This window comes from Castor canadensis, chromosome 4 (genome assembly GCF_047511655.1).
Source record: "Castor canadensis chromosome 4, mCasCan1.hap1v2, whole genome shotgun sequence".
Lineage (NCBI taxonomy): Eukaryota > Metazoa > Chordata > Mammalia > Rodentia > Castoridae > Castor > Castor canadensis.
Window position 1 is genome coordinate 17,162,903 of NC_133389.1, and position 72,089 is coordinate 17,234,991.

Genomic DNA, 72,089 nt, shown 5'->3' on the forward strand with positions numbered 1-72,089 from the left:
GCCATCTGGTGGATACATTAAATGAATGCATGTGGATTTCTAAGTACACAAATATTTGATTTGTAGGATGTTTTAGGTTAGGAAAGTTGTAAAAGGATCACTGTAAGTTTTAGGTTAGGAAAGTTGAAAAAGGATCACTGTAAGTTTTCTTGTATGAAGTCATGGTAAAGTAGCATGCGGTGGAACCTATAAAGTATCAGTTCTTTGGAGCCATGGTTTACAGCTCCTCACATATATCTAACAAAGTTTACTTGTAATTAGTACTTGGACCCTCACCTGCCATTTACTCATAATAAATTTAAGAAGATTGCTTAACTTCTCTGAGTCTCATCTAATTTGTGTGTATACTTCCAGCCAATTTTCACAAGACAACATTGCAAGGAGTATATTAGTATTCTCCTTTTTAAAAGAAGGAATCAAATTCTGTGGCTGGAAATAAATTAAGTACTCTGTGACTGTTAATCCTCCCAGATAATCAATTCTTTGATAATCAATTTCATTGATTAGAAACTGGGTAAAATGCCACACAAAACCCCACTATCTTCTGCTTCCTGATTTGTAGCTCATTTTATTTTTTTAAAAACTTTATTAGCATAAATTTGGGAATTAATGAAAGAAATGGCTGTAAAAAAGGTACAGTAGGTGGGGTACTTTTGGGGGGGTGGGAGAATGAGGGAGATGAAGGTGAGTTAATATGGTTGATGGACTTCATACAAAATAGAACAATGAAACCTCTTGCAACTGCTTTAAGAGGGACAGAAAAGGGTACAGGGGGACAGATGGTGGAAGCAATGTGGCCAACGTACCATGTAAGCTTATTTGGAATTTTCACAATGAATCCACCCTGTACAATGAATATATCCTAATAGAAATTTAAAAATAGAAATAAATAAATAAGTGTACTGTACAAAAGAGTTTCATTGTGATATTTACATAATGCATATGATATACTTTGATCAAATGCACTCTGTCTATATTCCTCTTTCTTGACCTCCCCTACTTTTAACAGCCTTTAGTGGGTTTCCTAATGCTATTTTTCAACTTCTACAAATAGAGAAGTCACCAGATCAGATTTGACCTCCATATACATATACTAGAATATTTTTAGGCCAGTGTGAAGGGGCTCTATGGAATACATGATATCTTGTTAAAATGCAAAGGAAAAGAAAGATAAAAGGAAGGGTGGGAAGCCAATGTTTACTCTGGCTTGAGCAGGATAGTGAGACCATGGGTAAGTCAGTGGAACCTGCATGCAGTCCTCTGCCTACCTCATGATGATATGTATCTAAGGCCTCTGTGTTAAGAGCATAGGTAATGCCCAGTTAGGTCACAATAACCCATCCCTTGAGCCCTATAATAAAGATTCAACAATGAAGGAGGTGTAAACACCTTTCCTGAAATCGCTCTTTATTATCTTCTTAATTTCAGATTTGTTGAGGTACAGGTCACACATTTTGCATGTGCATTTCTGTCATTTTAAGAAACACACACAACCATGTAACCACCATTATAGATGAGAAATAGAATCATATTCTCTCAAAAGTTTCCACATGCCCCTTGTAGTCAGTCTGTGCCCTATAACCCTCAGAGTTTGGCAACCACTGCTTGCTTTTTGTTCTATCATTATGTTGTTTCTAGAATGTCATAGAAACAAAATCAAATGATATGTAGCCTTTTTGTGTCTGGCTTCTTTTGTTTAAGATGCTGCTTAAGAGATTCATTCACATTCTCCATGTACCTGTGATTTGCTGTTGTCATCGTTGAATATTATTCCATTGTATGAATATCTTATAGTTTATTCAGTCAACATTTGATTCTTTTTTTTTAATTTAAGGCTGTTATTAATAAAACTGTTATACACATTTACATACATCACTTTTGTGGAAACTCATTTCATTTGGCTTGGACAGATATCTAGAAGTAGGGTTAAGTCATATTTAAAAGTAGAAAGATCCACCCAACACATTTGTTTGATTTACTTTCACAATCTCTGATTTTGTGTTTAGGCCTGGAGAACACATTTAGTGTAATTATTAATGTGGTTGGGTTTTGAAGGACCCATTCAGTAGTCATTTTTCTACTTGCTCCTTTTCTACCCCTTCACTTCTTTTTGTTTTCTTTTTTAAAGTAAGTACGTAGGCTATATTAAAAATCCACTTATGGTGACTGTTGGTTATATGTCTTTTTAATTTTTCAGTGGTTAATTTAGATTTCCAACATAAATCATTTTTATTGATTCTCCTCTATATTCACTGGTTTATTTTTAGCATTTTCTTAGCTATTTTATTCACAAATTAACTAGATGGAATTTGAATATGAATTTTATCTGTAGACTGAGTTGGAGAGAAAGGACTGTTTAATATTGAACATTTCTAACCATGAAAGTAGAGCATCTAACATTTATTTTGATCTTCTTTAATTTCTTTCACCAGTCTTATAATTTTCCTTATTTATATCATATGTAAGTATTACACATAGATATATTGTTGGTCTCAAGGTAATGTTTTAATTCTGTTTCATATTTTGAATCCCAAGAGTTCTTTATTGATATACACAACCTGTACTGCATTATGGAGTCTAGTGGTGCCACCAAGCTCAAATAATTTAATTTTTTATAGTGAGATCGAATCATGCAACTTTGCTATAATAGCTCAATAGTTCCTGGAGTCTGTTTTGTTGCTGCTGTTTTGTTTGGGGTTTTGTCAATTCTTTGAGGAATTTTCTAAATAAACAATCATGTTATCTCCAAACAAAGAAACTTGTATATCTTACTTCTCACCTAATATGCCTTTCATTTCATTTCTTGTTTTATTGTACTAGCTAATATAGTATGAGGATGAATAGAAATGGTGAGAAGAAACCCTTGTGCTGTTCCCTATTTGAGAAAAAAGGCCCTATTTTCACAGTTAAATATGATGTTAGCTGTAGATTTCTTTAAACAAACTTTATTTTAAAAGAAGTTTTGGGTTCACCAAAAAAGTTAAGTGGAAGGTGCAGAGAGTTCCCACATATCCTGTCTTCACACGTGAACAGTCTTCCCACTGTCAACATTGTGTAACAGACAGATATGTTTGTTATGATTAATGTCAGTGTCATTCCAAGACCACAGTGTACATTAGGTCTCATTCTTGGTATCCTATACTCTATGTGTCTTGACAAGTATGTAATAACATTTATCCACCATTATAACATCATACAAAATAGTGTATCCTAAAAATTCCCTATGCTTTCCCTATTCATGCCTCTCCTCCTCCAGCTCCTCACAACCACTGATCTTTTTATTAGATCCAGTTTTCCTTTTCCAGTGTTGGAATAGAGTTGGGATCATGCAATATGTAGCCTTTCAGATGAGTCTTTACCGATTCTCCATATTCCACCATGGTGTCATTTCTGTGCATTTTTTTTTAAATGATTTTACTCTGAATGTTTTACTTTTCTTGCAAACTAGAAATTCCATTTTTAGCTGTGTGTCAGAAGCAGTGATCAACATGCTATTTAATCCATGACTGTTCCTCAGTCCACATTCATATGTACCTAGGACCTTTGAACACTTACACTGTTCCCTGCTTTACATACACTCTTTCCTTAACTTTAGTGACATTGTACACATCTGCTTTTCCCTACATGTCTAGCTATTTCTCATACTCTCCTAGCTCAAACTTCACTTAATCTTCAAATTTGGTGGTCATCAGTATTAAGTTCAAGACTTTTAACCCCATTTTTTAAAAATTGCATTGTATTAAAATACCATTTTCTTTTTTAAAAAAACTTTTATTGTTTTGTTATTCATATGTGCATACAAAGCTTGGGTCATTTCTCTCCCTGCCCTCACCCCCTCCCTTACCATCCACTCCACCCCTCCCTCTCCCCCCAACCTGGCAGAAACTATTTTGCCCTTATCTCTAATTTTGTTGAAGAGAGGGTATAAGCAATAATAGGAAGGAACAAGTGTTTTTGCTGGTTGAGATAAGGATAGCCATACAGGGAGTTGACTCACATTAATTTCCTGTGCATGTGTGTTACCTTCTAGGTTAATTCTTTTTGATCTAACCTTTTCTCTAGTTCCTGGTCCCCTTCTCCTATTGGTCTCAGTTGCTTTTAAAGTATCTGCTTTACTTTCTGTGCATTAAGGGCAACAAATGCTAGCTAATTTTTTAGGTGTCTTACCTGTCCTCATATCTCCCTTGTATGCTCTCACCTTTATCATGTGCTCAAAGTCCAATCTCCTTGTTGTGTTTGCCTTTGATCTAATGTCCACATATGAGGGAGAACATATGATTTTTGGTCTTTTGGGCCAGGCTAACCTCACTCAGAATGATGTTCTCCAATTCCATCTATTTACCAGCGAATGATAACATTTCATTCTTCTTCATGGCAGCATTAAATTCCATTGTGTATAGATACCACATTTTCTTAATCCATTCATCAGTAGTGGGGCATCTTGGCTGTTTCCATAACTTGGCTATTGTGAATAGTGCCGCAATAAACATGGGTGTGCAGGTGCCTCTGGAGTAACCTGTGTCACAGTCTTTTGGGTAAATCCCCAAGAGTGGTATTGCTGGATCAAATGGTAGATCGATGTCTAGCTTTTTAAGTAGTCTCCAAATTTTCTTCCAGAGTGGTTGTACTAGTTTACATTCCCACCAACAGTGTAAGAGGGTTCTTTTTTCCCCGCATCCTCGCCAACACCTGTTGGTGGTGGTGTTGCTGATGATGGCGATTCTAACAGGGGTGAGGTGGAATCTTAGTGTGTTAACCCCATCTTTTTGAGGCAGAGTCTTCCTAAGTAGCCCAGTCTAGACTTGAACTTGTCATGTAACCTAGAGAGGCCTAGAATTTGTGATTCTCCAGCTTCATTCTCCAAGTGCTGAGCACTAGCAGCTCTGACATCATTCTTTATTTTTTTCTGGTACTTGGGAATTAAACTCAGGGCCTCACACGTACTGTGCAAGCACTCTACCTCTTAAGGCACACCCCTAGCTCTTCTGTGTTTTGTACTTTGCTTCTGAGATGGAGTCTCACTAACTTTGCCCGGGTTATGCTTGAATGAGCAACCTTCCTGTTTTCTGCTATCAGAGTAGTTGGGAATACAATCCTGAACCACCATACCTGACCCATTTGTTCTCATTTGAAAATTTTACCTAAATATAATGCTATAAATACATGATAACTGTACTTAGAATGAGCAATTGTTAATATGTTGCCATATTTCCTTTATCATTTAAGAAAAATGTATATTTTCTTCAAAACTTTTGAAAATAAGGTAAAACCATCATGATATTTGACTCTTAAATGTTTACCATACACTTATTATTTAAAAGAATCTTTTCTTATGTATTACAATATTGTTATCACACTAAAGAAACTGATGTTAATTCAATGATACCATCTCATCAGACCATATTCAAATTGCCTTAATTCAAAGAACCTGACTAGACATCCCTCAAGGGAAGACAAGCACATTGAAAAATGTATATGAAAAATTCTTAACATGACTTGTTTATCAAGGAAATACAAATTAAAACTAAATAAGATATTATCTCATACACATTGGAGCGATTATTATCAAAAAGATGAAAGGTAACATGTGTTTGTGAAGATGCAGAGACAAGGGAACACTTGCAAACTGGTAGGAATGCAAATTAATGCACTTTTAAAAATTTTATTTTATCTTTTTTACATTTACTCACATGTGTATACATTGTTGGGGCCACTCTCCTCCCCAGCCACTTCCAGACAGAACCTATTCTGCCCTCTTGTTTTTCAATTTTGTTGAAGAGAAAACATAAGTGATAATAAGAAAGCCATGGTGTTTTTGCTAACTGGACATAAAGATAGCTATACAGAGAGATTCCTGCCATTGCTTCCATGCACATGTGTGTTGCAAACCACATTGGTTCGTCTCCAACAGACCTCTTTGATACTTCCTGCTCCCCTTCCCATGGTGGCCTCTGCCAGTTTAATATTACTTTATTAGCTCCTCTACAGTGGACATATCAGCCACATTCAAGTTTTAGGTTTCCCACCCTTTCCCTATTCTTCCCATGCAGGTTCTCACTTGAGTGTGTGACCCATGTCCAATAATATTGCTGCATTTGCTTTAGGTCTATAATCCACATATGAGGGAGAACATGCCATTTTTGGCCTTATGAGCCTGACTAACTTTGCTTACGATGATGTTTTCCAGTTCCATCCATATACTTGCAAATGACAAAATTTCATTCTTCTTTGTGGCTGAATAAAATTCCATTATGTATAAATACAATGTTCTCTTAATCCACTCATTGGTAATGGGGATTCCTGGCTGTTTTCATAACTTGGCAATTGTGAATAGTGCTGCAATGAACATGGATGTGCAGGTGCCTTTGTAATAGCCTGAGCTGCATTCCTTTGGATATACTCTAGGAGTGGTATTACTGGATCATATGGCAGATCTATGTTTAGTTTTTAAAGAAACCTCCATATTGTTTTCCAAAGTGGTGTACTAGTTTACATTCCCACCAGCAGTGTATGGGGGTTCATTTTCCCCCCACATCCTCTCCAACATTTCTTGTTGGTGGTGTTTTTGATTATAGCTATTCTAACATGGGTGAGGTGGAATCTCAGTGTGGTTTTGATTTGCATTTCCTTTATGGCCAGAGATGGTGAGCATTTTTTCATGTGTTTTTTTGGCCATTTAAATTTCTTCTTTTGAAAAAGTTCTGTTTAGTTCAGTTGCCCATTTCTTTATTGATTCATTGATTTTGAGAGAGTTAAGTTTTTCAAGCTCCCTGAATATTCTGGTTATCAGTCCTTTGTCTGATGTATAGCTGGCAAATGTTTTCTCCCACTCTGTGGGTGGTCTCTTTAGTTTAGAGACCATTTCTTTTGTTGTGCAGAAGCTTTATAATTTCATGTAGTCTGTAGTCCCATTTTCCAACCTTTCTCTTAGTTGGTAGGCTACTGGAGTTCTACTGAGGAAGTCCTTGCCTATACCTATTGCTTCCAGAGTATTCCCTTCTCTTTCCTGTACTAACTTCAAGGTTTTGGTTTGATATTAAGGTCTTTAATCAACTTTGAGTGGGTACTCATACAGGGTGACAGGCATGGATCTAGTTTCAGTTTCCTACAGGAAGATAACTACTTTTCCCAGCAACATTTGTTGAAGAGGCTGTCTTTTCTCCATTGTATGTTTAATAAAGAAAACCAAAACTAAATGATACCATAGATCAAATGGACCTAAGTGATATCTACAGAATATTTCACCCAGCAACAGCACAATATACATTCTTCTCAGCAGCCTATTAAATTTCTCTGAAATTGATCATATCTTAGGGCACAAAGCAAGCTTCAGCAAATATAGGAAAATAGAAATAACCCCTTGCATACTTTCTGATCACAATGTAATAAAACTAGAACTCAACAACAAAAGCAACAGCAGAAGATATGCAAATAATTAGAGGCTGAATAACATATTGCTCAATGATCAGTGAGTCATAGAAGAAATAAGAGAGGAAACCAAGTTTCCAGGAAGTTAATGAAAAGGAAAGTACCACCTACCAGAACCTATGGGACTCAGCAAAGGCAGTCCTAAGAGCAAAGTTTATAGCCATGAGTGCATATATTAAAAGGACAGAAAGATCTCAAATAAACCACCTAATGGTACATCTCAAACTCCTAGAAAAACGAGAGCAAGGAAAACCCAAAACAAGCAGAAGGAGAGAAACAATAAAAACAAGGGCTGAAATTAATAAAATAGAGACCAAAAACAAAAACAAAAATAAAAACAAAAAACCATACAAAGAATTAATTAAACAAAAAGCTGGTTCTTTGAAAAAATAAACAAGATTGACAAGCCGCTGGCAAATCTGACTAAAATGAGGAGGGAAAAGACCCAAATTAGTAAAATCATAATTTAAAAAGGGGGAGAAAATAACCAACACCAAGGAAATTCAGGGAATCATCACAGACTACTTTGAGAAACTAGATTCCAATAAATTGAAAAATCCTGAATAAATGGACAAATTTCTAGATACTTATGACCATTTAAAACTGAACCAAGAGGATATTAACCATCTAAACAGATCCTTAACACATAATGAAACTGAAGCAGCAATCAAGAGTCTCCCAAAAAAGAACAGTCAGGACCTGATGGGTTCTCAACTGAGTTCTACCAGACCTTTAAGTTAGTGCAGTTATTATGAAAAACTATAAGTCTTTAAGTTCCTCAAAAAATAAAAAATGAAGTATCGTATGATCCAGCAGTCCCAGTACTGGGCATGGGTACCCTCGAAGGAAGTGAGATTAATATGTTGCTTTGATGCTTGCATTCCCATGTTCATTGCAGCATTATTCACATAGTCAAGCTATAGAATCAAACCTAAGTGCTCATCAATCCATGAAAATGTAAAGAAAGTGTAATACGTTTAAACCTTATAAAGAAAGGAATATTTTAATTTTCAACAATATGGATGAACTTAAGTTCATTAAGTTCATTAAGTGAAATAAGTCAGGCACAGAAAGACAAACTGCATGAAAGCAAAAATGTTGAATTTATAGAAGTAGATAATAAAATGGTGGTTAATTGTACTATAGATAGTGATGAGAATATTTTAGTCAAAGTACAGAAAATTTCAGTTAGACAGGAGGAGTAAGTTCAAGAGATCTGTTGCACAACATGCTATAGTTAATAACAATATTTTGTATTCTTGAAAAATTGCTCAGAGAGTAGGTTTGAGTGTTCTTACCACAAAACATAGGTAGGTCAGTCTAATGCATGTGTTGGTTAGCTGCATTGAGTCATTCCACAATGTACACATATTTTAAAACATCATGATGTACATGATATGTAATTTTTGTCAATTAGAAAATAAATGAAAATAAATTGCACTTATTGCCCTCTTCATTTCACTATATTTGTTTTTTCTTTCTTCAAAGACTCGATTAAACTTTTCACAGTGCATTTGGTTATTATCTTTCTTAGTCTAGAATGAACAGTGTAAATACTTATGTACTTATTTGTTTAGTTTTTCACACCATTGAAGATTATGTATTCCTGGACTCTTGATTTCCCAGGATCTTAAGAAGTCTAGGTGTCTTAGCTGGGAAAATACATCTCTTTGCTGCTATGTGACCATCTATTTCAAAGATAAAATTTAAATAAATTAAAAAGTGATAAGAAAATAAAAATATCCTGTTGAACAAACTTGTTCTTTGCCCCAAAGAGTAGAGAACTTATCACTGAAAATTGTCAAAGCATCAAAAGTTAGTGCAGGTCCATAAGTCAAAAATATTGTCTATGTCCACCTGAGCTTCCTCACACATTCCCTTTTGTTGTGTCCTAGTGTAACTGCTTGTCACTGATAGCTGCATAAAAATGAGGGATTTGTCTGGCTGTAGAGCCTGTTTGTTGTGTATGCAGAATGCCAGAGGTGTTATGGAATTAGCATCATTGACAACAACCCACAACCAATCATGGGTGACTCTACAGTATCCCAGCAGGATTGAGCACTGTTCACCCACAGCTGACTGGATAAGGTGCTCTTTCCTGACTGTGTAATCTTTCTTACCATACTTCCCTAAACCCGTGCAGGTGCTCCCTTCACCTCCCAAATACTGTGCTCATGGTTTGTTTCAGAGGAATCTATATAATTTATTTGCTCTATAGTACTGTAAGACTAACTTAAAAAATCTATACTTATATAGTACAAACATGAATCTTCTCAGATCTTTAAATCATTCTTCAAAAACAGTTAATAAAACACAAATTAAATATCCTTATGAAAGTCCCCTAAATAAATGCTTTTGTGTACACAATTGATATCCTCTTTACTTTCACTTTCTTGGAATTAAAACAAGTCAAATCAAAGGTTTTATTATAATATTAAAACATAGTTAGTAATGTGCTATTTTAAATTATTCCAAGTATAAACCACCAAACCCCAATTTATGTCTTCTGGTATAATTTAATATTATTTTAGAAGAACATAAGAGACAGAAACACCAGGAATGTAATTTAAAGAAGGAAAATGGGGTATAAATAGTATTAAATAGCAAACCAGTTGGAAAAAATAGAAAACTCATTAGTTGGTACACTTATTTTTTACATTGTAAATCTGTAATTGTGGCTCTCTATTAGTGGGAATACTTTGGTATAGGAGAAGAAATGTGCATACCACATTGGGACAACTCTAACAAACTGCTACTTACATGACATATCCTGTCCTTAGTCTAGAAAAGAGATTGGCAAAATATAACTCAAACCCAGCTTATTACCTGTTTTGCAAAAGGGGTTCTACTAGAATACAATCATACACATTTGTCTGCACATTGTATGTGGCTGTTTTTATATTACAAAGGTATTGTAGAGTTATTTGAGACAGACACCTTACCTCAAAACCTAAAATACTTACTTTCAACATTTTATGTATGAAAAAAGTTTGCTCACCTTTGGTTTAGAACAAGGTGTTACATAGTCACAGTATAATTATCAAAGCCATGCAATTAACATTGATGTAAAAACTTTTAACTAGTCTACAGACATATCAGGAATTTCAACACTTTCCTTTTGATGCCCTTTTCTGCCACTTTGTCGATCCAGTACTTCTTACTGTATTTTGACATCATGTCTCTGTTCTCTTTCAATGTCTGACAGGTGTTCAGCCTTCCCTTGTTTTTCATATTATTGGCACTGGTGAGTTTGAGGACAGTTTCTCATCTATTAAGTACTCTTCAATTGGTCTTGTTTAATTTTTTCTCATGATGAAACTGAGGCAATAAATTTTTGACAAGAATAGCACGGAAATGATGGTGAACCTTTTCAGTGTAGCATATTGTATTTTTGATGTCTCCTTACTTTGATGTTAAACTTGATCACATGATTAAGGTGATGTCTTTCAGTTTCTTTATTGTGAAGTGACATGGGAAAATATGTTGAGAGATGGAAATAACCCGTCTCTCATCCCACTGTGGCCCACAAATATCAGCATCCCTTGCTGTCATTTTCTACAATTATTTTGGGGTTTGCTTATGATTTTCTATTTCCTACATTTTTTTCTAAGCTAAGGAAATAAAAAGTTCTTTGAATTTATATTCACTTTTTACTTACATCAGGAGGAACTCACGCAGACTGATTTTGTTCCCCAGATTGTATTGGAATACTATCTTACTTACTTTGTTACTCACATTTTCTCAGATTTGAACATTGGCCTTTCAACATGACATACCTTGTCTTTTCTATTCCTCCCCTTCTTTCTTTTCTTCTCTATATACTTACTTACTAACAAACACCCCAGATTGTTCCAAGTTTTTATTGTATTTTCCTGTCCAAGTCCAATAACCAGCAATTTCACTAAGAATCCTTTTAACTTTTATCGAAGAACAGTGTGATTGATACCAGAGTTGTTTAACATCAGAGACAGGTCTGAGAAATGAGCTGCTTATTTATTTTTCTTCATTTTATCCAAATAGCAAGTTTTATTGAATATTTAATTTATACTTATTTGATATTTTAACATATAAGTTAAAATAATTTTTAGAAGTCTGTCAAACCTGGATTACTTAAAGATGCCATCTGCTCATGAAACCTTAATCACCTTGTGAAATGAGAACAAGTTATTATTTTTATTTTTTACTACTAAAACATTTCCCTAAGACATTTCTTAGCTGACTCAAATGTACTTCGGGAATTCAAATGATAAAATCTTTTAAAATAGCTAGTTATATTGAATTTGACTACAAGAAATTTAAAGAACCGTCCATATCAAATTGTGTTTGATATTTTGATTCCTAGAGGAGTCCTTTTGAACAAAATGACTGTTGAATATTGATAGAATGCCATGTTTAGCCTATTTAAAGTTATAATTGTACACTAGCATGGTCAACAATGTTCTCCAGAAAAACTATCATGGCAATCCCATGACTCTTAGTTTAGAAATCATCACTGGTTAAAAATAAAAAGAGTATTTAGAGTTTATTTATATAAATATGACGTTACATAACTTCAACTGAATTAAAGAAATGTATCCCTAAATCAAATTTTTATACAGCTGAGCATTCATGCTTTCTTAGTTGCAGTACTACTGTTATCAGCTATGATTTCTTGCATTGTTTGAGTATTTATAGGGAAAAATTAAAATCTTAAAATACATACTTAAAAATGAGGTACAGGAAAGTAAAAGAGGCTCTGTCTGGGGGTGAGCAGCTATGAGAGAAGGAAGAGTAAAATGGAAGGGTGAAGGGAGGTGAATATGGTGGATGTACTTTGTATACATGAATGAAAATAGATCAATGAAACCTGTTGAAATTATTCTAAGAAGATGGGGGGCAGAAGGAGGAGGGAGAATGATGGAGGGGATAAATCTAATTAAGAAACATTGTAACCATATATATAAATGTCACAATGAACCTTCCTGTACAAATAATATATGCTAATAAAATGTAAAAAAGTTAGACTTTATGTTTAAGATAAGAATAACCTTCCTATGGAATGGTGACTTAGTATCCAGACACTCTGTAACAAAGTATTGCCTTAATTTTTCCAAAGATTTTAAATGGAAAATATCTTGAGGAAAAATTTAGCCACTTTTTATTCATCATGATACTATAACAAAAAGTTTAGTACTTTTTTGTACTATATACAAAAATTTTTATAGAAAGATGAATCTTGTTTAAAATATATAGATACATATTTATATATAAATGAATATGCTGATATATATCAATATGTGCAGGTATGTGCACATATTTGTATTTGAAAAAGATTACCAAAACAATGTCTTCATTTACTTGTTACAGATATAGGAATGCAACAATTTCCTCCAGATTATTTTATAGGATAAGTATGGTATGATTTAAGATAGTCAAATTATCTTACAGTATTATTAAACTCAAAAAAATTGTTGCACAGTCTTCTACAAGAAGACTTGTTGCTTGTTATTATTGTATAAGAATATACAATAATTACAGTTTTGAATTCAAAGTATAAGGGAAAATTTCATATGTGGCATGCATATGCTGCTCAACATAGCTCTTTTTGCAGTTTGCTTTTGCTATGTATGAATGTATACATACTGTGATAAAAGTTATAATGTGGCTTTATTGTGCATGCAAGAATGCTGTTTTGTCAAGTGGTTATTGCAAAGTTGCATATGTAACAGGTGGTTTCTACTACTAGGCTCACAGTTTAGATTAACAGTTTGCTACATGGTGTCAACAAGTTCATTTCATTAACTTTTACCAAAAATACGTCTTAAAGCTATATACATCTAGCAATTATAATTTTATTTATTTATTTATTGGTAGCACTGGGGTTAGAACTCAGTGTCTCATGCTTGCCATAACCCTAGCCAATTTTTGCTTTGGTTACTTCTTGGATAGAGTTTCACATTTGTGCCTGGAGTTGGCCTCAGACCATGACCCCCCTACATATGCCTCCTGCGTAGCTGGGATTTCAGGCATGAATTAGTGATATGGGGTCTCGCTAACTTTTTTGCACTGGTTGGCCTGGAACTGCCATACTCACAATATCTGGGATTCAAGTATTGGGGATTACACGTGTGCACCACCACACCTGGCCTCTACCTAGCAATTATTAATAAGAGAATACGAGTTTTCTTAGGTAGATTGGTGCTTCTCAGGAGTTCAAGAACCATTTTGAGAAGCTGCTATAGGTATGATGTTCTTTGCAGTTTTAATAAGTAAAATGTACTTTAAAGAAACAGTAATCATACTTTCTCTGCATACATAAGCAACTAATTTTATTTCAGCCATTCTCAAATTTTATGGTAATTGCAGTTTTATGAGTTGTGTAATTATCTAAATGGTGTTTCAAAAGCATTTGACACATCTAAAAAACAAGGAGATTCTTTAATGTATGAAAGAGCAACACACACTGTGATCTTTATTACCATTACAATTCTTACCTGATCTTTTTCAGGCTTCATCATGTCTGAGAATCACTGTACTCTATAGAAATTTCCCCTTACATTCTTTATTTTTTAACATCTTTATTGGTATATAACTCACATACCATATAATCCATCCATTTTAAGTATACAACTCAACTCAAAGGATTTTAGTATTTTCACATGTCTGTACAACCATTATAACTATAGTAGGAATTTTTGCAGGAAAAGGAAATTCATATAATATCTCAATACAAGTATTTGCCATTCAAAACCTGAGCCTATATTTCAATGCCCACATTATATTAAATATGCTGAATAAGATGCTATTTGCAGAGAATAACTTAGAAATTTGTAAATAAATCCCAGTTTGGTAGGTCAAAACAAAAATTGCAGTGGACAAAGACAATTAAAGGAAGACTCATCAGGTCTCTGCAACAGGGGAGAGAATCCTGATGTCAGTTTGAGTCAACTCTGTTGAAACAAAGTGTGGAGATCCTTTAAGATGCTGGGTGGGGAGCTCTTAGAGCTTCTGGGTTTGCTAATGGCTTTATCCAGCGGAAAAGCAACACTCCCATACTGTCAGGACAAAAGGTAGTTTTACAAATTTGGAGTGAAGTGCCCACTGAGTTAGGCTACTATCCTCTTATAGAAACTGAGATATCCCTGATGAATACATTTTAAAGGAATGGTCCCAGATTCTTGAGAAAGTTCTGTGATGTAAAACTAACCAGAAACTTTAAAAAAGATTTATAACTCTGTAGGACATCAGAAATTATTCCTCCCATCTAACTATGAAATTATATGATTCAATGACCTCTCCCAGTCCTCCCTCACCTACTTTCCCTTGTCTCTGGTAACTACTATTCTACTCTCAAATTCTATGAGATCAACAGCAGAGTGATTACAACTAACAATAATGCATTAAATAGCTCAAAACAGTTAAGAGACAGGATTTTAAATACCATGAAGAAATACAATAATGAATATGGTAATTACCCTAAGCCAATCCCTACCCAACATCAAACTATACCAGATAAATAACACAAATGTTGTCAATCAAAAAATAAAAAAGACTTACAGCTCAAAGGGCAGAGAAAGAATTCACATGTTATCAAAAGTAAATGTTCTAAGCAAAAGGTCAGGTTTAATATAAGAAATAATCAGTAAGTTTAGTTAATCTTCCTTGGTCAGGAACTGTCCCCTTCAACGTGGGACTAAGTAAACTATTGCATAGGATTTCCTTGTGAGCAGCTCTCTGAGTTCATGGGGACATATGACAGGTCTACACCTGAGAGATTGACAGTTCTATTGTTAACCTTAGAAGGTGAGGTTCTACTGCTCACCACCAGCTATCTACCCCCCAGAGGAATAACAGATGGAATCATAATATCCAGGAAATTTAGGTGTTTGAATGAACTCTGATCATTAAATACTTGGCATCCTACTACAAAATTCGTATATCACTGCCTTGCCTTTTGCTGACATCTGCTGGTGTTTTCATGAAAATATACTGAAATGTGGCTATTTTTTTGTAAAATCACTGAAAAAAGACAGTCAGGCATTCATTCTCAGCTATGACAGAGTAACTGGTGTTTGCTTTCCCTCAGTCAGAAGCAACTGCAAACTCAGACAACAGCATACAAGGCAACAGTTTTTTTTCTGGCATTGAAGGCCAGGCAGAGCAAGATTGCATTTCCTAAGAGATGGCGTGGTTTTACAAACCTCTCCTCAGCATGTGCAGCCACACTGATGAAGTCTTGCTAGAATGAAAAGGCACAGTCTAGAGAAGGGAGTGTTTCTGAGATCCCGAAGCTCCACAGAAGGAACTCTGGAGTCAGTGTGGATCACCTGGGTGAGTCATGCATAAGCAGGCAGAGAACCCCTGGTGAGCCAGAGCAGAGAGAAGCTCTCACAAGGCTGACTGGGAATGGGATTCCCAGTACTGGCAGCATCAAGAAACCTTACAAGCACCTTAGGCATCCAGTTGAGACTCCAAAAAAAGGAAAGCTTTAATACAAGGACCAAGCTCCAAACTCATAAAAAATTGTCATCCTAGGATGACCTGGGATTTGCCTTAATATTAAGCCAAATCTGATATTAACCACCACAATAAAGAATAAAACCAAGATTAATAAGCTTAAGTATAATTCTAGTCACTTAACTGCCTGACGGAACAAAATTCTGAACTACAAAATAAAATAACATAATCTACTCTCCTCATGAGACCTCCACGGCTTTGAGGATTATACCCTGTCAATTAAAGCAATAGGATCTGAAAAAGATTGAGAGTCCTTGAGCAGTTCAACCAATCATCCAAACCCTAATAGAGGCTCTTAAGTCCTAAGTAACAGTTTCAGTGAAGGGACCAGTGAGGGGCATGAAAACGCTAGTTCTGCCAGGTACGAATACCTAAGGAGCAGTGATCATTGTAGAATAATGATGGAGTTCTGCAAGGCAAAAATGAGTGAGGGTTATGTGATGTATTGAATGAGATCAAAGTTCAGGTTGGGTAGCAAACTGGAAAGTGTAAATGAAATGATTATTTGGGAGTCTTGGTTTATTTACTAAAATGTAATACTAGATGAATATAATGAGTGAATGGTCATGTTGAGTTTGCCCTTTTCACTGGGAATATTTTCTAAGAGTGTTCTTAGCCCAATTTTAACTGACCATGCTAAATGACAACTTACAGAATTGTCTGGAGGGCAGCAAGAGATCATTTTTTTTAAGGAAAGTAGTTGATGTGGGAGCCTTGTTTCTAGTTACATCCTCCTCTAGCAGTGTGTAGAGCAGATGCTCTGGATGCTAAGAGTAGGCTGACACCAAGGGCTAGACAAGGTCTTCTCTGATTGCTTCAGCTATGTCTAAGGTGGTAAAGATCTTTCAGGAAGTGTGAGAGATCAGTGGGGTATCAGTATGACTTCACAGACCTAACTAACCCCTAACTGGAGTCCAGTCAAGCTCCTTGGGCAGAACCCAATGTACATTTATTTTATTTCCATAGGGATATTTGAATTTATGGACATGTTGCCATTATTAAGTGAGAATGGACTTAGAAATAGCAACCATTAAGGGCCAGTTACTGCATTACATTTATGATGTAATAATAGTTGCCTCTTCCTTGGGGAAATAAGCAAGAGAATTTGGAACTCTATTCACTTAGTTGACAAGTAAAGGCTGACTGATAACTGCAGCTAAATTTCAAGGTACATTGAAATTAAAATTCCAGAGAATTATATGAGTTGGCTAATTCAGGGGCTAAGGACACAGAAAATAACTCTTGTGGTTTTATTTTATAAATGAGAAAGCTGAACGGTCCTTAAAGACAGAAGAGAGGTTAAAATTCAGGTTTTCTTACTGTCAGTTTAGCTGTCTCAGTAGTACATCAAAAACAGTATTAAATTATGTTGTGAAATATTTCAATAATATAGAAGATAATTTAACAACTACCCTACTTGCCCATCAATCAGATAATAAACCTTAATGATTTTTCATTTTCTTTTAAGATTACTTAACAAATATCCCATTCCATATTCTTTTGAGATGTCATTTGAACTATCTCATTTTACTTCCCTTCCAGGAATGAAATTATTAATGTTGAAATTGGTATGCAGATGTTCCCCTGCTTATGCGGGTTTGACTTTATAATGCTGTGAAAGTGATACAGATTTAGTAGAAACTGAATTTTGAGTCTTGGTCTTTTCCAAGGCCAGTTATATTCAGTGTCACATTCTTACCATTCAGGGCAACAGCAGTGGGCCAGAATCAGGGAGGCATGTGAGATATTCAACACTTCCTTGTAAAACGGACCTTATTTTAGATGACTTTGCACTAGTCTAGGCTAATGCAAGTGTTTGAGCACTTTTAAGGCAGGCTATGTTAAGCAAAGATGTTCAGTAGGTTAGGTATACTAAACAAATACTCAACTTACAATATCTACACATAAGCCAATCATAAAGGGAGGAGCCTTTATCTATCATGCTTGCTAACATTTGTGCCTTTTAATTAAATATGAATGAATTCCCACTTTCAGTTCTAGTCATTTGGTAATTTATTGCTCTACTCCTGGGCCATTCAGTTTCCTGGTGTCTGGATCATTTGAGTTTTACAGGAAATTTTGACAACTCATAGGGCAGTTTTTTTTCTTTATTCTTATAGTTCAAAATAACTTGGCTAATCTTGGTTCTTTATTTCTTTACAGAAAACTTATTCCTTTATAGATGTTACAAGTAAACAAAAAACACCTATTGAGAATTTGATCATTATTTCTTTGAACTCATAAGGTTAAGAGAACATATTTTAGGTACTTAGTTTTGTTTTTTATTTAAGATTTTTGCCTCAATGGTCACAATGAACTTTGGTGTAAAAATGTAATTGTGTATTACTGTTTTTATATGGTTTTATTGCAACTGTAAAATAGTCTGTGGTCTCTTTTCTCTTATTCTGTGACAAAGTCATCTGTATAAATTTGGAATGATCTGTTCCCTCAGAATTCAGAAAACTGCCATGACCTGTTACATGTCTTTCTTCACAGTGCAGCAAGTTACTAGATCATTTCCTTCAATTCTTTTCTCTTTCTTCTAATTTTCTTTTTCCTTTTCAGTTGTTATCTGCCCTATACTGAGATTACGGATAGCAATGCAACTTGTTTAGTCAACGTGCGATGTAACCACCTCCAGGGAACTTTAAAAGCCCGTGTATGACTTAATCTATTTTCTTCTAACGCAGTGATGGACACTAGTAAAGATAATGGCTGTTGTGTCACCCAGAGTCCAAAATAAGACAATGTAGAGAAGACACCCAGATAATGTTCAGTAGACACATAGTGTGAACAAGAAATAAAGCTCTGCTATTACAATCCACAAAATTTGGGTTTTGTCATTGTGGTATAACCTATTCTGACCAATACAAAGGAGAATCTGGCAAAATTTAAAGCTCTGACAAAGAATCAGCAAGAAGAAATTTCAGAAAAGGGAAAACTTCTTAATAAATGTTTTAAAATATGACAAGTTCTTTAAGGTACAGGTGAAATTTGAATTTATGAAAATTAAGTTACTTGTTCATTAACATATCTATAGAGACATTGAAATCAGAAGACAGAGAATAGCTGTGAGCCTGTAGGAGGCAAATTTATAGATTAATGGTGATGGTAAATAGTACAAAATTAGTAAAATAAAAATACACTGGAAAGTTAAATATATATTTTGATTCAAAGTATTTAGACAATCAGACTCATTTCTATGCATATGAGTCAGAATAGGAGTCAATAAAGACTGGAACTTTTTTTCTAAGTTCTGCTACTATTGTTTTTCTAAGTATATTGAAGTATTTGATCTGAAAGTCATTTAATTTTCTGAAATAGCTATGACTCCTACCTTGTCAAATACACCCAGTAGCACCTAGTAGATAAAATTTATTCATATGCAATAAACTGCTCTTATATCTAAAATAACCATAAGTGTGAGAACCACTATGGAAAAATAATTTTGGTCATAATAAAAATAGAAGCCCCTGCCTTTGTTATTTTCTGCTAGACAATCCCATGAGACCTCACACCATTTTTACAGGTTTTTAAGACAAGAAAGCTGTTTTGCTCAAAATTGATCCCTGACCTATGGGAATCATTAGCTCTCTAGCTGTTTACCTTGTCCAAGAAAAGGAAGGTCAACTCCCTGAACAGAGGAAGTGGAGGAGGAGTAGAGTTCTGCCCTTTTCTTATCCTTTCCCTGCACTCAACCTTTTTGATGTCTTTTTATACCTTTTTGGACTCAGTTTTAATTGACACCATTAACAAATTATGGAGAAATAAAATATGCTTTCTATAATCCCCTTAACTGAAATAGAAGTCATTTACATTAGACCTAAAGAATTCTTAAAATAATTTTTGTTTAAATTCTGTAGCTCAAAATTACATAATTGTTTTTGATAAGAGAGAAATAAGATCAAAGTAGACTTTTCTACTTTTATTCCAGAATGCATCATTGCTTCTGTCAACATTACAAATCCTTCTTCAATAAATATATTTTTCTACTTAGACTTTTATCTAAATATCTTAGGTCACAGTAGTATTAATATATTTAGTGCTCATTTATGAGCTCTTGGGGTCACATGGATTTTTTTTTTAGGATCAAAGTAAATAATCTTTAACTAAATATTGCAGTAGAGAAAAATGGTGTACTCAATAAACTTGTTTCTGTTTGGGTTTTTTGTACCACTTGCAAGGCAGGTGCTCAACCACCTTCAAAAACCTTGTAGTTACAATGACAAAGTCTTGACCTAGCTACATTGCTTGAACATATTCAGTTGTTATCTATTATATTATGCACTGACATTTCAATTTTTGGTTTTCACTTATAAATAGCTCCATTAGTTTGTACTCATGTACAAAATATAACATGGAAGGGGTTGTTTAGATAGCCATTAAAATTTATTTCTGAGCAATTAAATCCTCATTTTTTATTTTAAAAACATAACATTTACTAAAATAGAAAGGACATATTTAAATATATGTGTATTTAGTTCCTGTACTAAATATTTAGGCATATGGTAACTACTATATTCATTCTAAAACACTAGTCAATTTCTTGGTGGTTACTATGGGGATAGATTGTCTATCAACTTAATTAGCATATAAGTTAATGATTCAACTTTAAGTGAATTTTTAAGTTAAAAACACTAGAGATATTTTTGAAATACCCGTATTCTAAACAAACCATTAGAGTTTTTTATTTAATTTATCTTGGATGAGTCTATGAATAAGCATTCTTTTAATGCTTCCCTAAAAAATAACATTGAATTAGACCAACACACAGGAATCCTGAACTAGAATTAAGGAACTACTTACTGGAGGAAAACCAAGATCAGAAGCACCAAAGCACCAACTTCAGCCACGTGATTGTTTCTAATAGAACACAGAAGAGAGCTGTTCAATGATTGAGGAGAATATCATAAAAATTTGGCAAGATAACATATTGAAATTAATTAAAGTCACTGCATTGTAAAATTCTGGATTTCCTAGTAATAAACTTTCCTAAAACCTTGGAATTCAGTATATCACATGACTTGTTCAGGTCCATTTTTTAAAAAATTACTTATTTATTTATTCACATGTGCATACATTGTTTGGGCCATTTTTTCCCCTTATCCCCCTACCCTCTCTCTCTCTCCCACAACCCCCTTGCTTCCAGGCAGAACCTGTTCTGCCCTTATCTCTAATTTTGTTGAAGAGAAGACATAAGCAATAATATGAAAGACAAAGTGTTTTTGCTAGTTGAGATAAGGATAGCTATACAGAGAGATTCCTAGCATTGCTTCCATGCACAGGTATGTTACAACCCAAGTTGATTCATCTCTACCTGACCTTTTCATTAGTTCCTGATCCCATTCCCATATTGACCTCTGTCCCTTTAAGGTTTCTGTATTAGTTCTTCTACAGTGAGGACATCAAACACTTTCCTGTTTTGGGCTTCCTACCTATCTCCGTACCTCCTTTATGTGCTCTCCCATTAGCATGTGACCCAAGTCCAACAACATTTCTGTATTTGCCCTTGATCTAAAGTCTGCAAGTGAGGGAGAACATATGAGTTTTGGTCTTCTGAGCCTGGCTAACCTCGCTCAGAATGATGTTCTCCAGTTCCATCCACTTACTTGCAAATGATAAGATTTCGTTCTTCTTCATGGCTGAGTAAAGTTCCATTGTGTATAAACACCACATTTTCTTAATCCATTTATCAGTAGTGGGGCATCTTGGTTGTTTCCAGAACTTGACTGTTGTGAATAGTGCTGCAATAAACATGGGTGTGTAGGTGCCTCTGGAGTAACCTGTGTCACATTCCTTTGGGTATAACCCCAGGAGTGGGATTACTGGATCATATGGCAGATCTATGTTTAGATTTTTAAGAAGCCTCCATATTTTTTCCAGAGTGGTTGCACTAGCTCGCATTCCCTTGCAGTGTACAAGGATTCCTTTTTCCCCACATCCTCACCAACACCTGCTGTTGGTGGTGTTTTTGATTATGGCTATTCTAACAGGGGTGAGGTGGAATCTTAGTGTGGTTTTGATTTCCATTTCCTTTATGGCTAGAGATGGTCAGCCTTTTTTCATTTGTTTTTTGGTCATCTGAATTTCTTTTGAGAAAGTTCTGTTTAGTTCAGTTGCCCATTTCTTTATTGGTTCATTGATTTGGGGAGAGTTTAGTTTTTTAAGTTCCCTGTATATTCTGGTTATCAGTCCTTTGTCTGATGTAGCTGGCAAATATTTTCTCCCACTCTGTGGGTGGTTTCTTCAGTTTAGAGATCATTTCTTTTGTTGTGCAGAAGCTTTTTAATTTTTTGAAGTCCCATTTGTCCATCCTTTCTCAGTTGCCAAGTTGCTGAGAAAAAATATATGGAAACAATTCCATTACAATAGCCTCAAAAAAAAAATCAAATACCTAGGAGTAAACTTAATAAAGGATGTGAATGACCTCTACAAGGAGAACTACAAACCACTGAAGAAAGAGATCGAGGAAGACTACAGAAGGTGGAAAGATCTCCCATGCTCATGGATTGGCAGAATCAACATAGTGAAAATGGTTATACTACCAAAAGCAGTCTACATGTTTAACGCAATTCCCATCAAAATCCCAATGACATTCATCACAGAGAATGAAAAATCCACCCTAAAGTTAATTTGGAAACACAAGAGACTGCGAATAGCCAAGGCAATACTCAGCAAAAAGAGCAATGCTGGAAATATCACAATACCCGACTTCAAACTATATTACAAATCAGTAGCAATAAAAACAGCATGGTACTGGCACAAAAACAGACATGAAGACCAGTGGAACAGAATAGACAACACAGATATGAATCCACACAGCTATGCCCACCTCATTTTTGACAAAGGTGCCAAAAACATATGATGGAGAAAAGACAGCCTCTTCAACAAATGTTCCTGGGAAAAGTGGTTACCCGTCTGCAAAAAACTGAAACTAGATCCATGTTTATCACCCTGTACTAGTACCAACTCAAAATGGATCAAGGACCTTAATATCAGACCTGAAACTCTGAAGTTAGTACAGAAAAAAGCAGGCCGTTTCCAATTATTGTGAGAACCACAACTTTCTCCTGATTATATGTAATTTTCATATAGGAATGGTTTATGTTCTCTACATTCAGGTTTTCCATATTCCTTCTAAATCATTTCTTTACTATGAATAAAGGATATGAAATATGACATAAAGAAATGTAGCAAACAATTCTAAATTGTACCATACTTTAGTGTTATCAAACCCTTGAAGCATTAAAATACAATAAAAAGTAGGAAAAGATACTTAAGAGCCTAAATCATTACCTTTGAATCACTGTGTAAGTATCAGTAAGTATGATACTTACTGATAAGCTAGGCATAGCCATAATGTTATCATTTGTGGGAAATAGTATAAAGTTCCAACCCTGGACCAGATGAATTTACTGCCTAGCGAGAGAGTCAGATTACCAAATACATCATTTCAATGTAATATATTCAGTGCCATCAGCCAGTAAACATACACTGATTATGTTTTTAACACTGATGACATTGGGCTTGGTGACAAAATGGAATTCCAGAGATAGTCCCTGTCCTCACAGAGCTAATAGTTTAGCTAAATATAAGAAGCATCCATTATTAAGGAGATAGAATTATTTAGGAAAAATTTCCTAAAAGACATCATCCTTAAATTGGGAATATATATAAAGACAATTCAAAGTCATAAGTAAGAAGATTTTTCCCATTGGTCTGTTAAATATGAATTTTCTGTTGCAAGAAATCATACTTTGGGAACATTATCAAATTGGGAATAATTACATGTTGGGTTCAACAGTAGCTTCCTTAGTAAAGAATATTCTAGGAATTCGTGTGATCTGGAGAAAAAAATAGCTTATGATGAACATTAAATCAAAGGTTGATATAACAATCGATAGGATATTTAGGAATCTTACAGAGCAATATGTTACATGGTTGTTTTTTTAATTAGCTCTGTCATCCTATAGAACCTGTCATGAAGTTTCTTAAGAGCCACAGTTCATACTTCCTCTATTTCCACATCTTTCTTACTATTGCAACAAGCATAGAAGATCCAATGAATGATCCACCATTTGAAATTAAAGAAACTCGAACATGAACTTTTCCATTTTTCCTTGCCCAAGAAGAGCCAGTCAGAAGCACATGAAATAGGATCTTATTAAACAATGACATAACCCCAATGTTTTGTGACTCACTGTTATTTTCACACTTCAGATCTTCTGAGATGATGTGCAATTTCTTACATGACTCTAGTTTTAAAATATGACTCTAGTTAGATTTGTAAACTCTCTCGCCATCCACTTCCCCTTGATATATGTCTAATGAGAAACTTCAAGTCATTTATTTGCCTCCATATAACTTAGCAGTAGTGATTTTATGATGATAAATGCCTGTATATTTATAATAAATAGATAATTACAAATTTAATTTTTAATAGTTTAAGTAATTACAGATAGTTTTGTCCTAAACACAGTGGAAATGACATCTTATTTGGTCATGGGGTCTCTTTCTGGAGAATGGCTATAAACTATTGCTGTGGTCTGGCCAGGACTTTGGTCATGGTTGTTTTCAGTTTGCCTTTTATGGGTTATTTCTTTACCTTGCTGGATAGCCAATTATCAGATTTGTAACCAGGTGTCCTCTCGCAGGAAGCTTTTTAATACTGGCAAACACCTTTGTGGATCTCATCTGATCAGTGTCTACTTTATTCTTACCAAGATAGCCACTCTCCAGGAGAGCCCAAAGTAGGAATAAAATTAGGTTCTAGTGTATCAGTCAGGTGACAGACAGATGGAAACTCAAAAGGACACATGAAATAACAGAAGCAGTGTATTGCCCACAGATCCCAGAAAGAAAAGAATACCATGCTTCAGGGACAATGGGAAGTGGGCAGTCGTCCAGTACACACATGCTCAAACACAGAGTGAAAATTTAAGAGAGACAGGGACCTGTGGCAACTGAGCATTTCTTCATGCATTTATTGGCTACGTGTGAACCAAATAGTCTTGAACATTTGAGTTCACTTTTGTTTTTATCTAATATTGAGTTCTCATAATTGTTTAGTCAGACACTAATACATTATTAGATATATGATCTTCTGTCTTTTGATTTCATTGATCATTTAGAAGCACACAAGGTTTTAACTTTTATATCATCCATAACCATAACATATACCTTTTTAATTTTGCCTCTAATTTTTGTGCTTTTAGTGTTTTATCTAAACACCCATTGCCTAAACCAAGGTGGCAAAAGTATATTCCCATGCATTCCTCCAAAGACATTATAGTGTTAACTCTGATCTTTCTTGAGTTATTGTTGTGTATATGATATGATATAGAAATCTAATTTTATTTTTGCATGTGGATATTCAGTTGTCTCATCATCATTTGATGAAAAGACTATCATTTTCCATTAAACTCTCATGGCACACTTGTAAAAAATCTACCAATCATTGATGTGTTTATTTTTGGACTCTCAGTAGTTATGTTCTATTGGTCCGTGTGTCTACCTTATGTCATTCCCAAACTGTCTGACTACTGTAGCTTTGTGATAAGTTTTGGAATAAAGAAGTATGAGAAACCTGTTTTCTCTCTCTCTCTCTCTTGCTTCCTCTCTCCCTTCCTCCTTCCCTCCTTCCCTCCTTCCTTCTCTCATACTGAAAAATGAGCCAGTGCCTCCCAGATGCCAGGAAAGTACTGAGCTACATTCCCAGCCCACCAAATATGTTTGTTTTCAAGATAACGTTGACCATTCTGGATCCCTTTCTTTTTCATAATGAATTTTAGGATCACTTCATCAATTTTTTTAAAAAAGAGGCACCTGAAATTTTGATATGAATTTTGAATTTAGATACTGTGTTGTATCTGCAGATCTATTTGGACAATACTGTCATTTTAACAGTATTATGTCTTCTGACCATAAGTATAGACTGATTTCTATTTATTTTGGACTTTGATTTCTTTCAACAGTATTTTGCAATTTGAAGTGCAGTCTTTCTTTTGTTAAATTTTTTCCTAACAAATTTATTGTTTTTGATACTATTATAAATGAAGTTTTATAATTTCAGATTATTGGTTGTTAGTATAAAGAAATGAAATTGCTTTTTGCATTTTAACTGTGTGTTGCCTTCGAATACTTTTAACTATTCAGTTTTCCTTTAAATGGATACTGTCTTTATTGCCCCAAATCCCAAGCTTAAATATTTCTTAAATATTAAGAAATAAGTAAAAATAGCTCATTTGAAAATATCTTCAATGCTTTTACATAGAAATGTTTTGTGTCAATTTTGAATCATATAGATTTATAAATCATATACCATTAGGAAACCGAAACAGCTTAAATTTTTACTTTCATAGTAAGTTTTAAATGTCATCAGTAGTAACATTTACCAACATGCCTTGAAACTTTAAATTGTATGTGATCTGATTTAGTTGTGTGAGTTTTCATGGGGACTTGCAAATGTGTGAACCAATTAAGAAATAACCCAACTTCCCTTGGTCCTCATATGCAGGTCCTGGCCTGAATCAATTCTTGCTTGATGAGCCTTGGAGTTAAAGAGTGAAAAGTAAGCATCAAATTAAAAACAAAATGATGCAAAATTGTTCCTCTTACATAAGAGGAAAAATCACAGACATGCACATCACTTTGGAAATCAAGGAAAGAATAAAGGCCACATTTAATAAAGCAGGAAAGTATATTTACACAATAGGCATTTTTGTGTTTTGCATCTTATTTGCTGACTGCATTTAATTTTTAGATGTAGAAAAATTATAACAAAAAATCCAGCCTGTTGAGCTATCATAGTAAATCATGTGTTTGAAGGAATTTCTAACACAGTAACTGAGTGCATTTGCTATAATTACACTGTGATCAATCCATAGGATTTGATAGGCTGAGAAATATTGGCTTTCAAAACTATCCATAAATCACTGAAATAGAGTATATTGAGAAAGTTAACACTGTTGAAGTTATTGCACGTTTACTTTTGGCAATTACTCCCTGAGATATGTGATCTGAGCAAAGGGAGTTAGCGTAAACTATGAGTTATGTTGTACTCCTAGTTCTTGACTAAGCCAAGGGTAATTTGGATAAGGCTTCAGTTCTATTTCTATTTACCTTTAGATGATTTGATAGATGGGAATAGAGGAACTATGACTTGGTACTATTGAGTGTAGTATCTATGAAACATTAAATGTGCCATAACCCATTCCCAAGGAACCACAATAGTAAAATATTCCTGGAAAGGATTGCAGAGTTGCCAAGAGAAAATCTACAAGACAATAGGTCAGTTCCATTTAGAGGTCTTTACAGTCTAGATTATCTGCTCTGACTGAGAACCCAGGACCAATCACCACAAATGTAACATCCATTATTGTGTTTCAAATATGTTTCTAGCCATCTCAAAAATCCCCCATGTTTTCCATAAATTTCTACATCTATCTCTTTATGTGGGTAAATATAGAGAGTAAGAACTATGAAAAAATAATCTTTGTTTTTGCAGCTAGACTAGTAGAGATGGAGTGTAAGGGACTTGATAATGTAGACTGGCAGACCACAGATCAAGGGTAATTCTGCCTAAAATTCTTACAGAACCTATATGTCTCTTCATTCTAATGTCTAATTCTTTAGAGGGGTGACAATTGTTTTTATCTTAGGAAATAAAATTATACCACGAGAATACAATTGCATAGTGTCCAATTTTTTTGTCAAATTATTTGAAATAGTTTCCATGCAAGTAGCACATAATCTTTATATTTCTTTTCCTTAAATAGCTCCAGATAAGACCTTTCTTGACACTGCCACCTATCATATCTTTATCCATACTTCCTGGCCCAACTGTGATCTATTTGTTCTGCCCTGTGCTTTTTTGTTTTGTTTTTTGTTTGAGCTCCGGGTTTCACACTTGCTAGGCAGCACTCCACCACTTGAGCCACTCCTCCAGCCTTGCATCATGATTTTTACCAAAGATATTTGCTCATGTAAAGCAGAATAACAACCTAGTAGGACTCTAGAAAAATTAGTTTGAAAACCTACCTCAAAAAATCACTTTTAAAACTTGTATTTATAATATCTAAAGTTGTGACAATGAGAACACTAAGATGCATCAAGGGCTCATTACATTCCAGGTACTCTCTTAAGAACTTAATATAAACAAATGAATTCTTCAAATTTTTATACAACCTTTAAGCAAGTACTATCAGTATTCATTACAGAGATGGAGGAGATGAACACAGAGATTTTAGTAAGGCATAGAGCTAGGTTTTGCCCCTGGGAAGCCTGGGTCCTTACTCAGCATCTGTGCCCTTACCCACTTTATTGTATTTTTATCTTCATAAGATGTGCATAGCTTCTTTTATAGAGAACAGAACTGACAAAATAAAATAAATTATGCCAGGAAGATTTCAAACTGGAAAATGGCTATTGATGATTGGGTATTATCAGTAACTATCCCCAATTCCAACAAATATTCAAATAGGATTTTATGATATAGTTTACCAGGGATTTAAGCTTAGAAAGCAGTAAAATCCAAAGTCAAAATGGCAAAAATATTCTCAGCTTTAAAAGACCCATAGTCCAATAAAGCACTGCTACAGTTTATTGAATAAAACTCACTTCACTGTTTTATAATTAAAAACTTGAAAAAAGACTACACAAGATGTACTTCTGTAAAGAAATTAAAACATTCTTAAAAGGGAATTTTAGAAGACTGAGTAGAAATTGAGAGACAAGAATTTTAAGTTTCCAGTGCCAGGCATGATGTACACCTGTAATCTCAACAGCTGAGAGGCAGAGGCAGGAGGATTGTGAGTTCAAGGCAAACCTAGACTGCAGAGGAAGAACCCATCTCAACAACAAAAAGAAAAACAAAGAATTTTAAATCCTATACAATGAACTATGGAGTTTAAGACATAATGAATGACTCATTAGTTTAATAGTATATGGAAGTAGTTGAACAGAATATCTACTATTCTTGTAGATAGCTTAAACAGCAGATCAGCACAAACACTCTGGCCACTTTATCACGGATGCGATTTACAGTTTTCTTCTGAGTGAGAGGACACTCCCTGTGGAGTGAAGAGGGAAAAGAGTTAATGATCAGCAATTATTATGTTTGTGAAAGGAAGAACATAAGAATATAGGAACTTACAGATAGGAAAACTCACATAAGATTGAAGGAAGAAATGCTAATATTCTTGCAAAATATTTATTGAATGTGTACCTATATTCCTTATTGTAAGTTTAAATTAGGGAAAAAACATCAGGAAGGAGGGGCTTTGGGTTGAATGTTATAGGATAGGTATAATTTTCACAGAAAGAACTGGATACTTTCTGATTAAAGCATAGGATGAAGATGCCAGTGGATGTGGGCTCAGAGTTAAGAATCTGACACACAGGCCATGGAGAAAAGTAGGGCAAAATTTGTGTACTGGTTCGAGGACTAGTGTCAAAGCCAGACAGCTGAGGAAAAAAACCAAGCAAACAAACAGATTCTTCAATCAAAGGGAATTAAGGAACTACATAAGCTAAGACAAAAGCTAGACAGAAAAAGAATGTAAAGTAACATGATTTAGCACCTGAGTGTTGTTTAGAGTCAATCCAGTGCTTGATGGCTTTTCTTCATTCCATCCTACATTTACAGAGCTGCATTGGAAATATTCATGAGATTAACCAAGACTAGAGTTGCCAAACTTGCATTTTGGTTTTCTTTATCACATAATCATTGAGCTAACACAGGTACAAAAAATGTCAAATCAGACTCCAGAGAACTTTCCTATGCTTACTAAGAATTTCAAGAATGTATCAGCATTTGACAAGCAAAGACAAAACATGGAGAGGTATGGGGTTGCTCCTCATGTTTCTTTGTGGTGGTTCAGGGTGCTCTGTGACCTAGACTGGTATATGTAATTTCTAAATCACCTATAATGCTGAAATAATTACCCCAAAGGTAGCTTCTTCAGTCATGATGGAGGTCTATTTTAGCCTCCCTCCATTTTGGCTGGCTCTGTGACACCCTTACCAAATATTCTTTTCTTGGATTGCTGCAACAAACTCTAAAAGGAGTCTTTGGGACCCAAGTCTTTCACCAGCTCTGATCTATCCTTGAAAGCACCATTGAAATTAGTGTCTTTTCTTTCTATCCACAATAATTGTCTCATTGTATCACTTCCCTATTTGACTCAATTTAATACTTTCATATAGCCAAAATGCTAAAATTAAGGTCCTGTAATTCTGTGGGCATTTGTAGCACAACTTTGTATCTTATCCTCTATCCTGGTAATAGCAAACCGTTATTTAACACATTTTCAATTTTCCATATAACTTTGGCAAGATTACTCCACATTATCTGCCTGATTTATAAGAATATAAGTCTTTCACAACTCCAGAACTCCATTTGGATTTTAGCTGCTTATCTGTTTCCTTTTTCATATCATGCTTGAGTTTTTAGTAGCACTTTTAATTGAAAATAAAAATCTTAAAGTTTTTTTTTCTTGTCTATTCTGCTTTATCTTGAGGTCTAAAGACAATCTCTTAGGGTCATCTCTCTTGGTTAAACAAATGTTATTTGTTGTGCTAAAATATATTGTCATTATTTGGGGGAAATTCCTAAGAAAAAAATAAATTTTGTGTTTTTAAGAAATTTGATTTTATAGCATTTTGTTATTATTTACTAATGACACAAAATGGTGGGTTTCTGTATGACATTTCATGTGTTACCAACACTTATTGCTCCCTTCCATGATTCCACTTTTTAAATCCTAATGGTCCACTTTCTGCTTTCATATCTTTTTAAAAATTATGCATATGAAAGAAAACATGTGACCCTTGTCCTTCTGAGTTTGACTTATTTTGCTTAACATAATGATCTCCAGTTTCATCTATTTTCCTGCAAATAACTATGATTTTGTTCTTTATGGATGGATAATATTCCATTGTGCATGAGCTACATTTTTTGTCCATTCATCTGTTGATGGGTACTTAGTTTGATTCCATAACTTGCTATTGTTAATTGTGACACAATAAACATGGTACACACATATTTCTACTGTATACTGACTTTGTTTCCTTTGTTACCCAGCAGTGGTATAGCTGGATCATATGATAGTTCTACTTTTAGTTTTGTTGAGGAACTTCTATACTGTTGTCCACAGTGGCTGTATGAATTTACGTTCCCACCAGCAGTGTACAAGAGTCCCTTTTTCCTTGTATCTTCACCAACATTGATTTTTGTTTGTTTGTTTTATTGGTGATAGCCATTCAGACATGGGTGAATTGGGATCTCAGTGTAATTTTAACTTTCATTTCCCTGATGACTAATGAGGTTGAAGAATTTTTTAAATGTTTTTATTGGTCATTTTTATGTTTTCATCTGAAAAGTGTTCAGTTCATTTGCCCATTTACTGATCAGCTTTTGGTTCTTTTGATGTTTAACCTTTGAGTCCTTTATATATGCTGAATATTTATCCCCTCCAGATGAATAACTGGCAAATATTTTTCTCCCATTCTGTAGACTGCTTCTTCTCTCTGTTAATTGTTCACTGTGCAGACACCTTTAAAGTTTGACATAATACTATTATTCTTATAAAAGAATACATTACACTTAATTAATTAAACTGCTATTTCCTATATTGCACAAAGCCACAGGTTACAAAAATCTGTAGCAAAAATTTATATTTCCACTGAAAAACCTTTTGATAGGAAATACTTTGTTTGTTTGGTAAAAGAATAACTGAAAAGAGTCAACATTCCAAACTGTTTTTATGTCTAAGTTAAAGAAGTTGAACTGAAGGTATGGCTCAACTGGTAGAGAGTCTGCCTAGCAAGCATGAGACCCTGAATTCAAAAAGTAATAATAAAATAAAATAAAGAAGTTTTTGTACATTATCTTAAATAAATACAAGACAGCTTGGGAAATAGAAGGGCAATGTTATCTTTAATAAGGAATCTTGACAGCATTTGGTTTTCTCTCAAATGATTAATAAAGATACAACCTATGGTATGAATATGTATTTTAACTTAGTTATATCTTTTTAATCTCTACCTCTAGTTTTATGATGGTTGGGCTCCAGTCTCAGGCCTCGAGTATGGTAGGCCGTACCTCTGAGCTATATCCCCAGTGCCAAAATTTTCCATATGAAAAACTAACAAATATGAAGTGATTCAAATTTTATGATATTTCTAACTCAATTATTTTATTTTACCTCACAACCCGTGAGTTAGGTACCAGTATTATTCCTAGTTCATGAGCAGAGGAAAGAGACCTGCTTAAATTAAATGATTTGACAAATAGCTCACCTGGTAGATGGTGTACATGAATTACAACAAAATTGGCGGACTCTTTCATCTGCACTGAAGAAGAAACCTGGCTAAGTTCAGGTTTTGGGTTTAGTACTGAGCAGCAATGTGAGGTTAGACATACTATTTAAACTGCTGATGCCTTAGTCTTTTCCTTCATGAAACGGAGTTAATCAATCATTGAAATCATCAAACTAATGCAGAATTTAATGAGGCCATGCAGCTTAAGAGGCTAAGTATATCATCTGAAACAGAGTAAGTGTTCAGTTAGTGTTCGTCTGTATTGCAAAAGATGGAAATAAAAATGCTGATTGTGTGATCAATATGCAGCTAATTGATTCCATTTTGTGAAACATCAATGTGGTTATGGAAAATTGTAAAAGGATGCCATTGCTGTTTATCTTTTAGGATACTGAAATAGTGTTTGCAGAGAAATCAGAAGTTTGATACAAGCTAGGATCATTTCTAAATAAAAATACAAGGATCAAAGGCAATTAGGTCACTATCTTTCATTCTCTTCACCACTTTCTGTTCCAAAACATAGAACATTTTACACATCTCAACTGTTTGAAAAAAAGAAACATATATTACTTTAGTTTCACTATTCAGAGACTGAATATTATCATATGATACAGAAAATGATTGCAATCCATGGAGTCTTTATTTAGATCATTCAAACCTATAAATGTATGTTAATCTACAGAGTATCTACAATGAAAAATCACTTTTCACCTGATTTTGTCTTTTTTATTGAGTGATGTATTCGAAATATACCAAGAAAAAAACCTGACATTTTAACAGGTTTTCAATAATTATTATTGAGTTCATGAAAACAAGTACATAAAAAAATTACAGATATATTTATTTAGGTAAACTGAATTTCCTTTCATGATTTTAAACTACACAGGACAGAAGAGAATTAAAAGTTCTAAAAGAGAGAACATTACTTTTAGCATTCTTTTCTTATCTTCAACAACATATTTTTAAGTTGGTCTTTCCATGTGATGTTCAATTTCATATTGAAGTATCACCAATCCTTCCAAACCTTTTTATCTTATCAATACCATAGTCCACATCTGTTTGCCTTGTGCCTGGATTAGAAAAGACCATTTAAAAAAATTGACTTTGTCTCCACATGGCTGGTAACTTATCATGGCTGTGCCTTCTTCTATCATCTGTGCTTTAATCTGCAGAGCAATCTGTGTGTAAGTACAAATATTATTAAAAAGAAATCTTTCAAGTAAATACTCATTTCAAATTCTAGATAGCTGCATAACTATCATTGGCTTCAAGCAAATTGTAGACAATTTAAAGCTGTCAGGGACAATTTTTATGAAGCATCTCAAAAGCAACATGTTCTGTAATCAGAACTGCAGTTCTGATTACTCCATGATTCACAATTACCAAACTCATAAAATAATGCAAGTGTGCTAGAATGCATTCATGACAGATGTGTATCAGTTTATTATGTCTACATGGCAATTCAAATAAGAAAAATCAGAGGAAAAAGTAAAATGAAGTAGGGGATGGAAAAAGTAGTAGTATGATCGAATTATTTGAATTCATATTATATATAGGTCTTGAGTTTTTCTATAAGATCATTGTTTTCTTTGAAGCATAGTTTCTTTTGAAAGTTTCATGGAGATAAACTCTACTTAATTGTTCTGTTTAGTCCCTAAAATGGCACCATGTATGTGACCTAGGACCATATTAGTATATCACTAAGCTATTATTATATAGCTATGTGGTGCTAACACCTGGGAAAGTCAAATGGGGGCCTTCTTCACCTGCTCCACTGTTCTTCTCCATCTCCGTCTGCACACCATTTACCTTTAAGATGCTACAAATGCCATCCATTCTTTACCTGTCCCATACGATTTTGTAAAGGTAGCACAGAAGCACACTTGTATGTAGATGTTAGTTATTGTCTGCAATATTTTTAAGAATATTAAAAACACTGTAGTTATGATGTCCTCCTGCTCTCCATCCAGGACCATCTCCCTGGGGAAGTACATTGTGTGAATCTCTAGAAGTTAGCTTGCTAAAATAGTTTAAATCTGCCTCTCGGAAACTCTCAGATGGCAGCAATTACCCTAGTAGAATTACCCTACAATCACACTTAAACATTTAGGAAAAAAAATTAAGAGCTTTACTTAATACTTGCCTCAAACTATAAAAGATTTCAACAAAGAGCAGTGCAAAAAGTAAAACAAAGCTCCCCTATTTTCTCTTCTGATTTACCAGCCCAGTGAAATTTACTGATGATATAGAAAGCCAATGCCCTTAAACATTAATATCAAGCAATTCATGCACAATCTTACGTGCCCCATATCCAAGGGCACGTAAGATTACCTCTGTTGTAATAGGTATAATAATGGTTATAGCAGTGGCATAATTTAAAAAGTGCTAATAATGTTATAAAATACTATATATGATGCAGGCTTATGATAGGTGAATATAATAAACATATAGATAAGTAACATACAATAGTAGACATTTTTTATTTAATTATTGAAGTAATTAAATAATGCTGTTACAGCATTCATTTGAATTTTCAGTATTGTTAGTGGATATGTAATAAAATGTCGCTTAGATTCCTGCTCAGACGACCTCATGACAGGCATTTCAAATTTGAAAACACACTTTTAAGTATCTCTTCTCTTGCTCTTTTGAATTTTAGCTCTTTATATTCCTTCCTTTTCTCCCCTTTCTCCCCTAATTAGGACAGGGATTCTGTTTTATCCCTAAATCCTAGTGGAACATTGGGCAAGTATTAACTAATGAATGAATTAACAAAACAGAAGGAAACTCAGCTGATTGCATATTAGGCACTAAATTTTTAAAAATATATATATAAGTGATGACTGGACTAATGTGCCAACTGACTGATGGATTGAGATTTCAGTTTGCCTACTTAGGGATTAAACCAGTGGCTTGGGACCACATAACTACCATCCACTCACCAACCAAACAAAACAGACATGTTATTTAAAAGGCAATATAATTTGAATTTTTTCTTTTTAGGAATTTCTGTTTAGTTCAGTTGCCCATTTCTTTATTAGTTCATTGATTTTGGAAGAGTTTAGTATTTTAAGTTCCCTGTATATTCTGGTTATCAGTCCCTTGTCTGATGTATAGCTGGCAAATATTTTCTCCCACTCTGTGGGTGGTCTTTCCAGTTTAGAGACCATTTCTTTTGTTATACAGCAGCTTTTTAATTTTATGAAGCCCCATTTGTCCATTCTTTCTCTTAGTTGCTGGGCTGCTGAGGAAGTATTTGCCTATACCTATTAGTTCCAGAGTATTTCCTGCTCCTTCCTGTAGTAACTTTAGCATTTCAGTTTAAATCATGAGTTCTCCCTCATATGCGGACTTTAAATCTAGGGCAAATGCAGCAATGTGGTTGAACTTGGATCACATGACAAGGGGAGAGCACACACGGGAGATATAGGAATAGGTAGAAAACCCAAAACGTGAAAGCATTTGATGTTCCCACTCCAGAAAAGCTAATACAGAAACCTTAAAGCAACAGAAATTAAAATGAGAAGGGGCTCAGGAACCAGCGTAAAGATCAGTTAGAGATGAAACAACATGGGTTGCACCACATGTGTACACGAAGCAAAGCTATGAATCTTTCTATATAGCTATCCTTAACTCAACTAGCAAAAATGCTTTGTCTTCCTTATTATGCTTGTGTCTTTTCTTCAACAAAATTAAAGGTAAGAGCAGAACAGGTTCTGCCTGGAAGTGGGGGGGACAGGGGAGGGGAGGGGGACAGGGGAAAAATGACCCAAACAATGTATGCACATGTGAATAAATGAATAATTTTTTTAAAAAGGCAATATAAAAATTCAAAACACCACACTCACAAAACCAAAACTAATCCCACTTACCTCGTGGAATTCTTGATCTCTTTCAATACCTTTTGGGATATTCTTGGTAGTAAATTCCCAAAGCAGACATTGGTAGACTCAGGCTAAGGCAAAGATAAAATTTTTACAAGTGTCCAGTCGGGCATAGGCTCTTATCATCTTTCTTCAATCACCTCTCCTTGTCATGACTCTCCATGATTTTCCTGTATGTGTGATCATCCCTACACTCTAGCCCATCAATTCCTTCAAATATCTCCACTTATTTACCCCATAGCCATTATTTCAAGTGTTTTAAATGAATAATCATAATGCCAGTTTTAAATTTGAGAAAGCTCACTTAAATTAAGTATGGACCACCAGAGGAGGTTATCATCAAAGAGAAAAGAGCAATAGTAAACAGAAAGTTATACTAATTCAGGTAAGAATGGAGGGTTTTCCACTGAAGACTTAGCATTCAATATAGGTGAAGGTATTTGCATTTCAAAAATTTTTAGGAGCTAGAATTTATGAGCAGGTTGACCAATGCTAGCTTTTCAAAATGAATTCATGGTTTCTGACACGGATGACTGAATAATTGAGATAACACAACTTTACTTAAATTAATTATGAAAGTTTATTTCAGAGAGTAAAATATACGATCAGATGATGTGTATTATTAAAAACAAACTTTTTTGCTTCTATTTACCGCTAAAAACTGAGGGAGATACAAAGATTAAGATAATAATGTAGTTAGAGGAAGACATTTTTTTCTTTGTTTCCTAATTAGGACTCTTGTTAGACTAACACTACAGTCCAGAATGAGGCTAATTGTGTTTTAAAGAGGAAGATTGATGTAATGCTAACAAAAATCTCAAATTTTTCATAATATCAATTTATTAACTTAATGATTTCTCAAAGTTTGTCATCATAAAACATAAAGTTGAGCTTCTCTTTATCATCTAATATACAAAAACTCAATTGCCTGTTCTAACATACATACAAATAAAAAAGCAAAGAGGTATTCTTTATTCAGTGCCAAAGATAACAGAAAAAAGTTAAAACTGAACAGTTTTGTTTAAAATTTTTTAATTGAGAATAATCATCAACCACACTGAATAGCTTTATCCCCAAAGTCAACACTGTAGAGTTTATCTGGTTGAAAAAGATATCCAGCCTGCATCTAATTGCATGCTTCTAGAAGACCCTCAAGAAGGATAACACACTTTAACATCTAAATGTTTATGCAAATAAAATGTCTATTTTATCATATTCAGGGACTACTCCAAATATTTGTATTTGAGCCCTTGACAGAAAGCGTTCTGAAATCTGAAAGTTGCATACAGCCCAGCTGCAAGGAGGGGGTTAAGGACAGATTTAAAAGCTTCTCAAGGGAAAAATTACAGCTAAGCTACAATTTCTGAGTACTGAACACACCAGAGGCAAGGAAGGATTAGCCAGGAGGCAGCTGTCATTGTGAGAAAGGAGATTGCTGCCATGCAGCCACCTAAGCAGAAGCTAAAGCGGAGCTGATAGTTCCATTCTGAGGAACTGAAGAAGCATGGCCTTGACTGGGACAAAATAAAGATTCCCTCAACACTGGAAATGAAGTGGGCACCAAGTACTCCTACATAAGCTAGGAGTGCTCACTGAAGCTATTAATAGAAACTCAGTCATTTTATATTAATTTTCAAACCTTTTGGATTACTTGTGAATAAAAGAGAAAGGCAACAATATTCCCAAAGTTACAAATGATAAATCAGTCAACTGTGCATTTCTGACAATGAAGTAGATATAAAATGCTCAAGTTGAACTTTTAAAATTGTGCTTCTCCTTGGAGGAGAACATGAGCTAAACTCTATACATAATATATTTACATTGATGAAAGTAATACACAAATAACAAAGAGAAAATAATTTCATATAATCCATAAAACTGTGCTATTTATACCAAAATATGTCACAGATACTCATAATTATCAGACTTAGAACGAGTCCTATTTTGACCCTATCATCTGAGATTACAAATTGGCCAGTGGGTCAAATTTAGCCTTCAAGAGATATTTTGTTTGGTCATGGTATCTCTTAATAAGAGGATTGAGTCACCAGGTTTTCCATCAACCTCATTAGTGTCTACTGTTTCATACCAGATCTATCCACACACTGAGTTATTACCTGTCCACATAAGTCATTTGATTTTGTGGCACTTCAGTTACCCAGTGGCTGATGCTTAAAGACCAAGGGAAGGGAATCGACTTTCCTTGGTAGGGAAATTGTGTTGCCCTATATTTAATGTAGTGAGAGCAAAATTATTTTGGTTTTAAAGATTCAGAAAGAAGCTAGTAGTCATGGTGCTATTTAAAAATAGAAATAATTTACTTTTTCCTAGATCAGGATTCCAGATCACAGAGTTGGCCCTGTGTGATGAAACAACTCCAGATAACACAGTCCAGTGGAACGGAAGGAAGCCAATTTGGGTTCCTTTGCTTTCAAAGAGCAATACGTGAGTCTGACCTCTCAATGTTTCTGAATTTATAGAAATGTTTCCTAGACAGCAGCAGGCCACCTCCCCAAGCTGCCTACAACAAAATACAGAAGATATGCACTCTTAAATAAGTTATCTCTTTTTAAGTGAAACAAACTACTTTTTGCATATTGTTTCTTTCCAAAGTTGATTTTCAAGATTTAATTGCTGTGTTAAATAATTATAAACTTGTCTGTAATTATCCTACTTATTAGAATAATGCATTTTAAAATTACCTCTTATGAATTCTCATTGTCTATTCATGACACATTAAAGTTTTAGGTTTCTAATTAATTCAAGCACACACCTTCTGTATAATTTTCCTAGGTAGATTTTTTTTTCAAGTGGCATCATATTTGGCTGTAATACAGAAAAATTTAAATCTCTATTATATTATTTAACTTTAAATTTATCAAACTATAATTCAAAGTCAAAGAATTATTTTCCAAATAGCATTGTGCTAAATTAATAGCATCAAGTTTTTGTTTCTTAGTGGATATTAGGAAATGTATATTTGAGTAATGGGCTAAAACTTCTAATTCCTAAATATATTGGGCTATTTCTAACTTTGGGGTTGAATATTAAGAGTATTTAGACTTATTTAAATTGTATGTATATTTGTACCCCTTTCCTTAATGTATTAAGTCTACTTTAAAATAACTTACAAAAATTAATAATTTTTGTCTTCTCTACTAAGAATCTTTAAAGGTTATTTGCATGATTTATTTTGTAGAGGGAACTCAAAGCCAGACCAAAGGAGGTGTCTTACGTCCACATGCATCCACAGTCTGTGCTTCTCACAAACACCGGTTGTGTCCTACAGAAGGTTGAAGAATCCGTACTACACAGAATGGAGTTTAACCCCAGAGATGGTAAACCTGAGTCATTTTACCATCTCATGAGGTCCCCAAGAATGATAGTGTTGATACTTACCCATTACTTATGTGAAGGGCAGAAAGCCGGATAATTTCCATTAGGATATTAAATACCTAATAATTTCAAATATTCTGAGGTCATAAAAAATTGGATGAAACCATTTAAGCATAAGATGAGTTAATATCCCTGAGTTTCACTTATTATTATCTCTCTATGAATTTATTCTGACAAAATAAAACTGCAAAACTAGAGATGTTGAATTCTTTTGTACAGGAAACACCCTGATGATTTTTCCTTTTGTAATTTTATAGAAACAATATTATAGAGAAATATGGCAATGCTACTTAATTTTACCACATCATAAGGAATTTTCTACATGTAGGAATTATTTTATATCTCTTGGAAATTGTCAGTTGTTTTCCAGAAATGAAAATAGGTAAAGAAAATAGAGATACATTTGTGTGTATCTAACTATGTAACTATGAAACATAACTTTCTTTTACCTTGTAATATATTTTTCTCTAACTCATGTGGAATCATCTTTCTGCTTAAAATGGAAATGTGCATTGATTTATCATGTGAATAGACATATGTAGTCTGATTTTGAGGAATAAGTCACATGCAATATTGGAGTGTCTCTCAATCAAACAGATGGTAGGTAAACGTTCAATTCCTCAAAACTATGTCATTTCAAGTTACAGAGCGCTTAGCTTACTATTCAGTAAACTTAAACAGAGGATTGTAGTCTCTCTTGTTTCTTCCTCCCAGTCTTTCTTTCTCTTTTTTAATTAAAATTTGAATAAAGTTAAAATATCTTAATATCAAAATACAAAAATCAAGTATCAAAATTTGATGGAGAAGGATGTTGTAAATTAAGGTGGCAACAAGAGTTCTTCATAGCAAATTTCCAAGAAGAAAATTAAACCCAATATTTTTGCATCCCATCAGTCATGACACTAAAAGCTAACAAATCTGCTGATGACTCACTAGAAGCAGTGCTGGTAAAGTTACGAGTAAGATACTAATGCTCTCTGTCATTACTATACTATTTTTGTTCTGAAAAAAACAATCTGGAAAAAATAAGATAAAAAGAAACAAAATATAATTTAAAAAAACAACCAAATTACATTCTTATTTGTAGAAATAATAAGAATGGTGAGCCCATTGAGTGGTTAGAAAAGTAGTTGTATTCCTAAAAATTAACAATAATACCATGAATAAATAATAGCAAATCTTATTTATTGTAGCATAAATGATGTAAATATCATGGAGGACAATTCTCAGGAAATGTGCTAAGAGTTTAAATAGAAAATCAAAATAACGTGATATGAAATAATGAATGGCAAACTAATAACCTATTTGACAGGTGTTTTATATTCACATATTTTATATTTTATTATTTCTAAATGAAATGTATGGATTAATTATGTCCCTATGAAATAATAAATTATCAATAAAAAGGTGAAGAAAGGACAAGAACAAGCAAATCACAGTAACGTAAAATTGGCTAGTCAGTATATTGTTTTTATTTATTTATTTATTTATTTTTCTTTTATTATTCATATGTGCATACAAGGCTTGGGTCATTTCTCCCCCCTGCCCCCACCCCCTCCCTTACCACCCACTCCACCCCCTCCCTCTCCCCCCACCCCTCAATACCCAGCAGAAACTATTTTACCCTTATTTCTAATTTTGTTGTAGAGAGAGTATAAGCCATAATAGGAAGGAACAAGGGTTTTTGCTCATTGAGATAAGCATAGCTATACAGGAGTTGACTCGCATTGATTTCCTGTGCATGTGTGTTACCTTCCAGGTTAATTCTTTTTAATCTAACCTTTTCTTAGTTCCTGGTCCCCTTCTCCTATTGGCCTCAGTTGCTTTTAAGGTATCTGCTTTAGTTTCTCTGCGTTAAGGGCAACAAATGCTAGCTAGTTTTTTAGGTGTCTTACCTATCCTCACCCCTCCCTTGTGTGCTCTCGCTTTTATCATGTGCTCAAAGTCCAATCCCATTGTTGTGTTTGCCCTTGATCTAATGTCCACATATGAGGGAGAACATATGATTTTTGGTCTTTTGGGCCAGGCTAACCTCACTCAGAATGATGTTCTCCAATTCCATCCATTTACCAGCGAATGATAACATTTCGTTCTTCTTCATGGCTGCATAAAATTCCATTGTGTACAGATATCACATTTTCTTAATCCATTCGTCAGTGGTGGGGCATCTTGTCTGTTTCCATAACTTGGCTATTGTGAATAGTGCCGCAGTAAACATGGGTGTGCAGGTGCCTCTAGAGTAACTTGTGTCACAGTCTTTTGGGTATATCCCCAAGAGTGGTATTGCTGGATCAAATGGTAGATCAATGTCTAGCTTTTTAATAGCCTCCAAATTTTTTTCCAGAGTGTTTGTACTAGTTTACATTCCCACCAACAGTGTAAAAAGGTTCCTTTTTCCCCACATCCTTGCCAACACATATTGTTGGTGGTGTTCCTGATGATGGCTATTCTAACAGGGGTGAGGTGGAATCTTAGTGTGGTTTTAATTTGCATTTCCTTTATTGCTAAGAGATGGTGAGCATTTTTTCATGTGTTTTTTGGCCATTTGAATTTCTTCTTTTGAGAAAGTTCTGTTTAGTTCACTTGCCCATTTCTTTATTGGTTCATTAGTTTTGGGAGAATTTAGTTTTTTAAGTTCCCTATATATTCTGGTTATCAGTCCTTTGTCTGATGTAAATAGTTTCTCCCACTCTGTGGGTGTTCTCTTCAGTTTAGAGACCATTTCTTTTGATGAACAGAAGCTTTTTAGTTTTATGAAGTCCCATTTATCTATGCTATCTCTTAGTTGCTGTGCTGCTGGGGTTTCGTTGAGAAAGTTCTTACCTATACCTATTAATTCCAGAGTATTTCCTACTCTTTCCTGTATCAACTTTAGAGTTTGTGGTCTGATATTAAGATCCTTGATCCATTTTGAGTTAATATTGGCATAGGGTGATATACATGGATCTAGTTTCAGTTTTTTGCAGACTGCTAACCAGTTTTCCCAGCAGTTTTTGTTGAAGAGGCTGTCTTTTCTCCATCGTATATTTTTAGCTCCTTTGTCAAAGACAAGTTGGTTATAGTTGTGTGGCTTCATATCTGGGTCCTCTATTCTGTTCCACTGGTCTTCATGTCTGTTTTCATCCAGTACCATGCTGTTTTTATTGCTACTGCTTTGTAATATAGTTTGAAGTCAGGTATTGTGATACCTCCTGCATTGTTCTTTTGACTGAGTATTGCCTTGGCTATTCGTGGCTTCCTGTGTTTCCATATAAATTTCACGGTAGATTTTTCGATCTCTTTAATGAATGTCATTGGAATTTTGATGGGAAATGCATTAAACTGTAGATTACTTTTGGGAGTATCGACATTTTTACTATTTGATTCTACCAATCCATGAGCATGGGACATCTCTCCACTTTCTATAGTCTTCCTCAATCTCTTTCTTCAGAAGTTTATAGTTTTCCTTGTGGAGGTCTTTCACATCTTTTGTTAGGTTTACACCTAGGTATTTGATTTTTTTTTGAGGCTGTTGTAAATGGAATTGTTTTCATACATTCTTTTTCCGTTTGCTCATTGTTAGTGTTTGCTCATTGTTGTTACTAATGATTTTTCTATGTTGATTTTATATCTTGCTACCTTGCTATAGCTATTGATGATGTCTAGAAGCTTCTGAGTAGAGTTTTTTGGGTCTTTAAGGTATAGGATCATGTCTTCTGCAAATAGGGATATTTTGACAGTTTGACAGTTTCTTTACCTATTTGTATTCCTTTTATTCCTTCTTCTTGCCTAATTGCTCTGGCTAGGAATTCCAGTACTATGTTGAATAGGAGTGGAGATAGTGGTCCTCCTTGTCTGGTTCCTGATTTTAGAGGGAATGGTTTCAGTTTTTCTCCATTAAGTATAATACTAGCTGTAGGCTTGTCATATATAGCTTTTATAATATTGAGGTAATTTCCTTCTATTCCTAGTTTTCTTAGAGCTTTTATCATGAAATGGTGTTGGAACTTATCAAAGGCTTTTTCTGCATCTATTGAGATGATCAAGTGGTCTTTGTCTTTGCTTCTGTTAATGTGGTTTATTACATTTATTGATTTTTGTATGTTGAACCACCCCTGCATCCCTGGGATGAAGCCTACTTGGTCGTGGTGAATAATCTTTTTGATGTGTTGTTGAATTCGGTTTGCCATTATTTTGTTGAGGAATTTTTTGTCAGTGTTCATTAAGGAGATTGGCCTATAGTTCTCCTTTTTGGAGGTGTCTTTGCCTGGTTTGGGGATAAGTGTAATACTGGCTTCATAAAATGTGTTTGGCAGTTTTCCTTCCCTTTCTATTTCATGTACTAGTTTAAGGAGGATTGGTATCAGTTTTCTTTAAGGTCTGATAGAATTCAGCAGAGAATCGATCAAGTCCTGGACTTTTCTTTTTGGGGAGACTCTTGATTGCTGCTTCAATTTCATATTGTGTTATAGATCTATTCAGGTGATTAATTTCCTCTTGGTTCAGTTTTGGATGGTCATATGTGTCTAGAAATCTGTCCATTTCTTTAAGATTTTCAAATTTATTTGAATATAGGTTCTCAAAGTAGTCTCTGATGATTTCCTGGACTTTCATGGTGTTTGTTGTTATCTCCCCTCTTGCATTCCTGATTCTACTAATTTGGGTTTTTTCTCTCCTCATTTTAGTCAGGTTTGCCAGGGGTCTATCAATCTTGTTTATTTTTTCAAAGAACCAACTTTTTGTTTCATTAATTCTTTGTATGGTTTTTTTGGTTTCTATTTCGTTGATTTCAGCTCCCATTTTTATTATTTCTCTCCTTCTATTTGTTTTGGGATTTGCTTGTTCTTGTTTTTCTAGGAGTTTGAGATGTATCATTAGGTCATTGATTTGGGATCTTTCAATCTTTTTAATATATGCACTCATAGCTATAAACTTTCCTCTCAGGACTGCCTTTGCTGTGTCCCATAGGTTCTGGTAGGTTGTGTTTTCAATGTCATTGACTTCCAGGAACTTTTTAATTTCCTCTTTTATTTCATCGATGATCCATTCTTCATTAAGTAATGAGTTATTTAATTTCCAGCTGTTTGCATGTTTTTTGTCTTTACTTTTGTTTTTGAGTTCTACTTTTACTGCATTGTGGTCAGATAGTATGCATGGTATAATTTCTGTTTTCTTATATTTGCTGAGATTTGTTTTGTGCCCTAGGATATGATCTATTTTGGAGAAGGTTCCATGGGCTGCTGAGAAGAATGTATATTGTGTAGAAGTTGGATGAAATGTTCTGTAGACATCAACTAGGTCCATTTGATCTATTGTATATTTTAGATCTTGGATTTCATTATTGATTTTTTGTTTGGATGACCTATCTATTGATGATAATGGGGTGTTAAAGTCTCCCACAACCACTGTGTTGGCGTTTATATATGCCTTTAGGTCTTTCAGGGTATGTTTGATGAAATTGGGTGTGTTGACATTGGGTGCATACAGGTTGATAATTATTATTTCCTTTTGGTCTATTTTACCCTTTTATTAGTATGGAGTGTCCTTCTTTATCTCGTTTGATCAATGTAGGTTTGAAGTCTACTTTGTTAGAGATAAGTATTGCTACTTCTGCCTGTTTTCGGGGGCCACTGGCTTGGTAAATCTTCTTCCAGCCTTTCATCCTAAGCCTATGCTTATTTCTGTCAGTGAGATGGGTCTCCTGTAAGCAACAAATTGTTGGATCTTCCTTTTTAATCCATTTCATCAAGCGGTGCCTTTTGATGGGTGAATTAAGCCCGTTAACATTAAGCATTAGTACTGATAGGTATGTGGTGATTCCTGTCATTTAGTTGTCTTAGTTGTTTGAAAGTTTGATTGTGTGTACCTAAGTTGAGGTTACTCTCTACTGTCTTGCTTTTTCTTTTCCTGTAGTTTGGTGCTGCCTGTCTTTTCATGGTTAAGTTGGGTTTCACTTTCTGTGTGCAGAATCCCTTGAAGAATCTTTTGTAGTGGTGGCTTTGTGGTCACATATTGTTTTAGTTTCGCTTATCATGGATGACTTTTATTGCTCCATCTATTTTAAATGATAGTTTTACTGGGTAGAGTATCCTGGGGTTGAAGTTATTTTCATTCAGTGCCCAGAAGATCTCACTCCACGCTCTTCTTGCTTTTAATGTTTCTGTTGAGAAGTCTGCTGTGATTTTGATGGGTTTACCTTTGTATGTTACTTGTTTTTTCTCTCTCACAGCCTTCAATATTCTTTCCTTAGTTTCTGAACTTGTTGTTTTAATGATGATATGTCATGGGGTGGTTCTATTTTGATCTGGTCTGTTTGGTGTCCTGGAGGCCTCTTGCATCTGTATGGGAATATCTTTCTCTAGATTTGGGAAATTTTCCATTTTTATTTTGTTGAATATATTATGCATTCCCTTCATTTGCACCTCTTCTCCTCCTTTGATACCCATGATTCTCAAGTTTGTTCTTTTGATGGAGTCGGTGAGTTCTTGCATTTTCTTTTCACAGGTCTTGAGTTGTTTAATTAATAGTTCTTCTGTTTTTCCTTTAATTACCATTTCATCTTCAAGTTCTGAGATTCTGTCTTCTGTTTGTTCTATTCTGCTGGATTGGCCTTCCGTTTTGTTTTGCAGTTCTGTTTCATTCTTTTTTCTGAGGTTTTCCATATCCTGGGTGGTTTCCTCTTTAATGTTGTCTATTTTTGTCCGGAGTTCATTTATCCATTTATTCATCATGTTCTCTGTTTCACTTTGGTGTTTATACAGTGCTTCTATGGTTTCCTTTATTTCTTCTTTTGCTTTTTCAAATTCTCTATTTTTGTTGTCTTGGAATTTCTTGAGTGTCTTTTGTACATTTTGGTTGACCCTATCCAGTATCATCTCTATAAAATTCTCACTGAGTACCTGTAGTATGTCTTCTTTTAAATTATTCTTGTGGGTTTCACTGGGTCCTTTGGCATAGTTTATCTTTATTTTGTTGGAGTATGGATCTAAGTATCTGTTTTCTTCATTCCCCTCTGGTTCCTGTACTAATTTTTTGCTGTGGGGAAACTGGTTTCCCTGTTTTTTCTGTCTTCCTGTCATTGTTTTTGGTGTTGTTACTGTCCCTGTACTGTGTGCAATTAAGTATTTTCTAGCTTGTAATAATTATAATGGTAATATTTAGAATGGAAGGCTGTGCTGAGATGGAAAGCAAGAAGTTAAAGAAATAGGAAAAACAAATACACAGACTGGAGGGAGAAATCAGAACAAGGTGTCAGACAAGAAGATTTCAAATGTATAAACAGGAGCTTTAGTGTAATAATCGACAGTAAGCTGAACAGACATTATAGAGACAGAGAGACGATTGAAAATCAAAAATAAAAAAAAGGTAAGAATAAAAATAAAAAATAAGTAAATGAAACAAAAATCTATTTATAAAAATGTATTAAAATAAAATGAAAAAATAGAAAATTTAAAAAAAACAAGAAACCAAAAAACTAAAAAACCTCCAAGTTCAAATGCAGTGAAGTCTCAATCTCTAATCCTGGAGATGGTGCCTCAGATGTTGTTCTGTAGATGTCTCATCAAAGGGGATGCATAAAGTAGAACAAAACTACACACACACTCACAAAAAAAAGCCCACCAAGTGTCCCAAGTTCAAATGCAATACAGTTTCAGTAAGTTTTTCAGCATGCAGGTGTAATTCGGTTGTTCTCTCATCAAATGTAGGGAGAAGAAGAAAAAAAAAGAGTCTGGAGACAGTTCTGAGAATGGTATCTGTGGCTGTGGTTTGCCTGCCTGCTGCTGTCAGCCTGCTGTTGCTGGAGGTGTTATTTATGCAGATCTCTGGGGTGAGCTTAGCACTCACCTGGCCCTGCAGGCTTTGTTTACTCAGAGTTCTCCTGTGCGGGAGCCTCTGCTACAAGCTTTCCCCTTTCCAAGTGCACTGGGAAAGGTGACACTGCACCTTCTTTGTCAGGCCTGCGTGTTTATTTACAGTTCATGTGGGAGGTGGGTCTTCCCCCCTCTCCTGTGCAGTTTTCCTCCCACCGCCACTTTCACAAGCTTTTCTGCTCCTGATTACTGGGCGGTGCTGCTGCTCCTGCCAGCCACCATGTTTGTTTACAGTTCACGTGGGAAGTGGGTCTTCCCTCCTCTCCTGTGGAGTTTTCCTCTCTCTGCCACTCTCACAAGCTTTCCCACTCCTGGTTGCTGGGTGCGCACCCCTGCTCCCGCCAGAGCCTCTCTGGCCCACCCGGCTTGTTTATTTACAGTCCCTGGAAGGATTCCCTTCCCCCAATCTTCAGCTCTCAGTGTGCCCTACCCTCTTTCCTGCGTGTCTTTATTGTTCTTATTGGTTATTACTCAGTTTCTCTTTTTTCCCCGGGTGGAGGTCAGTCTGTCCAGGGGGCTATGCTGCTCTGGCCCAGGCTTGTCTGTGGGAGTACTGTGGTACCGCAAAGCTCACCTTTTCCGCATCTTCCCAAGCTGTCTGGGCACGGGCGACTCCATAAAGTACTTTAGCTGTTATTCTGTTTCTTTCCCTCCCTGTCCTGGCTCCAGATAATTAAGCATTTATTAATAATCATGGCGAAAATAAAATTGACATGCTGAAGGCCCAAGAGAAAATTAATTTTTTTTATGTTATACTATTTTTATACATTTGTAAAACACCTATAAACTGGAATCAAAATTATTCAAATTTTTTTCTCTGCACAGTACATTTATCAAACATAAATGTACTGTTTAATTTAACCTAATATATCTAAAATATTGTACTAAGTATTCATTTCATCTCTATTAGGATGCTAAGTTTCATTAGAAACCCTTGGTCCATATTTACATTTCATAAAATTTCTATTTAAAAAAGTAGATCTGTGAGTTATTTCAAAATATTTACACCTAGATCGAGTATCAGTTTCCAAATTTGAATTAATAAAAACTAAATAAAATTAAAATTCATTTCAAGTACTTGCTAGCCACATAATACTTGCTAGCCTCACCATTACCTCAAAAGCATTGCTTTCACCCACTTTTTATCCACTGTGTTACTACACTGTATTTGAATTGTTGGCCAAGTAATGGGAAAAAAGAGAAAGTAGTCAGCCTATTCAAGGTTGAAGTCTTGGACAGAAATTATAGTCTGTTTCTGGATGCACATTGTCCTTGCTAACACTTTGTGTATAATTGTGGAAGAAGAGAGCAGAGGAAGAGAGGTTGACTTTCATGAAACAAAGCTGAGGAAATGGATATTAGGAAAACCCACATCACACATACTATTACAGCACTGTTCAAATCAAAAGGGATGCACAAAAAGGTAATGTGCCTCAACTACCCTCATATATTTATTAATAGAGTTGAAAAACCTATTATTTGAACTGATATAAAGGACATCTTGAATTTCAACATTATTTAGCATTAAAGAATGTAACAACAATTCTTGTATATTATTTTATTATATTTTACTCTACCTGTGTTGAGTAAATGAACTTAGTCTATGAACTTGGAAGAAGGAAAACATTTACTTCCTTATATATTTTCATTGTGCCTAATATTCAATTCCTTACCATCATCATGGTGCTTTGTTACTCTGTAAAAACCAAAGAACTAAGTTACCAGTTTCTGCTAAGCCATATTTAATAGACTTTCTTATCATACAATTTCTGATTATCTGGATTCAAATAGAAGATAAATATGAAGATAAATAACTTATACAAGGAAAACATAAAGATGTAGTAATTCAATAATCACTCAGAATATGTATTGTTGTGTGTTTACTTTGTGTGATATGATTTTATGTGTTTTATAAGTTATGATCTCTTTGGGGAGAATTGTTTTTCCATCTTTGGGAGATTGTTTTCAATAATACCATGAAATTGGACATTCTAAATACACAAAGTACAGAAAAAAATAGCTCATGCTTTATGGGATTATCTGGTCTTTACATTCATGTGTTTCTTTCACTTTAATTTTTCCATGGGCATTTTAAAGCTTTTGTTTATCCACATTTAAAGGAGAAAATATCACAATCATATAATATAATCCAAACTATATTGTTCTTTGCAGCTTTTGTGTGTTGAATATAGGATATCTTTCTTTTATTAGCTTGATCTTTACAGTTGAATTAAAAATTTTAGTTTTTGTAAGTCACCATTCATATTATTTAGATATATAAATTGAATCAAATATCTACAAGGTAGAGACTATTTTGAAAAGCTTAGGAAGTTTACCCTACAAAAGAGAACAAATGGGGTAAAGATTTCACCCCAGACCAGAAACCATGTCTTCTAACCTTAGTCTCTTCACAGTGTTAACAATGTAACATGCTAACTATTGCTTCTCACCTGATGCCCTTCTAATTATACCCTGAGTAGTCATATCAATATTCTAAATAGTTATTTGACAATATATGGTTGAGCATAAATATTTTAAAAAATCAATACTAATTATTTAATGTCAAAATTAATTATTTCAAATTGTCTGGGATAACTGAGGCATTTCTAAATGACTTTCTACACAGAAGCAATTGAATTGCCATTCATAACTCTGTATTCTACTGTAGATACCTATTTATTTCCTCATATAAGCCCATCTTATATCAAAGCCTACATTGTAAAGAACAGTTTTAAGATATAGACTAACAGGGACCAATAATTCCAAGTTGAATTAGTGCAACCTCTTCTGAACCAGATACAAGACATGAGTGCTAATTGGTTGGCAGTCACCTGGGAAAATGAAGGCAACCCTCAAGTGATCCCAGTCACATCAGCCACAAAGCCAACTAAATGAAGCCTAGGTCACTGCAAATAATTGTTACACAGAGACAACTTAATCCAATCTTCTGAGAGAAACATATATGGTTACTAGGAAAACCAGCTGATTTTCTTTGTATTCAGGAACTAAGAGTTAGCAGGATATATCAGTCACATAATCGTATGAAATCAATCGTTCCCAACTACCCAAATCACTAACATTTGAAAATACTATGAATATCTCAAATAAGAAATAGTTTAAAAGAAAAGGGTCTGTTGGACAACTTAGTGGTAAAGCATCTGCTTACCACGTGCCAGGCCTGGGCTTAGATTTCCAATCCCCAGCACCACCAAAAAATAAATTAAAAAAAAAGTCACCAAAAAAATATCATTTCAAAAGTAATCATGGGCATATAGCATAAAGTATAACTTTAACAAATTCTGAAAACTTTAGCAACTGACAAATTAGTGGATGATAAACATTTTAATAATAAAATTATAGAATATTTTGATCTTTAGTTCTTTAGTTTGGTCAGATAAAGAAAAGCATGACATAAAATTGACTTTTTTAAAGCAACTCTTACAATATTTATAGTTATTTCTTTGGCCCACACTTTTCCTAGAGAAATTTCTTGATTTATATTAAAATTATTTCTTCCATTAAAGCAGAATTTGTTTTTTCATTAATTTATCTTTATTGGAAAAATGATGATTGTGAATATTTATGAGGGTACAATCTGCTTTGTGTTCATTATGGAAAGATTAAACCTAATTAACACATCTAACATCCCATCGACTTTTCATTATTTTGGTGGTAAGAATGTTAAAAATATATTCTTTTAGCAATTTTGAAATATACATCATTCCATGGTGAATTTATATAACATTTTATACATTAACCCATGTACAGTTTGCTTTCTTATGTTCACTATTATAAATAATGCTCAAATGATCACTGAGTGCAAGTACCTTTCTAACATACCAATTTCAATGCTATTAGATATACATCCAGACACAGGCTTGCTGAATCCTAGAATAATTGCATTTTTAGTTTTTCTGAGAAACCTCTATACTATTTTCCAAGATAACAGAATGAATTTAAGTTCATACAGATCTTTATGCACATCCTTGCTTATACTTGACATCTTTTCTCTTTTTGCTAATATCCATCTTAATAGGTGTGAGGTGATATCTCATTGTGATTTTGTTTTGTATTTCCCTGATGATTGCAAATGTGCATTTTTGAAACATCTGTTGTTCTAAAATTTTTCTTTGATTCTGTGCTGACAGTTGTAGATTAAAGAAATATGTGTCTATATGCACAAATACATTTGTCATTGTGAAGAAAGTGAAAACCATATAAATGTTCATCTACTTTAAAAAGGTTAAATAACATATACCATACTATTTTATTTATTACAAAGAGGTATATGGAGGCATTTCCAAGATGGCAACTAGAGGGAGGAAGCAGATAACATGTTTCCATTAAAGTAAAAATTTTTCTGAGATACTGGAGACACACTGGACAGGAAAAACCACCAAGAGAGGCAAAACTTCAACATCTCTACACCCCCAGTCTGCACATAGCTCCCCCACATCATGGTATATGGAAAAACCAGGAGGGCTCCCGCGCTGCCAGGCACCAGCTCCTAACCTGCTTGGCAGACCCACAGGTGAGCAAATAAGTGGCACATGGCTCTCCCACAGCCACCCCTGGGAAAAATCAACATAGCCCCCTGGACAGACCAACCCCCACCCCACACAAAAAAAAAACTGAATTATAAGCAACTGAAAAAAAGGACATGTAGCAAAGAGGACAGGGCACCCTGAGCTCCAGAGTAAGGGGGAGGGGTGCTTCCCTGTGTGGCATGCTCTGCAGGAGGATGGGAGAGGGGCACTTCCCCACGTGAACTGTAAATAAACAAAGACTGCAATTGAAACAGGGTGGTAGGGCCATACACTGGAGAAAAGAAAAGGGACAGGTGTCCAGAAGAACCTTAAATAAACAAAGCCAGCTGAACTAGGTGAGTGTGATGACTCATCCCTGAGAACTGTAATAAATAAAGCCCACAGCAGCAGCAGCAGCCTGATGACAGTAGGTGCCAAGTGAGCCACACCCTCAAACAGAGCAGATAAAAGTTCACCAAGCTGTCTCCAGATCCAATCACCTGGTGAGATAACCACAGGGCTACCAATTAAATGCCAACACCAACACTGGATGATGAAGGAACAACACCATAACTACTAAGACAGAAATGGCGTGGTTTCTGGACCTGAAACTTTTATTCTTTTATAGTTTTAGATACGTTTTCTATTTTTTTTTCCATTGATGTGACAATGACAGAACTACTACTCAAACACTAACTGGATGCTGAAGAAGTAACACCAAAAACAGAACTATTAAGGCTGAAACTTTATTGTTTTTGAACCTGTTTTTTTTCCCCTCTTTTCTCTGTCTCTCTAATGCCTGCTTAGCTTACTGCTGATTAGTACATTATCTCTCCCTGTTTATTTCTTTGGCTCTGTATCTTTTTTCCTTCTCCTTTCTTTTTTCTTTATCTTCTTTGCTTTCTTTCTCCTCTTACCCTTCCACTCTAGATACCATCATTTTTACTATTACTAGCTAGACAATACTAAATTGTACACAGTACAAGGACAGTAATAGCAGCAAGTGAAATGATGGGAATACAGAAAAAAGATGGAAACCATTTTTCCCCCAATAACAAATTAGTACAGGAATCAGAGGGAAATGAAGAAAACAGAAGACCAGGTCCAGACTCCAATGAAACAAAGATAAACTATACAAAGAACCCAATGAAGCACACAAAAACAACCTGAAAGAAGAAATCCTGCAAGCAATCATTGAGAACTTTATAGAGAGGATACTGGATATGGTCAACCAAAATGTACAGGAGACACTCAAGAAATACCAAGACAACAAAAATAGAGAATTTGAGAAAGCACAAGAACAAATAAAAGAAGCTATAGAAGCACTATATAAACACCAAAGTGAAACAAAGAACACCATAAATAGGGAGATAAATGAACTCAGAATGAAAATACACAATATTAAAGAGGAAGTGACCCAGGATATGGAAAACTCCAGAAAAAAGAACAAAACAGAAATGCAAAACAGCATAGAAGGCCAATCCAGCAGACTAGAACAAGCAGAAGACAGAATCTCAGAACTAGAAGATGAAGTGCTAATTAAAGGAAAAACTGAAGAACTACTAATTAGACAACTCAAGAACTGTGAAAGGAACATGCAAGAATTCAAAGACTGCATCAAAAGACCAAACCTGAGAATCATGGGCATTGAAGAAGGAGAAGAGGTGCAAATGAAAGGAATTTGTAACATATTTAACAAAATAATAACAGAAAACTTCCCAAATCTAGAGAAAGTTATGCCCATTCAGGTACAGGAAGCCTCCAGGACAGCAAACAGACTTGACCAAAATAGAACTACCCCACTACATATTATTATTAAAACAATAAGCACAGAGTATAAAGAATATTGAAGGCTGTAAGAGAGTAAAAACAAGTAACTTACAAAGGTAAACCCATCAAAATCACAGCAGATTTCTTAACAGAAACATTAAAAGCGAGAAGAGCATGGGGTGAGATCTTCCAGACACTGAATGAACATAACTTCAACCCTAGGATACTCTACCCAGCAGCACTACCATTCAAAATAGATGGAGCAATAAAAGTTTTCCATGGATAAGCAGAAACTAAAATAATATATGACCACAAAGCCACCACTACAAAAGATTCTTCAAAGAATTCTATACACAGAAAGTGAAAGCCAACATAACCATGAAAGGACAGGCAGCACCAAACTACAGGAAAAGAAAAAGCAAGAGAGTAAAGAGTAACATTGATTTAGCTACACACAATCAAAACCTTAAACAACTGAGACAACTAAATGACAGGAATCACCACATACCTATCAATACTAACACTCAATGTTAACAGACTTAATTTCCCCATTAAAAGACACCATTTGACAAACTGGATTAAAGAGGAAGATCCAACAATTTGTTGCTTACAGAAGAGCTGTCTCATTGATAAAAATAAGCATAGTCTTACAGTGAAAGGCTGGAAGAAGATTTACCAAGCCAATGGTCCCTGAAAACAGGCAAGAGTAGCAACACTTATCTCAGACAAAGTAGACTTCAAATCTACACTGATAAAATGAAACAAAGAAAGACATTCCATAATAATAAAAGGGGAAATACATTAAAAGGAAATAACAATTATTAACCTATATGCACCCAACGTCAATGCACCCAATTTCATCAAACATACCCTGAAGGACCTAAAAACATATATAGACTCCAACAAAGGGGTAGTGGGAAACTTTAATATCCCCCATCACTAACAGATAGGTCATCAAAAAATCAATAAAGAAATCCTAGACCTAAAACATACCATAGAGCAAATCCACCCAGTTGATGTCTTCAGAACATTTCATCCAACTTCAACACAATACTTTTTTCTCAGCAGCCCATGGAACCCTTTCCAAAATTGATCATATTCTAGGGCACAAAGCAAGCCTCAGCAAACATAAGAAAATATAAATAATCCCATGCATTCTATCTGATCACAATGCATTAAAACTAGAACTCAACAACAAAAATAAAGACAATAAAACATGCAAACAGCTGGAAACTGAACAACACATTGATCAATGACCAATGAGTCATTGAAAAAATAAAAGAGGAAATTAAAAGTTTCCTGAGAGTTAATGAAAATGAAAACACAACCAACAAGAACCTAAGGGACACAGCAAAGGCAGTCCTGAGAGGAAAGTTTATAGCTATGAGTGCATATATTAAAAAGACTGAAAGATCCCAAATCAATGACCTAATGACACATCTCAAACTCCTAGAAAAACAAGAACAAGCAAATCCCAAAACAAATAGAAGGAGAGAAATAATAAAAATGAGAGCTGAAATCAATGATAGAAACAAAAAAAAATACAAAGAATTAATGGAACAAAAAGTTGGTTCTTTGAAAAAATAAACAAGATTAACAGACCCTTGGCAAACTTGACTAAAATGAGGAGAGAAAAAACTCAAATCAGTAAAATCAGGAATGCAAAAGGGGAACTAACAACAAACACCATGGAAGTCCAGGAAATCATGAGAGACTACTTCGAGAACCTATATTCTAATAAACATGAAAATCTTGAAGAAATGGATAGATTTGTAGATACTTATGATCATTCAAAACTGAACCAAGAGGATATTGATCACCTGAGTAGATCTATAACACAAAATGAAATTGAAGCAGCAATCAAGAGTCTCCCAGAAAAGAAAAGTCCAGGACTTGATGGATTCTCTGCTGAATTCTATCAGACATTTAAAGAAGAACTAATACCAACCTTCCTTAAACTGTTCCATGAAATAGAAAGGGAAGGAAAACTGCCTAATACCTTTTATGAAGCCAGTATTACACTTATCCCCAAACCAGGCAAAGACACCTCCAAAAAGGAGAACTGTAGGCCAATCTCCTTAATGAACACTGACAAAAAAAATCCTCAACAAAATAATGGCAAACCGAATTCAACAACACATCAAAAAGATCATTCACCACGACCAAGTAGGCTTTATCCCAGGAATGCAGGGGTGGTTCAACATATGAAAATCAATAGACATAATAAACCACATTAACAGAAGCAAAGACAAAAACCACTTAATCTTCTGAATAGATGCAGAAAAATCTTTGATAAGATCCAACACCATTTCATGATAAAAGCTCTAAGAAAACTAAGAATAGAAGGAATGTACCTCAACATTATAAAAGCTATATATGACAAACTTACAGCCAACATCATACTCAATGGGGAAAAATTGAAACCATTCCCTCTAAAATCAAGAATGAGACAAGGATGCCTACTATCCCCACTTCTATTCAACATAGTACTGCAATTCCTAGCCAGAGCAATAAGGCAAGAAGAAGAAAAAAAATGAATGCAAATAGGTAAAGAAACTGTCAAAATATCCCTATTTGCAGATGACATGATCCTATACCTTAAAGACCCAAAAAACTCTACCCAAAAACTCCTAGACACCATCAACAGCTATAGAAACTTAGCAGGATATAAAATCAACTTACAAAAATCATTAGCTTTTCTATACACTAATAATGAACAAAATGAGAAAGAATATATGAAAACAATTCCATTTGCAATAGCTTCAAAAAAAGTCAAATACCTAGGAATAAACTTAACAAAAGATGTGAATGACCTGTACAAGGAAAACTATAAATCCCTGAAGAAAGAGATTGAGGAAGACTATAGAAAGTGGAGAAATCTCCCATGTTCATGAATAGGTAGAATCACCATAGTAAAAATGGCTATACTACCAAAAGCAATCTACATGTTTAATGCAATTCCCATCAAAATCCCAATGACACTCATCAAAGAGATTAAAAAATCTACCTTAAAATTCATTTGGAAACAGAAGAGACCACAAATAGCCAAGGCAATATTCAGTCAAAAGAACAATGTTGGAGGTATCACAATATCTGACTTCAAACTATATTACAAAGCAATAGGAATAAAAACAGCATGGTACTGGATGAAAACGGAGATGAAGACCAGTGGAACAGAATAGTGGACCCAGATATGAAGCCACACAACTATACCCAACTTATTTTTGACAAAGGTGCTAAAAATATACGATGGAGAAAATACAGCCTCTTCAACAAAAACTGTTGGGAAAACTGGTTAGCAGTCTGCAAAAAACTGAAATTAGATCTATGTTTATCACCCTGTACTAGTATTAACTCAAAATGGATCAAGGACCTTAATATCAGACCCCAAACTCTAAAGTTGGTACAGGAAATAGTAGGAAATACTTTGGAACTAATAGGTATAGGCAAAGACTTTCTCAGTGGAACCCCAGCAACTCAGCAACTAAGAGAAAGCATAGACAAATGGGACTTCATAAAACTAAAAAGCTTCTGCTCAACATTAGAAATGGTCTCTAAACTGAAGAGAACACCCACAGAGTAGGAGAAAATATTTGCCAGCTACAGCATCAGACAAAGGATTAATAACCAGAATATACAGAGAACTCAAAAAACTAAAGTCTTCCAAAATTAACAAAGCAGTAATGAAATGGGCAAGTGAACTAAACAGAATTTTCTCAAAAGAAGAAATTCAAATGGCCAAAAAACACATGAAAAAATGCTCACCATCTCTAGCAATAAAGGAAATGCAAATTAAAACCACACTAAGATTCCACCTCACCGCTGTTAGAATAGCCATCATTAGCAACACCACCAACAATAGGTATTGGTGAGGATGTTGGGAAAAAGGAACCCTCTTACACTGCTGGTGGGAATGTAAACTAGTACAACCACTCTGGAACAAATTTGGAGGCTTCCTAAAAATCTAAACATAGATCTACCATATGATCCAGCAATACCACTCTTGGGAATATACCCAAAAGAGTGGGACACAGGTTACTCCAGAGGCACTTGCACACCCATGTTTATTGCACCACTATTCACAATAGCCAAGTTATGGAAACAGACAAGATGCCCCACTACTGTCGAATGGATTAAGAAAATGTGGTATTTATACACAATGGAATTTTACTCAGCCATAAAGAAGAATGAAATCTTATCATTCGCAAGCAATGGATGGAACTGGAGAACATCATTCTGAGCGAGGTTAGCCAGGCCCAGAAGACCAAAAATAGTTTGTTCTCCCTCATATGTGGACTTTAGATCAAGGGCAAACACAACAAGGGGATAGGACTTTGATTACATGATAAGGTGAGTGGACACAAGGGAGGTATGAAGATAGGTAGGTAACCCCCCCCAAAAAAAGATAGCATTTGATGTCTTCAAAGCAAAGGAACTAATGCAGAAACTTTAAAGCAACAGAGGCCAATAGGAGAAGGGGACTAGGAACTAGAGAAAAGGTTAGTTCAAGAAGAATCAATTTAGAAAGTAACACATATGTACATGGAAGCAAAACTAGGAATCTCCCTGTATAGCTATCCTTACCTCAACTAGCAAAAACCTCTGGTCCTCCTTATTAATGTTTATACTCTCTCTTTAACAAAATTAGAGATAAGGGCAAAACAGTATCTGCTTGGAAGCGAAGGGGTGGGGGCGAGAAGGAGGGGGTGGGGCAAAAAGGAGGGGGCAGAAGGAAGGGGGGGGAGAAATGACCCAACTATTGTATGCACATATGAATAATGGAAATAAACATAAATAAATAAATAAAGAGGCATATGTCTGTATATAATCAGAAAAGGCTATCTCAAAACTTCATAGGACAAAATATGCCCCAAGATAGTATATGCAACATGATTTGATTTTTATGTAAAAATAAACACATATTGCACAGTTAGTGAGCAATATACAAGGAATAATTTATAGAAAAAAATCTAGGATGTGTACATCAAATTATCCATTATTAACCTGAAAACATTAGATTATGGTAATGGTGAAAGTACATATTATGTGCTCTTAAGATTTGAGATTTTTTCAAAATTAGTATGAAATATAGTTGCAAACCTAGCCCCAAATTTGAATGCTTAGCCTGAGTTCATGAGATCAGGCAAGGTATATTCACAGAGGAAATAAAACTTTCTAAGCTGAACAATGAACAGAGCTCACACAGTTATTAATTACACCTTGGACATAAGAGATGGGGTGACCAACTTGAATATATGCTGCATTCAGTAGAGATCTGAGAAAGAGTTCAGATTAGGAGTAGGCTGGAAATAATCCTATAAAAAAAGACTGCCATAGACTTAACAGTGCTAAAAAAAAAAAAAAACCACAAACAAAAAATACAAGTCAAGATATGAAGGATAAAGAAGACCCTCAAGGAGGTAACTGCCTTCCCAAACAAGACTCAGTCCTGTACTAGAGGTGTGGCTCAAGTGGTAGAGCACCTGCTTTGCAACTGTAAAAAGCCTGGGTTTTGACCTGATTCCATCAAAAAATAATTTTTTAAAAGACTCAGTTATCTGAAGGATAAAAATCTACACACAAAATAGCATTGAAATCCATAGTGTCAAGTATGTAATATAAATTGTAAAATGTGCAAAGAAACAGAAAAAACTGGTACAACAAAAAATCTTGGAAGAATCAGTAAAGAGAATCAGGAATACACTGGAATGAATAGTCATAGACAATGACTTACAAAATAGAATTCAAAAGGCTAAGCAACTAAGACAAATAATTAACAAATGGGACTACATGAAATTTAAAAGCTTCTGCACAACAAAAGAAATGGTCACCAGATTGAAGAGGCTGCCCACAGAATGGGAGAAAATCTTTGCCAGCTATGCATATGACAAGGGATTAATAACCAGAAAATACAGGGAGCTCAAAAAAACTAAACTCCTAAAAAAATAATGACCCAATGAAGAAATGAGCAAATAAAACACACAGAGCTTTTTTGAAGGAAGAAGTCCAAATGACTAAAAACACATGAAAAAATGCTCACCATCCCTGCCATAAAGGAAATGCAACTCAAAACCACATTAAGATTCCACCTCACTCCTAGTAGAATAGCTACCATCAAGAACACAAAAAACAACCAATATGGGTGAGGATGTGAGGAAAAATGAACCCTTATACACTGTTAGTAGGCGTGTAAATTAATACAACCACTATGGAAAACAGAATGGAGGAGCCTCAAAAAACTAAAAGTAGGCCTGCTGTATGATCCAGCAATATGACTCCTAGGGATCTATCTGAAGGAATGTAGGTCAGGTTACAATAAAAGCACCTACACACCCATGTTTATTGCAGCTTTAATCACAATGGCTAAGCTATGGAAACAGCCAAGATGCCCCACTACCGATGAATGGATTATGAAAATGTGGTATGTATACATAATGGAATTTTATTCAGCCACAAAGAAAAATGAAATTTTGCTGGTTTCAGATAAATGGATGTAGAACATCATCTTAAGTGAAATTATCCAGCTTCAGAAAGCCAAAGGCCACATGTTTTCTCTCATATGTGGAATATAGACCCAATACAAACACAAGAATGCACTAAAAGGAGGTCACATTTGAAAGAGGGAGAGTAAAAGAAGGAGTTAAGAAGGTGAATACGGTTGATGTACTTCCTATGCAAGAATGAATATAGAATCTTTAAACCTGCTGAAGTCACCATAAGAAGGGGACTAAGATAGAAAGGAGAAAATAGAGGGGATGAACCAATTTGAGCTATTATACATATACATATGGAAATGTCACGATAAAACACCTTGTATAGCTATCTTAAACCAACAAAAATGTCATTTTTTTACAAAAACAGAGAAAAGAAAAACAGAACAAGGATACCGATGGGATGGGGGAGGATATAAGGAGAGAGTGCAGGAGGGTGAATATGGGGAAATATTATGTATACATGTATAAAATGGAAAAATGAGACTTGTTGAAACTATTTCAGGAATGAGGGGAGATAAAGGAGAATGGGTGAATTCAACTATAGTAAATTGTAAGAACTTTTGTAAATGTCACAATGTACCCCCTGTACAACAATAATAAAAATGAATTCAAAAATAAAATAAAATAAATACAAAAACAATAAAAGTGCTATATAAGGATGTTTAAAAATGTACTACAAATATATCCAATGATTTGAAGACAACATGAACATAAAATAAGGAGAAATGGAAACAATAAAACTAAGCTAAGTCGCAATTTCTAGAATTGAAAACATAAAATATCCAAAATGAAAAATTTACTAGGCCTCCCAAACTCAAGTTTAAAAAAAGGAAAAGCTAATTGACTTGAAGGAAAGTTCATAAAAGCTACCCAAACTGAAATAAAGGGGAAATTCATTTTGAAAAATCTGATCAGAGCTGACTGATCTGATCAGTGCTGTAAGGAACAGTTTCCTATATGTTTAACTGGAATTCCAGAAGAAAAGGAGTGACAGAAAGAGATTCAAAGAAATAATGGCTAAAAAATCCAAATTTGAAGAAAACTATAAGCTCCCAGGTCCCAGAAGACTCAATAAGCCCCTAAGTGGATGGACAGAAGAACAGCCACATTGGAATATATACGTCAAACTGCCAAAGGCAAATAATAACTTTAAAATATTTGATAGCACTGAGAAAAAAAGATAGATTATAAACCAGGATCTAAAAGACTTTTTAAAGTTAAGAAAGGAAAGGCTACTGCAAATTAGAATTCTGTATCATATGCCACATCACAAAAAAAATTGAATCTGTTGACAGAACTACAAGAAACATTAAGGGATATTTTTCAGGCCAAATTTAAAACAACAAAAAAAATTAAACTTAGCCTTATACAATGTTGGAAATGATAAATGTGTGGATAAAGCTATCATATTATTTTTCTTATTTTTAATGTTTTAAAAAAATTATTTCTTAAAACTAAAGAAAAGTAACTATACTCTTTATTCTCCTCAGATGCAGCACAGAAAACCAGTAAACTGAGGACATAATGACAAAGATTGTGCATTGGATAGAGAATATTGGTTGTCTTTGCCAGAAAGGAGAGCTATGAAATAATAAGAGCAGAAGCCTCTCTGTGGTAAAGACGTCCACATTTACTTTGTATTACCAGCTGCATATAAATATTCTCACTTCCTTTTCACAATTCCATTTTAACCATATTTTCAATGGAAAATAAAGTAACATTAGACAACAATTTACAAGGCAGGCTGGGTGTAGTATATCATGCCTATACTGGGGAGGCAAAGATCATAAGGATCACAGTTCGAGGCCAACCAGAGCAAAAAGTTAGCAAGACTCCAACAAGAAGAAAAAAAGGCTAAGAACGGTGTTTTATGACTGCATTCTCAGCAGGGTGAAAGTGATTACCAGGAGATCATGGTCCAAGGTGGCTGGACAAAAAACATGAGACCCTATCTGGAAAGTAACTAATGCCAAGAAAGGGCTAGAAGTATGACCTCTAGTGGTAGAACACTTGCCTAGTAAGCTCAAGGCCCTGAGTTTAAACCCCAGAGCCACCAAAAATTGCAAGTAAGTAGATAGAGGAATGGTAAGCGGTTTACCAGAGAGTGATACATGATGTGCATGTGTCTGAACAGCCCTGGAAAGGTCAATTCTCAGAAGCACCTGCCCATGTGGAAAGTGAAGGTGAGGTGAAAGGTAGAAAGCAGGTGATTGAATCCTGGTAGACAGAGAGATCAAATTCCAAGATGACCCTTCCTGTAAAACTCAGCAATCATCCTTCCGTTCTGTGCTCTATTTGCAGTCTTAATTCCTCCAGAACACTGGTCTCCATCCTTAGAAACAGAACCTGGTGATTTTAGAGGAACCAAACATATTAAAAGCAAGGGTGAAGCAAGGCACTAAAACCTGGGGAACTAAGTGAAATCCACACTGAACCATAATTCTTTCCATCGATCTGTTCCAGAATGCCAGCAGACTCTCCTCCTTCTCCAAAGCTTAAAATGACTTAAAACAAGGGAGGAACAGGCCCTGCCCAGGGAGGAAGTTTGGCACCAATGGGAGGGGCTAGGTGGTGGGGAAAGGGGTTAGGAGAGTGAATACCATGCAAAAAATGTGTTCACATGCATGTAAATGCAAAAATGATACTTGTTGAAACTGTTTCATGAATCAGGGGAGAGGTAGATAAAGGGGAGTGGTGGAAGAGATGAATTCAAGTATGACATAGTTTATACATTGTAAGAACCTTTGTAAATGCCACAATGTACCCCCACCCAGCACAACAATAAGGGGGGGGGGGGAATAAAACAGAAGTCTCACAAAAAATAACAAGACTGAGTATCAGATTCAAGATGCTCCACTGCTAAGACTTGCCAGCTAGCTAGGGTTAATTTGTCTACTGCACAGTCCCATGTTGGCACTCAGAACTTCCAGAATGGACAGACAATGGGACCAATGGTTGATAGCCATATAAAGAAAATCTTCAATAAGAAATATAAAAGAAGTCTTCAAAAGAAAGAACCAACTTGAAACTGAGAAGGTGCTGAAAAGAGATAACTCATAAAAATAACCTATAATTCTTATTTCCAAAGAAAGGAGAGGACTGTAACATCCACAAAATAAGAATTTTAGGCAAAAAAAAAAAAAAAGAAGCAGAATAAAAAGGATAAAATTGAGGTAATTAGAAAATTAAATCAGGAGGTTTCAGATCCAAATTCTGGAAGTTACAGACAGTGAAATCTGAAGGAATGCATCTAACAGATAAATTACAAGAAAATGCTACAGAACTAAAAAACAGAAGTTCCTCTGAGAATAATAAATGCAAATGCTGCTGGAAGAAAAGCAGAACACATACAGGGAACAGGCACAGTGGCATCAGAAGTGTCCTTGAGGATAAAAGACAATGAAGCAACACCTTCCAAATTTGAGACCAGTGACTTCAATCTTGGAATTCTCTAACCAGCCAAATAATCAATCAAATATGAGGGTACATATACACATAATAAGTAGCTAGTGAGAAGAAAGGCAAACAAAGACATGAATTTTTAGAAATAAATTGCATGTTAATATGATTACAACCTTAGCCAAAGGAAGGAAAGAAGATACATTGGAAGGGTGGATGTTTAGGTTTTCTGTGGGGTTGGACTGTAAGCAAGAGATAGTATGAAATACTGATTATTTAAACACATAAGCGTTTGTTGCACGATGGAAATGTTGCAGGAATCTCAAGCTGAGATAAGGGATAGTGAGGCAGTTTAGCAAGAAACAACATTTATTGTGCCGGCACAGACTCAGCAGACTCATGTCCAAAGGCTGAGCCCCAAGAACAAAGGGGTCTCACCTTGTACACACCCTTGCAAGCAGGTTACAGATACAAAAAGCAAAGCTTAACCCATATATGGTAGCATGTGACTTTATTGGCTATTTCATCCCCCAGTGCTATGTGACCTTCTTCATGTTTCAATTCTTTAAGTTTTATCTCTCTGCTATGCCATCCCCTCCCCCTGCTACATTATCAAAACACACACTTGTCTGTTTCTTTTCTGGTCCTTCTCCCTGCTACCGAAAGAGACTAGAGACAGGCCATGAAGGGTGCTACAGCTGCATACTGAAGTGTTCAGACACCCAGGGAAATTGAGAATTTAGTTTTCCAATCTCGTTATCATTTTTGAAGAAAAGCAAACAAGAAAATTTGGGAATGGATCACCTTGCAGCATAGACAATAACTCAAGAAGTGAATGTCGTTTTAACTCCACAGCACTCTCTTTGGAACCATATACCCATGGATACCAAGAACTTACTGTGGTTCCTTTCCTACTCAAATTTCTGAGGTATTGAGAGCTTACATTTTGGATAAGAGGAAATGTTCTTCACCTTCTACACCTCTACATTTCTTATTCAGTCATATCAATCTATCTTATGACACAATTTCAGTTAAGCCACGTCTTCATGGTGAATTACCTAAAACAAACGAAGTTGAGAATTACTAAGAATAGGTTGTGAATATTCAGTTTGGAGTTTCAGCAGAGTGATGTAGATTTAGAAAGAGAGCTTTATAAGCTTTCTTCTATAACTCAAATTCTCTCTAATTTAATTCGGTTTAATTTTCGATTCCTAAATTGTATTTACATACCCAACCTTGGAGCTTCCTTTCAACATCCAAGTCAGGCAGAGAAAGAGATGAGGGACAAAGCAAAATGGCAGCTGTGATGGCTTGATTTTGTCCTTGCTGTGGCCATTAGGTATCCTGAATTTCACATGCTGATTTACAAGCAGGGGAAATCAACAAATAGCTTAAAATGAAAAACATTTATGGGGAGCCTAATGTCGACTTTGGTTTGGCAAATGGACTGCAGGTGAACACGAAAGGGGTAAAAACTTAAACATGCTTGACATGTGGGGCCTGGTTTCACAACAGACATGCTTGTTCCTTTCACCATGGTGACAGTATTCCTACTAATCACAAAAGAAAGACATTTGGAGTCTAGAATCTTTTGCTTCTTCTTTAATGGAGAAATAGCTGACTGATATATGAAAGAATCATTTATGTCTTTCTACTGGTAGAATCATTTATGATCCTTATAAGCAATATAGCAATATATGTTAAATTCCAAAATCCAATGAAATATTACATTATTTCTCATAGATTTACAAAGAATATACATATATACACTAATTATTATTTGTAAGAAATAAAACTACAAAGATAATCATTTTTTCATAACTCAGAATAATTTAGGTGATAGAGGGTATATTTTTAATATGTGAAAATCATCTTAAACTAATGACTTAGCAATTTAATGACTTAATTGCAATTTCAGATACAATTAATAATTAAATTTTAGCTTTGATATATAATTAGAACACCAAAAGTCATATTTAAATTCTTGGAAAACATAGCAAGCAAAAGATGAAAACAGTATACACATATAGGTTTGAATCACCTCTTTAAGAATACAGAACATGCACTGGGCTCTGTGGATGCTTCAATATTTCTTCTCAGAGTAAAATTCAAGAAATTTAAGAATGCAGTTCGTCGAATGGTCATTTACATAATTATGGAACAAATTTTATATGCCTATTCATCTTTCATTGCAATTTGCTTGAGAATGTCTTCAAAATAAAAAAAACATTATTGTTTTTAGAACTGTTTTATTCTATTTAGTAAAAAAGCAAATAATATTGGCCTTTCATAGTAGTAATGTGTTGAAATTACCCTATTTTTAGTTACATGTTAAATACTTAGAAATTTGAAAGAATGACCAGTAAAGGAACTATCTATGTAAAGTAACTATCTATGTCATATTGTCTAGTTGTAAAAATAAATGAAAATGCTCTATTTCATTATTGAAAAATATTATTGATATTGGAGAATTTCTAGTGGATTTAATATACAACATTACTCAACTTGTTATTTAAAAGTAACATTAATGACTACAGAATCAATTACAGATTGGTTGGATTGAATTAGAACAGCAAAAATAAAGAATTAAATCTTGAAAATTTGATATATTTATACCACCCAGTTTTGCATCTTAGATTTAACTAATAAAATTTGTAATATTCTGTACCACAGAACTGAATACTGTAATTGCATACTGATAGGGGAAGAGGAGAAGTCTTAAGCAAAAGATGTGTTGGAAACATTGGCAATATTAGTCACTGTTTCATACCACGCCTCCTTTACTACAAAATGACTGACAAACTGTGAGTGTTCAGACACATTCATTTAGCGGACAATGAATGTCAATTGTTACCCCACTGAGAGAGAAACAACTTGACAGTATTTGTCCAGTGATAAAATTTGAATTTTTGAAGCACTTTGGGTAAATTTTATCTCCTATTGTGAACTTGACACCTCCCCAATAACTGAAGATTTTTGTTTGAAATTAGAAGATTCCTATTGTTCATTGAGCCAGTATTTTCCAAGTGGCTAATGTATATTATCAATCATGGTTTTGAAAGTGCAAAGTCAATTTTAATATAAAACAGAACAAAAAGTTCATTGACATAGTTTCAGATTCCACACTGAAAATGCCACCTTTATTTTTGATTTGTATCAAAGAAAAATAACCATAATTATATGAAATATCTATTAAAATCTATGTGCCTTTTCCAACTATGTTACTGTTTGGAGCCAGATTTTCTTCAGACAGAAACTTCAACCAAAACCAAGACTTTGAAACATACTAAATGCTGAGGCAAATATGACAATCTGAATGATTCTTATTTAGCTAAATGTACTGAAGAAAAATCTTCTATCAAGCCATATTTACCAAGTTTCAAAACATACTGTCCTTCTCACGATTTTAATTTTGGTTTTGGAAAGCAAATGTTTTCTGAAACCATGTTATGTATATGTGTAACATTTATAATTATATTTATAATATGCTTATACTTGCTATTTTAAAATAAATTTATAAGTAGATTTTTAAAATTTTACCAGTTTTAGCATAATTTTCCAATAGAGCCAAAATTGTCAAGAATGACCCACATAAAGCAAAATTATTTCTTAAATAAATTTTAAGAGTATAAATGCATCCTGAGACTAAAAGACTTACTGCTACATTATATATTGCTGCCTTCATAGAATAGGTATTGTAAGTTTAAAATTATTCTAAGGTAAAAAATAAATTACCAAAGGCATTGTCTTATTTACAATGAGACAATAATTTAAATGCTTTTTCTTATAGAGTCTTTTGATTCCTTTTTTAATTATACAGACATAACAACTATGTCTAATGCTTGTATTTGATTCTGAGATAATCACAGAATACAAAGAGGACAAAAATAACATCTGGATATCACAATATAAACCAATAACACAAATTGGCTCATGAATATTTACTTTGCCCATTAATTCACAGACAGATAAACAAGGCTTGCAAAACAAATGAATAAACTCATAAATATTCCCAGAATTACTTATCCATTTTGTCTTTTGAGGTAGGTAATAGGTGTATTATGCCAAAAAAAAACCTTCCATAAATAGCTGACATTTAAATCATTTCTGACTGCTCTTTCATTATGATCACTGGCCACTACTATACTAACAAAAGTGAAGATGAAAGATGGAGATTTGCATAACTGAATCTTATCTGAAATGAGGCATTAGCTTGATGCTTGTTTACACATTGGAAAACTTTAAAACCTTCAGAGATGAGGTTTAACCAGAAAAGAGAAGAAAAGAGCTATTTATCTCTTGTCTCTAGCTTTTGTGGGAGTGGGGATAGAATCCAATTCATCTATTAAGTTTCATTACAGTGAATGAAACTTACATTCCTGTGTAATCTATGCGACAAAATTTCAGAATCTAGATGCCCAAATATATTTCTTTAGTATATACGAAGGCGGATTCAGGGTTAAGTTCCTTTGTTTTGCTACGCAGTTGTGCATGCCCTCTGAAAATTTCTTTCATCATTTGAAGTTCTACTGACTGCTACAAGACTTCTGTAAAACCTTCCTAATACCGTAAGATGGAACGAAGACATTGTATACAGAAATGAACTGTTAAAAATGTGACTTAGAATAAAATTTCAATATCATTTCAAGTGAAATTCTTCAAAAATCGCTCCCATTTTTTTTACCTAATTTTATTTAACTATAAAAAATGATAGTAACTCTCTACTTTAAAAGTATTTAATCAATAATGAAATGGTATGAGTCACCAAACAACAATGTTGTAATACTCAGTTACATATAACTATATTGGTTACATTTACAAATATGGATGCTTATTAGAATATTCTAACATGAAAGTAGCTCCAAGATTTCAAATCTGTTTATTTTACTAACAATTCTCACATCTGTTAATGACAACACCTGCTCTATGCCATCATAAATTCTACTTTTGATTTCCCCAAACAGACTTTGAAACAAGGAATGGTTGTCCCAGCATTAGATGAGAAAAAGAAAAAGTGAGATGGGAGAGAATTCAATGAAAAGTTAGCAGTGTGGCCAATTGGGACTCATTCCTATTGGGGACTCACCAAGAAAATATGGAGAACAAACCTTGGATTTGTGCCTCAATGATCCCCTTCCTTCTCTTCATCCTGAGCCCAGAGCATTCAGGTATTCAGGGCTGCTCTGACCACAGACTTGACTGTAAAGAGACAGAGTCGGTGGCACTTGAGACAAGGTGCTTATGGTATACCAAACGTGTCATCTATTTTATAGGTAAACTGCACTTTAGATCAAGGGATTCAGAGATAGAATTTCTCCAGGGTCTGCCACAAGTTTCATTCTGTTGGGGTGAATTTGCAATCTAGTCTTTGCCTTATTCATCTTATAAATTGTCAGCAATATCTCAATAGTTTCCTAACTAAAATCATTCCTTGTAGTTATATTTTTCCTGATCCTACAAACCACAGCCAAGTGAGGATCACTTACATCCAAGCCTTGATTTGTACATATTTGCTTATACATGTGATATGTCAAAGACACAGGTTCTAGAGTGACTAATTCAAACAAGCACAGACTGTATTGCCATAGTCACTCATAGTGTTGGGCACATAACCCAAACTAGAGCAGTCAGAGACCTGTCCCTGGAATTTTTTAAAATTAGAGCAGGTGCTTCACTTCTCTAAGCTGTGTGGCTGACCAAAGACTTCTGGAAGTGTGTCCCCTTCCCCAGAAGCAGCCAAGTAAGTGAAGTTGATGATTAGAGAAGATCAGGGTAAGAGGCAGAGAGAGCAAGTTCCAGATTTAGTCAGTCCCTGCTCTGATTCTTGTGGGGCTTTAGAACGCTCCTTCATTACAGAAATATTTCCTTCTGTTCCATGAAGTATTCCAATTTCCTTCCAATATCTGTTAATCTATTTTTATTATTATTCCTAAACTAATTCACATTTAAATTATGCCTGTTATAAGCAAAACAATTCTACTTTTCTAGAGAATTGAAATTATCTTGTGTGTTGAATAGCTAAAAAGAGAAAGAGTAAGAGCCTGGTGTTTGAAAGTAGTCCTATATCACATACATCTTCATTTGCCATGCTTGTTACTCAATTTGATTTATAAGAAAAGATTTATAAAATATTGAAATACAAAATTGAGAGTCAACATAAAACTTGATACTAGAAGGAAAAATGTGATGCCAACTCTCCTTAATTCACTACTCTAAATTATAGCCAAAATGTACTGCTAATTTCAAGTACTAATCAATGAAATGGCAGTAAGTTTTTTTTACAATATATAATTATAAATAATATATTATTTCAAGGCATGTAGGTAGCATGTAAGTCTGTTGGTGTTTATGACAAATATAAAATTTAAATATTTTCAAAATCTTAGACAATCATTTAAGCTTTGGTTATAAAACTAAGGGAAGTGTTCTTTATTCTCAAGGGAAGTACTTTAGTGAAAAAGCTTGAGAAGGCACTTCTAGAAAATAAGAAACCATTATGGACTTTATCATGGATTTGAAATTATCAAAATTGTATTTCAGAATTCTCAAAGTTGCAAGTGCATGGAGAATAGAATAAGAGGTACTTAATAATTGCTGACTGTTATAAAAAGTGTATATTGGGCTGCAATGCAGATTCCTGCAAGTTTAATAAGTCAATATATCCATAAAGGATATCATGAAAACTTGTGAGGTTATCTAAATGCCTACTAATGTTTTTAGTAAGAGCAGAGCCATAATTTTTCTCCTCTTTGTATTGATTGCAGAGCATTGAACTGAAATTTTCATATATTTATTTTTCATTATCTGACTTTACCCCAACATGTAATTTATTTGTGGTACTCATTGTTACATAATGCTGAACTTAACTAAACAGAATAAGAACAAAAAATATAAAAGAAAATGGAAAAATATCCAAATATAATATTTTGACAATGTTAAATTCTTGTATTCTACTTTGATACAAAGAATTAGAATCCAACTACTTGTTTAAAAAGAAAAGGAAGTGTTTGAAATGGTAGAGCACCTGCCTAGCAAGTTCAAAGCTCTAAGTTCAAACCCCAGTACCACCAAAAAAAGAAAGAAAGAAAGAGCAAACCAGAAAAGGAAGGAGAGAGGGAAGAAGTTAGGGAGGGGAAGGAGAGAAAGAAGGAAAGAAATTGCTAACTATACCAATTGATTATTCTTCTTGGGCAATTTGCTTGAACCTATTTGGGACTTTCCAATGTGTGTTTCATACTGTCACAGTGAAGTTCACATGGAATAATGGAACATTTTCCTGATTACTCTGAATGACATTAAATAAAAGTGATATAGAATCTTTAATGATATAATTAAATGGAAAAGGTCTTCAATTTTTCAGATATATTACAGGATGAGATGAAAACAAACTAATGGGGTAATAATATTCTCAAGAATGGGTTAAAGGACACACAATATGAATTAATGCTTCTCTTCTTTAATTTTTGAAGAATTATGTATCATTATCTTTAAAATAAAATTAAGGAAAAGTTTTCCTATTTCTTTCATTCTGTATTGAGGCTCTCCTGAGTGTTCCAATCATAAAAGGCTTTTCAATCATTCCATCATAATTACTAGCATGATGATTTATTTGCAACCAAAATATACATGTATATTTTTAACCACTCCTTACCTTTCATTCATCCTTTTGCCCCATTGTTTCCACCCTTCCACTGGAAAGAGGTCCTACTCTGACTACTGGACAAACCTGTCAGACTTGCTACACAATATTCCACTTTCATAGAGAGTAGCAATTGATATTTCAAAAGAGAACCCAATCTGGATTTTATTCAGAGTGCAACACTTATTTTCCTACTGATAGGCTGCAGATTTTCAAAACAGCATAATTTGTTTTTTTAAAAAAAATCTTAAAGTAAATAACACAAAATATGTAGGTTTCCTTGCTGCTACTAATATAAACCAGAAACACTGTAATCATTGAAATGACAAAATTTACATTTACTCTGATTTTCTTGTGATTATGTACTTCTTACAATCATTGGATCTACAAGTTCCTACCCCATGCATTGCTTTTAGTTTAATTATGGCTTTATGTTGCCAGTTAAGTTTAATTATAAAACATACCATGAAAATGAAAATAAAAGTGGTTTAAGGAGCTGTGCTGTAAGTGAATTAGTAACCATTTCTCTCACATTTAGGAAAGAGAAATCTCCATGCATAGATTGTTCTTTATATATACACAAGATCAAATCATAACTTATTCTAACAAAAAAGTCATTGACTTCAAAATCAGCTATAATCTCACATTTTCAGTTTCTCTACTTTTCCCACAATTAGTTTTACCTCACCCACTCCTCCCAAGAGATAGTCCAGCAATTATATTCATGAGTTGTGGCAGACAGTAAGTGAAAACCAAGTAACATCTCAAACAAGACTATAACTTTTTTCATAGTAATTGCTGTTAGGGACACCAATTACTTTATTCTGTATTTACAGCCTATAGCATATGCCTACCACATAATAAGTATTCAGTTAAGATTCTTTTAA